Source organism: Phaseolus vulgaris, chromosome 2 (genome assembly GCF_051622355.1).
Source record: "Phaseolus vulgaris cultivar YP4 chromosome 2, ASM5162235v1, whole genome shotgun sequence".
NCBI lineage: Eukaryota > Viridiplantae > Streptophyta > Magnoliopsida > Fabales > Fabaceae > Phaseolus > Phaseolus vulgaris.
The window spans coordinates 14,123,904-14,195,992 of NC_143499.1; positions in this window are offsets into that span (position 1 = coordinate 14,123,904).

Genomic DNA, 72,089 nt, shown 5'->3' on the forward strand with positions numbered 1-72,089 from the left:
ATAATGAAGATAGCGCGTTACAAAGAGAATGTTTAAGTTGATGTTGTTAACTTTTGTTTAGCATCATAACTTAGATTTACGAAAACTTGAAGTGTTTATTTTTAGAGAAAAATAAAAATAATTTGCACCACTTTCTAAATGTAACGAAATAGTATTTATTTGTACCAGTTTTTAGTGAAAAATAAAATTAAAAAATTACTTTTTTAAGTAATTAACTTATATATGAACTAATTTGTAAAAGTTATATCATATACCCTTTTTAAATTATTATTTTTAACTTATATATAAACTAATTTTAATTTACAGAAATTCTTTTTAAAGTTGTGACAAAATTCTTCAACCATGTCATAAATTGTACTAAAAATAGAGTGTAAGTAATTTTTGCATGCTTTCTTGCTTCTTGCTATTATAAAAGAAAAATCAATTGCTATGGTAAAAATATAATAAAAGAAAGAGACTGTCTCGGGAAATTCAACTAAGAATATTACTACTAAATAATCTGTGTTTAATACCTTGAGTGAAAGCATTCAAATTTTATTGAAGGATCTATTTCATTTAATAAGGGAAATTACACTTGTTTTTTAGGGGGTTACGTTTATTCTGTTTTTTTTTTTAATTATTTCTTATATTCTGAATAAATAACATCTTCCTCTTTTATATCTTTAATAAATAACATTCACTTTTCTTATTTTATTTATAAATATTATTAACTAAAACTTAAAGTAAAAATATGAGAAGTAAAAGTAAAAGTCAAAATTTTAAATATAAAATTTAATAAATTTCTTATAAAAAAAAGATAAAATATTATTTCTATAATTAAAAAAACTAATGTCACTTTCTTAAAAATATAAAAAAATGAATATTTTTCATTAAAAATATAGGTGAGTGTACATTTAAAACTTATAAAAAAATATAAGTATCATTTTATGAAAAAAAGGTGAATATCTATTTTAAAATTAAAAAATATGAAACTTATTTAACAATATTAAAAAATATAAGTGCAATTTTTTGGTACTGCAATTTCCCCTTTAATATACGATGATATTTGTAACAAAAATAACTTTCAAAACACGACAAATTGATACTTTGGAACATATTAAAACCATGTCCATAGGAATAAAAGTTGTAGTGGGCTTGTGGTTTTGTACTAAGGAATTTATGTAGAAGATAAAATGACTTATTAACATATCATTAAGTTAATAGATATTTAATAAGAGTTAAAGCCATCGAAAACAATAAATATAATTTCGTGTTAAAAATATAATCAGTATTTTATGAGTTAGAGATTATATGTTAACTGTTATAGCCTCACATGCACAGGAATTAGCTATTGTGTTAATAATAATTTATTAATGTCTTTTTTTTTTAACCTACTAAGTGCCTCACAAAAGGGCTTTTAAATCTCGAACGCAGTGATTTAGTTATTTATATAAATATTATGTTTACAACAATTTACTTTTGATCATAAGAAGTAAAAACATATTTTGTTTCTTCTTTTTAGAATTCACTTTGTTATCCAACTTTTTTTTCTTACTTTTCTAAACTGTTTTCTCTATTTGAATTTTAATGATATATTTTTTTCTCAGCTTGAAATTTAGTGAATGCTATATATAAAGACTTATTCAACTAACAAACTTATATTATATAATTTTTTTAATATATATATATATATATGTGTGTGTGTGAGAGAGAGAGAGAGTATCTTTTAAAAGTAAGATATGCAAAAATTAATACATTAATCGTTCATAAATATCTTTCAAATTTGCATTCATGTTTAATTATGTAGATAGTAGATTATCATACAAAATAAATTTGTAGAATCTCATTTTACAACCACACGCATGTACAGATATAATAATAGATCGTACATGTATCTATAATAGAAGAATATCCACTAAAAAATATATACTTATGTTTGAAATATTTATATCAACTAAATTTTACAAGATATTAACACACTTTTTATTTAAGCTTACTTCAGTTCCAATGACTTAGATGAAATTTAAGGCATCCGAAATTTGGAACTAATATCTTTATAGATATGTAATAAATCCTATCTAACTTCTATCTACATAAGTTTTTAATCTATGTGATTAAAATAGTTAGTAAAATCATAATGTCTCTTCTTATTGGTTCCACTAGTTAATACTCAAATTTAATTAATGTTGCACATATCATTCTAAATTTGTACCTTAAATTTTATACATTTAATTTGTGTGTATCATTTAAATCATAATTATTTCATCATAAAAAATACTAAAAAAATTAAAAATTAAAAATTCACCATTCATCATACAATAATATTATTCAAGTATCATAGGTTGCAAAAATATAATAAGTTGTTGAAATATAAACAATTTTTGCATTTAAAAACATGATATTAAATTCTAAAAAACACTACAGTCACTCAACAAATTAAGAGCATCTTTGAATTTGCTCAACAAACAAAACTTAAGTCACTAAAATGAATTTCGTTAAACAAGATTGTTCAACAACTACACTTCTCAAGTTTTTAAATAAATGAATTTCGTTTAACAAACAAAATGGTCACCTTATGCCCAATGACTATTATGCAGAAATCAATTCTGTAAAAGTTCACATATTGTGCACAAAACTTACAATTCTAACCAATTTCAAATGCTTAACCTTATTGAACTAAATACTTACTTCCAGAGTTATGTCATTCTAATCAATACAAATAATGAAAAACATGATTTGCATCTTAAAATAAAACAATTATTTCTTTAAAGAGCCTATAACACCAATCTTCAATTAATGTAATACAATATCACACTCATCCAATTCTGATACTTCTAAGCAATCATAATTCCCAACCACAACATCAATAATTTTCTTTCCACATACATAGTTATTCAACCAATTTATAAACTTCATAAAAAAATTCTCTCAACCCTAATAATGTATTCTAAGTTCAAAGTTTTCAAACAAAATAACTATAGCTCAAATTTATGTTCAAGTTCAATTATCTCAAGATTCATGTTCACACTCCATACTTGAAATTCCAAAATCAAACAATACACAATTCTTTATTTCACATTTTCAAACCAATTTCAATATAGTTATCACTTTCTAGGACTAACTTAACATTCATATTTAACTTACGAAATGCAAATATAATAACTTTCTTTATCTGAAAAACGTTTGAGCTAAACATCCTTAACAACCGAAGAATTTCAAAGTTCTAGATATCTAAACTGCATAATCAAACATAACCACATTTCACTACAAGACTAAATAAGAGGAGAGATTATTTTATTCAACTCACCAAATCAAGATAGATTTTTAATATAAATAAGAAAAAAAAAGCATACGATATTTATAATGAAATACACTTTTTTTCTAATTCGGAAATTGATCTAATAAAAATGATTATTGGTTCACGGGTAACTCGAAGGTGTAAACGGATCTTAAAAAAAATGAACTAAAATAAAAATTTAGAGAAGTATTGAAGGAGAAAAAAATTAAAAAAGAAAAAGAGAAGATGACCGCATGCATGAAAAAGAAAGAATGCATGAAAAGGAAAGAATAAGAAAGTTTAATTATTAACATCCTTGACAAATAAAGTTTGTCATTTGCCACATAAAATTTGATGTAATGTTTGGTTTTAGTATTGTTCATTAATTAAATTACAATTTTACTCTTATAATGATAAAATTAGTTTTTTATGTTATTTTTTCCGATTAGTTAATAAGATAAAATTCCAGAACGATACTACTAGAAATACTAGTTGAAAACCAAAACAATACTAGAAATACTACATCTAAATGTTATAATACTACATCTAAATGTTATGTAATTGTGCCCTTTCAGTCTCGGAGATAATTGATGGACTAAGACAACATCAAAATGTAACCACAATATTGCATACAGTTAAATATTCCATACAATTAAGTTAATATAAGATGGGATCAATTTTATATTTTCTATAATAAAATCATTAAATAATAACTTAAGTTTAAAAATAAAAATAATTAATTATTATATTAATTAAGTCAGATATTATTTTATAAATTAAAAAATTATTAATATATAAAATAGTTTATATTATTAATAAAAGTTTATAAATTATTTTTTAGATTTATATCGAATATCACTTACCAATGTGTCAGTTACTAATTATTTTAGATTTTAAATTATATTTTAATTTAAAATCTAAAATAATTAATTATTAAAATTTTGATAATTAATATTAAATATTAATTTAAAAATTAATTTATATCTTTTTATTAATAATAAAAATGATTTTAAATATTAATAAATTTTTAATTTATAAAATAGTATCTAACTTAATTAATATATATAGTAACTAATTTGTTTATTTAAAATTAATTTTTTTTAATAATTTTTTTAATAACATGACAATAAATCTAGATTTGAATCTTAAAAAAATCTATATCTAATGTTCAAACATGATTATTTTTCCAATGATCAAAAGAAAAAAAAAAGTGCATACAATTAAGTCACAGTGAGCTTATAGTACTATAATCAAACTATTGATTGGTTACTTTAAATAAATCCCACCTAGAAACCTTTTTAAAGAAAAAACCAACTTTTTGAGATAAGATGGCAAGTTTGGTAATCCCGCGTAGAAAGTTTTCCATTCTACACTTTCTAGTACAGTTCTCGTACCTTTTTTTACTTTAAAGTTTGTGCCACTTCCAATATTCATGCCAATAAATTCTTAATGTGTGTGTATAAAGTATAAATTGAAAGCTAGTTTAGTAAAGAGATAACAATTTTTAGAACACACCAAATATTACTTCCATTTTACTAACAAATTGCAAACAAAAGATTTTTAAAAAAACATTCTTCCTTCGTCAATTGGGCAGTACTCTGATTATAATGTCTACCCATTGTAATCTTATTTCTCCTTTTGATCCTTGTTGTAGCATAAACATTTTTAATTTGCGAACGTAGGTACAAAGTAAAAGTTCAAAATGTGAAGATATTTTTACGTTTGGCATCATACACAATTAACAGATTAATTAAAAATAAAATTTAAAAATATTTAAATAAAAAATAGAAAGCGGTAAATGAATGACTACAACCAACAAATTTCTCATAATTTCATAATGTGTATAACTTTGGTAAATATTTTGACGTAGCGTTAGCACTTCAAATGAAACCCACCCCACCGATAGGAACCTTTAGTAAAGCAGAAAGGTACATTTTGGAGATAGCATGATAAGTTTAGTAATCTCGGACACAAAGTTTGCCAGAATTTTTTACCTAACTTAAGAGGATAAAGGGTTTTCTGCAAAAATATGTAATAGAATACGTTGAAGTCTATGCACTAGTGGCTAGATTAGAAACCATCAAATTGGTGAGTGTTGTGACCAGAAATTGGATACTCTGTCAATTGGATGTTAAGTCTGTATTCTTGAATGACATTCTAGAAAATGAGGTCTACGTGACTCAGCCACTAGGTTTTGAAACAAAGGAGGCCAGACACAAGGTGTTCAAACTCAAGAAAGCACTATAGGAGCTTGTTTTTGCTTTATTGAGTTATGCTTTCTAAAATGTTTAGTGTAACAACGTGTTTTTTTTTAAACAGAACCCCCTGCACACATTATTATTTCTTAACTCCATTCTCTCTCTCCAATTCTCTTCTCTCCCTCTCTCTTAATTTTCTCTCCCAATCTTCATCTATTTTAGAATATGATCATACCACGCTATAGCTGAGGAGTTAAGGAACATTTCTACCCGATCAGATTTTCAAACAGAGTAAGTTCATTTTTGCTCTAAAGTTCCTTTGTTCTCTATTTTTCCTTAGAATTTAGTCATCAATCTTGGTCGGGTCAGTTGAGAAGTTTAATCCTCTCAACTTATTCTACTATATACTGAATTTTTGTTTTGTTTGGATAATTTGCATTAGGCCCGTAAATCTTGAAGCTTATCCAGACTGTGGGGAATAAAATTCTAAAAGTTGCTTGGAAAGCAAACAATTGAGGTAAGGGAAGCTAAATTTAATTTTTAATAGTACCCTAGGATAGAAGATCTGAATGCAAAAGGGACGTGGTCCCAATATTCAATTTCTCTTGTAGGGATGTTGTGTGTCTATATATATTAGGTTGTTTGTTTATATATTATTTAAATTTGTGAAAATATTAGGTTTTGATGATTTAGTATTAAAGTGTTATTTTTTTATGTCAAATAGACTTTTGAATATTGTGGATCACATTTTGAATGATATTGTATGATAGAATGGTATGAAATTGAATTCATACATTTGGGATAATGTATGGACTGATGTTTGCTGTGTATTAAGTATTGATGCCTATGTCGTAACAGAGATCTCCGAGCTTCACTGATGATCTAAGTCACATAAACTAAGATATCAGGTGGTGAGAAGCTGATGGGGGAGTTCATGCACACCGTGACATAGGAGATGCACGACTTGGGTTGTATTGAACTTACCCTGATCCTTTCTGTTGGATTCGCTGGTAATCTTTGGATCACGTGTTAGTCTCTGGTAGGACTTACTTAATACGGGTCTTCCGAAAGACGTTGTTTGTTGAATATTCTGGATGTGTAGATCCATGTGAGATCTATGTGATTGTTTATTGTTGAGATTTGAAGAAAATTGAATAATTTGAGAAATTGATCATGTAATTTGGTTTTCTCTTTTGATTTAATTGTGTATATTATAAAATTCTATTTTCACTAGCTTACCCTTGCTTTTCTTGCTGTGTTTAAACTGCGATGATTGTACTATATACACGAGCAGATGACCATATAGGTGCAGGAGAGCCTTAGAGGTTTCAGAGTTTTATTTTGAGCTGTGGATATGTAAATATTTGTATTTCTACAAATCCTAATCATGTATTAGGAATGTTTTGAAAAACTCCAAGTGTGTATAGAAATATGTAGAACCTGTATTGTAATAGTTAGATGTTATTTTCCGGGGTGTTACATTTAGTATAATATGGAGTGTATGTTAAAGAATCACAATATCAAAGTCTAATCTATGTATATCTATACGTGGATGATCTACTAATTACAGGAAGTTCAATGGTAGAGATTGAGCAATTCAAAAATAGATTGAAGGCTGCTTTCAAAATGATAGATTTAGGAATGCTTAGCTATTCTCTGGGAATGAAATTCGTGTACACAGATCAAGGTGTCATCCTGCATCAAAGGAAATACATTAATGAAGTGCTCAAAAAGTTCAGTACGGATCAATGTAATGGAGTTAAAGTGCCTGTTATTGGGAACCTGAAGTCGACAAAAGCCTTGGAGGAAAATGCAACGAATGGTACATTGTTCAAACATATAGTTTGATGCTTGAGATTCATCTATAATAGCATATCTGATATAAGTTATGCAGTTGGATTAATCAGTAGGTTTATGTACAATCTGAGAGCCTCTCATATGACAACAACAAAGCATATATTGAGGTATCTTAAGGAGACAACAGGGTATGACTTACTATTTCTAGTTGGTTTGAATGAGTTAGAAAGTTGCTTGGAGGCTTAGAGTGATTTAGATTGGTGTGGTGATAAGGTGGGAAGGAAAAACAATTATGGCCATTTCTTCAAATACCTAAAAGCACCAATTTCACAGTGTTCTAAGAAGCAAACCATGGTTGCACTCTCATCTTGTAAGGCTGAGTATATAGTTGCAGTAAAGGTAGCTTGTCAATGTGTTTGGCTTGAATTATTGCTTGGTGAATTGAAGATGGATCATGTGAAGCCTGTGCAACTTTCTATGGACAACCTATCAGCCATCAATCTTGCAAAAGAATCCAATTTTACATGGAAGAAGTGAACACATATAGACCAAGTTCTATTTCTTAAGTGAACAAGTTGGGAAAGAAAAATTAGAAGTGAAGCATTACAACACCAAGGATCAAGTGACTGGTATATTTACCAAACCACTTAGATTAGAAATATTTGAAGAATTAAGAGAGTGGTTAGAAGTTAGAAGTGTTGGAGAATTTAGCGTAAGGAAAGGTGTTGGAATAAGCTAAATTAAGAGTTAGTGTGTTAACTCTCACTGTCCTAAAGTTAGGTACGTCCTAAAGTTAGGTATTTCTATTATAGGAATGTATTAGTTCATTTGTTTGACAGTTATAAGTAGTTTTGCTTGTATTGTATCAAGTTCAATTTTCTTTTTTAATAAAGAATTCAGTTTCAATCTCCAACTATCTAATCCAATTCCCAAACACCCTTTCCAATAAACTCACTCATGATTTCACCACAAATTCACAAAGCATAAAAATCCCTTTATAGATTAACTCTTTCATCTTGCACTTTCGCCAACAAGAGGATAAAGTGTGAGCCACTTGGAATGTTCATGTGCCAAAAATTTCACAATATGGGTTCATGTGTTGAGAAAAATTGCACACAAAAATGATTGAAAATGAAATCCACGTAAACATAATATAAATATTACTAAGGGTGGGCAAAAAATCCAAATTGCCAAATCTAATTCATAATTATCCAAATTCATATTATTTTTAAGTCCATTCAAATGGATTTATCTCAAATTCAAATCCATATTTTAGGATTTTAAGTCCAATCCATTTAATTGGATATGGATTAGGTATAAATTGGATATGTTTTTGGATTATCCAAAATTTATTTTGGGTTGGATTTTGAGTTGGTTCGGACCCAGGTTGAGCCAATTTAACCAGAGCCTAAGTCGAGCTAAGTCAGCCTGAGCCAAGGTCCAGCCGAGTCGACCTGGGCCTAATTCGAGTCGAATCAGTCCGGCCCCGGTAAGCCAAGAAGACATGGGACTAGGTCGAGCCGAGTCAACCCAAACTCAGGTCGAGCCGAATCGGCCCAAGCCCATGTGGAGCTGAGTCGGCCCGGGTCTAGGTTGAGTCGAGTCGGTTTAAGCCCATATTGAGTTGATTCGGCTCGGGCTCAGGTCGTGCTGATCGGCCTGGTACCACGTTGAATGTAGTCGGCCCAGGTCCAGGTCGAGCCAAGTTCGTCCTTGTCCAAGTCGGGCTAAGTTGGCCCGGGTTCAGGTGTAGCCGAATTGGGCTGGGTCTAGGTAGAGCCAAGTCGGCCTAGATCCAAGTCTAGCCGAGTCGGTCCAGGTTCAGATTGAGTCTTTTTGAGCCCAAATCGAGCCAAGTCAGCCCATGTCTAAATCGAGATGGATTTAATCTAATTGACAAAGTAGATTTAATTTAGATTTAATCTATTTTAAATAGATTTAAAAAATCAAAATAAATTTAATTTAGTTAAAATGGATATGAATTTTAAATCCAATCCATTTTATTGTATTTTGAAAAATCCAATAAATACCCCTAAATATTACTATAACATATGTTGCGACGGCATATAATTATATTATATATTTGATCATGTAAAATATGGGAAAAACCATATTTTCTCTTAATATATTCTACATTTACTATAAATATATCTAATGTGATGTCAGGCGACGTTAAATTTGGAAATTTAAGCAATAACTCTCATACAGTGATGATTATATATATATATATATATATATATATATATATTTTGTTGTATGAGTTGAAGCATTTTTCAAAATTTTAATTAATATATTTTATTTTATTTATAAAATAAATCTAACGTGCAAAGATATATTTATTGAATCAAACTATTAACTAAAGATAATTTGAAGAAAGAACTTTGTAAAAGATTCTACGAAATTAAAATATTCTTTTCTACAATCATTATCAGGAAATAACCTATTATCTTATGTTTTTCCTTTGATTTCTCGTAGTTATAATTTTGGTTGAGTAAACAAATTGTATTTAGTGTGAATTGTCATGTCCCACTTGGTAATAGGATAGTGGGGATATGAATTATTTTATTAAAGAGGTGTAATTTTATTTTTTAATTATTAAAATAGGTAGAATTTTAAAAAATTATTAAAACGTGTAAATCTTGTGGGAACGTGATACGATTTCAGTATTTTTGAATTGAATTCCCGTCAATCTCATGACTTTAGTGTAATCAGATTTTAAATAAAGCTGTATAACCTTGATACGATTTATCTATTTTAATAATTTTTTAAAATTATATATGTTTTAATAATTTTTTTTGTAAAATTGTATCTGACTGGTAAAATTCCATACCATAATTTCTTTTTCCATTTGATTATAATTTGATAATGCAGATATGATTACTTGTTTGGTTTGACACCATTTAATTAATTTGGACACCTAAATTTATTTTTGATAGATACCAAATAATACAATAATTATTGAACTAAGTATTTTTAAATATTGTTCATTATTAAGTAAAGATGGAAGGATTTTGTGCTTTTTGTTTATTGATTTTTCAATTTCATGTAATTTTGTATTGAACTATGTAAATAAGAGAAAGTACTTTTATATTTATAATATTAATACATTGTTTTCCTTTTTATGGATCCAACTAAAAGTATTTTAATATGGTAATTAGGTTTTTTAGGCAGAGCATTCAGAATACAGTGTTATATACTTAGTTAATTAATTTAACTTCTTAGAATTCCAGTTAAATATTCTTTATTTTGTATTCTTAACAATTTTCAAAAATACCATTAATAGATATTATCACCTAAAGATATTCTTAACGATCTTTTAGATTAATTGTATTGTCTTTATAAGTGATCTCTTAATTCATGTTATTAACACATAAATCCAAATATCTATAGAGTAATAAAAAAATCTCAAGCTGATGCTGAATAATTTTAAAACCAGGGTTTTTCTTTTAAAATCTACCGTCATGCAAATTTGAAATCGCATTTTCCTCCTTCTTCCAACCTTGCCAACATCAATTTCACCTTCTCACAATTGTAATGTGCCATCACTTGATTACACTACCACCTCGTGAGCTACTTGCCAGCATGTAGATCCATCAACTCCAGTGGACAGATACTTAGAGTTTGTTTGTTTCTTTGATGTACTGTTTACAATAAAGAAATGAGAGGATATAAGTTATTTGGATCAAAGATTTTGTAAGGAAGAGAAGGAGATGATATATCTGTGAACAGTAAATATCATTTCCTCTAAAAATGAAGAGATGTAGAGGGAAAACCATATCAGATATGTTATTTCCAAATTTACTTTCATTTATTCTACTGTTGTGGTATTTTTATTTTCCATTACTGCAAGGTTTTTTAATATTAAAAATAGTATTTATTATTTATATAAGATGTAATTTATTTTTCAATTTTGATATATGTTTAATATTTTAAGAAATTACTTGAAGTTTTGTTTTATTTAATTTGTTGTTGTGTTTATATTAATATATTTTTGTGTATAATTATTATGCTTATGAGTTATAATTTATTTGATAATAATTTTTTATGAAATTATTTTCTATTGTTAATAACATTATATTTTTTGTTGTAGTATTTTTTATTTATTTTTCATTACTACAAGGTTTCTAAGATCTGATTTATTTTTCAATTTTATAGTGCATGTTTAATATTTTAAGAAATTACTTAAAGTTCTGTTTTTATTTAATTTGTTGAATACATATTCTTTTTCTAATTATAATTTTTAAATTATACCTATTTACATTTAATACACATTTATTTTGTGATTATAATTTTTAAATCTAGGAAATATTTGAAAGTTTTTTATTTTTAAACAAAAATAACTCATTTCATTATTTTTTTAATATGCAAGGATAAATTTGTAAAGTAACATTTTACACCTTTAAAAAAAATAAAATTCCCTCACAACTTTCATGTCACTCACAAACTCGCATAACTTTTCTCACATATCTACCCTAACATATCTCAATCCAAACACCCCCACTTTCTTCATACTTTCATCTCACATCCTCACACATCTACTCCTTCAAATCCTCACACATCCTCTCCAATCCAAACACACCCTTAAAAATTGTGAAAGAATTTTTATTAATTTTTTATTAAATATTAACTAATTTAAAAACTAAAATAATTAATTATTATATTAGATATTATTTTATAAATTAAAAAATTAATAATATCTAAAATAGGTTTTATTATTAATAAAAATTTATAAAATATATTGATATCTAACATTAGTTATCAAGATTTTAGTTATTAACTATTTTAAATTTTAAAATAATTTTAATTAAATTAATATTTAAAGTAAATAATAATTAATAGTAGTTAAAATTATGATAACTAATATTAAATATTAATATAAAAATTATTTTATAAACTTTTATTAATAATATAAACAAATTTAAATACAAATATTTTTTTCATTTATAAATAATATCTAACTTAGTTAATATAATAATTCATAAATCACAAGTTAAAAATATGAGAGTCTAGGTAGGGCTTCGTGTGTGCGACACGACACGCGTAGGGTTGCGATCTAGTGCACTTGCGAGGCGATAGTGGGCGTTGTGTGCAGCAGGGCACGTGCTCGTTAGGGTTGTACTCTGGTGCACTGGTGCGACAACAACGTTCGAGCAGCGTCGAGACTACGTATGTGGCGCGCGACGTTGGTGTTGCGACTACTTGCGTGGGGCGCGGGGTTGTGCGACGGTGGTGGTGCAGCGCATGATGTTGAGTGTTGCAGCGGGTGTGTTGCGCGATGGTGAGTGCGGTGGTGGCTTCTTTGGTGGGCGATGGTGGCTGCAGGGGCGACTGTTGTGTGTTTGATGCTGGTTGGGCAGCGGTAGTTGGGCAACAACTTGTTAGCCGTTGGGAATGGCGAAGGGTTCTAAGGGTTTTCTTATCCCTTGAAATTGTTTGATGGATCGAGAAGTATCTCCTGATAAGAACGTATATGTTATGCCTGGTCAAAGAAAGACATTTGCTTAGGCTTTGGGAAATACATGTGACATTCCTTTGTCCTAACTACCTACTCCTTGTATTAAGGAAGTCATGATTGTTGTCCTGATTGATGAGACAAATTACTTGGCTGGTCTTGAGGATTGTAAGACCCATCTTCATGGTCAGATTATTCTATTTAAGGGGGATAAACCTCTCACACACTTGGATTTAACTAAAAAGTTATAGTTGGTGTGGAAGGCTCTTGGACCGTGGAAAACAATTCCTCTTGGAAAGGGTTTCTATGAGTTTGAGTTTGCTTCTTTAGAAGACAAGCGATGAGCCCTTGGGATGGGTTAATTGAATTTATCTCCTGGTTTCTTGAGATTGTTTGCCTGGACAACAGACTTTGTTCCATCTACCATTAAGAGTACCAAAACTCAGGCCTGAATTAGAATCTACAATTTGCCTTTAGAGTATTGGAGGCCAACAATGATATTTTCCATCATTAGAGGTCTTGGCACTCCTTTGTCTTTGGATGAGCATACTATGAGAAAGAATAGAGGTATGTTTGCTAGAGCTACGTCTCCTATTGTTAATAAAGCTTGTTAAGCTTTGGTGTTTGTCGGTTCCTAATCTTGTCCAAAATTTCTTGGTCAATTATCAGTTTATTTTTGTAAATTGTCTTCTGCATGATAAATGTTTTAGCTTTGCAGATGTTTATGGTGCTAACACATACTTGGCTAGACGGTTTTTGTGTAGGAATCTTAGTTTCTTCACAGGGCCTTGGTGTATTCTGGGAGATTTTAATGTTGTGCTCTTCGCGGATGACTGTAAAGGGGGTGGCTCCTAATCAGGTTTCTTGTAATAAATTCCTTGACTGGATTAATACTAATGACCTTTCTTGTATGTCTTTTACTGGATCTTTTTATACTTGGTGTATGGAAGAAGAGGGTTGTGTAGAATTCATAAAAGACTTGATAGGGCTTTATGTAATGGAGTGTGTCTGGATGAATGAGATTCTTGTATTTATCAGGTTCTTGTTAAAAAAATTTCTGATCATTCCCTCATTCTTGCTAGTCTTGCTAGTAATTCTTTGAGGAAGGTTAGCAATTTTCGTTTCTTTTCTATGTGGCTTCAGGACAATTAATGTCTGAAGCTTATTCATGATTCTTGGGAAAATAAGGTTGTTGGTTGTCCTATGTTTATTTTGCAACATAAGTTAAAAAAAGGTTGAAAATTGAGCTCCGAGACTGGAATAGAAATTCTTTTGGTAATGTTTACAATGCAGTTCTTCTTAAGCAAGGTCTCATTCTTGGTATTCAACAAAACTTAGAGACTGCTAGTTTGTCTAATATTGTTGGGCTTCCCTAACAAGAAAAGATTTCTAAGGAGGAGTTTGATCATGTTCTTCACTGTTAATATTTATTTTGGAAAGAAAGGGCTAAAATGTTATGGTTCAAAGGTGGAGATCGAAATACTATTATTTTTTTATGTTGTGGTCAAAAGGAGAAATAATTCTAGTGGAATTCATCGTCTACAGATTGATAATGAGGTTATTGAGGATCCTAAACTCATCGAGGATCATATTTTGGACTATTATAAAAAATTATTCTGAGTCTATTTTTAATGTTTCGGATACAAGTAATATGGAAGATTTTATTAGTTCTTATATTTCTGAGCTAGTTCTCTCTGAGGAGAATATGATGTTGATTAAATGTCCTGATTTTTTGGAAATCAAGACTGATGTTTTTAATCTTAATGGTAATAGTGCTCCTGGTCCTTATGGTTTTGGTGGTGTTTTCTATCATTCTTGTTGAGACATTATTGGGACAAATGTTTGCAATGTTGTTCAATAGTTTTGTAAACAAAACTGGGTTCTTTCTGGTATGAACAATAATGTGGTGTCTCTTATTCCTAATATTCAGGGTGTTGACTGATAAGTGTCTAATTTCAGTAATATTTCATATTAAAATATGGACACTTATGAGGATTTATTGCTAATTTACATATAAAATAATCTCTAATTTATGAATTTATACCTGTTGAACCAAGTGTGTTCAAGCTTTGAAGAATCCAAACCTTTTGAAGGTTGATTATGTTGAACAAGATGCTTTGATGTCTCCAAATCCAAGAGGAAAGCTTGAAGACCTTGTTGCTGGGTGTGTGTGTGTTGTCTAGTTGTTTGAAACTTGTTAATTCACTCCTTAAGTTGATCCAAGTTCATTTAAATCTTTAACCTTTTGAAAAGATGTGTTTTCTAAAAAGCTGTCAAAAATTCAACAGGTTGTTTTACCTTAGTTGTTTTTGAAAAAACTTGGTTGACTTTGCTGTCAAACCAAAACAATCGATTGTTTCGACAAAACAACCGATTGTTTTCCTGCAAACCTTAACAGAATTCTGTTAAGCGGTTTTAATATGTTTTAAATGATCCTAACTAACTTGGCTCCTTTATTAAATGCTTTTGACCACTTGGTGGGTCTATATAAAGGTGGTTTTACGCTCCTAATCTTGGAGTAACAGAAAGAGTTTATCAAAACAGTTTTTCCAAGATTTGAAAGAGCTTTGGATCATTCTTAAGTGTGTGGAATAGGATTGGGTTGTAATTCTGAACTTGAAGCCTTGTAATACCCAAGTGTATTCTATTCCCTTCTTCCTTGATTACTGTATTTCTGTACTTCTGTATTTGTGTTGCCAAGGAGTGTTGTGTGTTCTTGAGGGGTTCAAGATCAACACTCTTGGTGTGATTTGCCAAAGGTAGTGTGTTTCTTGAGGGGTTCAAGGTCACTACTTTGGTGTGTGGTGTTTGTAATCTGGTTTTGATTGCATAGTGGAATACCCAGTGGTTTCTGGGGACTGGATGTAGCTCTTGGTGTAAGAGTGAACCAGTATAAATTGCTTGTGTGCTTATCTCTTACCCTTAACTCTTTAAATTCTGTTTTTAAGTTGTTTTTATAAACTGCTGATAAAAACAACCGATTGTTTCGATAAAACAACTGATTGTTTTTCTGATATCATCTTAAAACAGTTTTGGGTATTTGTTTCCTTGATTCTTTTCTCTGTAATTCAGCATTGTTTTTCATTATACCTTCAAAGTTTGCGAAAATCCCTCTTAAACAATTCACCCCCCTCTCGTTTAAGGCCATATATTCTAACAGATTAAAGGCTGGATGTGCTTGCTGTTGCTAAGCTGTCTCTAGATAGGACCTGGGGTAGATTAATTGTATATATCCACTCTTGATTGAATCCAAAGCATAAGCATTCTCAAACCTTTTAATTGAAAAGTGTTTTTCAAACTAAGTGAAAAACAACCTGTTGTTTTGTCGAAACAACCGATTGTTTTATACTTAGGTGATTTTAGAAAGGTTGAAAACTGTTTTTGATGGTTGACTTGTTGTCAAACCAAAACAACCGATTGAATCGTGGAAACAACCAATTGTTAGTTTTGGGACCATAACATAAAACTGTTTTGTGCTTTGACTAAGGATTAAATGTTTTCACAACTGTTTATGCTTCAGTTTTTAATGATTTGACCAATCTTTAAATGCAATTAATAGTTTGTTAAGATTATGCAACAAACAACTTTGTTTTAATACAAAAAAAAAAGATTTGAGTTTTTCAACAGTTTTGAGCTTTTGAAAGATTGAAATTGCTTAGAGATTGCATTGATCAAAGAGTGTGAGTTAGGACTTTCATCTTGTATTGATTTCAGATTTGTTCTGTAACAAGTGTAATCCTTTGTACTTTGAAAGAAACTTTGTATGTGTTCTTGAGGGGATCAAGATCAGCATTCTTAGTGGTGTTGTGCTGGACCAAAGGAGGTGTGTGTCTTGAGGGGATCAATGTCACTTCTTTGGTTGTGTTGAAAGTAATTTAGGGTTGATTGCTTAGTGTATTCCCCAGTGGTTTCTGGGAAGACTGGATGTAGCTCTGGGTTAAGAGTGAACCAGTATAAACCTCTGTGTGCATTCTCTCTATCCTTTAACTCTTTAATTTCAGTTTTATATTTGTAAACTAGTATAAACAACCGATTGTTTCTGTGAAACAACCGATTGTTTTTCTGGTGCTGTGCTTTTTGCTTTATGTTTTGGCAAACTGATTTCTTAATCAAGTTATTCTCGAAGTAATTTCATTCTTGGCTTAAAAGTTTGCGAAAACCCTCTTTAAACCATTCACCCCCCCTTTAGTTTAAAGCCATACTTTCTAACAATTGGCATCAAGTGCTTGGTAGTTGAAAGTTAATCAAGTTTGATCCGAAAATCTTTTTCTATGGCTGGAAAACTATCTTTTGAGGAAGGTGCTTCAATCTACAAACCACCTTTATTCTGTGGATTGAATTACAAGTATTGGGAGGCCAGAATGAAAATCTTTGTGGAATCTATTGATCAAGGAATTTGGGATTCAATCGAGAATGGTCATTTCATTCCAAAGTTTAAAAAGAATGGTCCTTTGATTGCAAAACCTTGGTCCCAATGGACCAATGAAGAATGTAAAATGGTCAAGCTTGATTGTACTGTTCAAAACATAATAGCTTATGCACTAGATACTAATGAATTTTTCAGGATATCAAAATGCAAATCTGCTAAAGAGATGTGGGATACACTCAAAGCTACTCATGGGAACATCAATGAATCAAAGGAAGTAAGGTCAAGAAGTCAAACAAGAAGGAAAAGAAAGCAAAATAGAAAAAGCCTCAACCTCTGCTTCATGGCCAGAAAGGAAGATGACTCAAGTAGTGTAAGTTCATCTAACTCCTCAAACTTTGAAAATTATGGTCAATTGCTTCAAGCCTTTCAAGAAACACATGAAGAAGCCAACCGATTGGCCCTCTTGAACAACCGGTTAAAGGGAATGAATAGCTGGCTTGAAAAGAGAGTCAAAACACTGGAAGAGGAATTGGAAAATTCAAAAACAGATTTTGAAAACCTTGAAATTGTTTACAAAAACTCCTCTTGCAAGTGTTATACTCTTATTTGTGAAAATTGCAAAAATCTTGAAAAGAAAGTCCACTATCTTGTTAAAACTGTGGGTAAGCTTTCTAAAGGTCAATCCGACTTTGAGAATGTCTTGGCATCTCAAAACTATGTTTTTGGAAAAGTTGGATTGGACTTTAACCCACAAAACAAGCAAGATAGATTTTCAAAGTCATTTTCGAAATTGCCAGAAAAACAACCAATTGGACCATCGAAACAATCGGTGGTTACATGCTTCTACTGCATGAAAAGAGGCCATTCTGTTAGGTTCTGTAAAATCAGAAAATATGTTGTTCCTATAGGCTTTATGAAGTGGATTCCTAAGTGCAGTAAAGGTTCAGATGATGAATGTAAACCAAATGGACTCACATTCATAAAGGGACCAAATCTTTGTACTTGAAAATCTTCTTTGTAGGAAAACTTGGAGGAGAGCATGCAACAATGGTACTTGGACAGTGGATGCTCCAAGCACATGACTGGGGACAAATCAAAGTTCCCGAGCATCTCCTTTAAGCAAGAAGGGCACGTTACCTATGGGGACAACAACAAGGGGAGGATTCTTGGGAAAGGATCCATAGGAGACAAAGATATCTTGGTCATCCATGATGTGATCTATTTAGAAGGTTTAAAACACAATCTGCTAAGCATTAGTCAACTGTGTGACAAGGGATTTCAAGTTATCTTGAAAACAAACACATGTGAAATCTGTCTCCCTAACACTAAAGGGGTAATGTTGGTAGGTAAGAGAATCAATAATGTTTATCTTCTAGATATCTCTACACCATGTTCAATTGGTTGTCTTCTGTCCAGGCAAGATGAGTCTTGGCTTTGACATAGAAGAATTGCTCATATTCACATGAATCACTTGAACAAGCTAATTTCAAGGGATCTTGTGATTGGGCTACCAAAGCTCAAGTTTGAGAAGGATCATATTTATGAAGCTTGCCAAAAGGGGAAACAAGTGAACAGTTCTTTTAAAATAAAAAATGTTGTTTCTTCTTTAACACCTCTTGAGCTACTTCACATGGATCTTTTTGGACCTTGAAGAACCATGAGCCTTGGTGGAAATTACTATGCTCTTGTTATTGTGGATGATTTTTCTAGGTTCACTTGGACTCTCTTCTTGGAATAAAAAAGTGATGCCTTTTCTACATTCAAGAAGCTTGCAAGAAGATTGCAAAACACAAAGAACAACAACATAGGCTCAATAAGAAGTGATCATGGAGGAGAATTCCAAAATGAAAAGTTTAGCAAGTTTTGTGAAAAGATGGGGATTTTGCATAATTTCTCTGCTCCAAGAACTCCACAACAGAATGGTGTGGTAGAGAGGAAGAATAGGTCCCTTGAAGAGCTAGCTAGAACAATGCTTCGTGAATCCTCACTTCCTAAGTATTTTTGGGCGGATGTAGTTAACACTTCTTGTTATGTGATGAATAGAGTGCTAATTAGACCAATTCTGAAGAAGACTCCTTATGAACTTTTCAATGGAAGGAAGCCTAACATCAATCATCTCATAGTTTTTGGTTGCATCTGTTTTGTTCTCAATAATGGAAAGGAAAGCCTATGGAAGTTTGATGAAAAAGCTGATCTTGGTATCTTCATAGGCTATTCTTTAACAAGTCATGCATACAGAATCTACAACAAGAGGCTAATGACTGTAGAAGAGTCTGTTCATGTTGTCTTTGATGAGGTGGATCGCAAAAGCATTCAAATCCCAAAGACCAGTGCTGAAGAGGATGAGCAGAACATCAGTTTGGAGAAGCTAGGCATTAGTGCAGAAAAAAAAACCGGTTGAATCGCAGAAACAACCGATTGAAATTTTGCAACAGAGTGAGTTGCCCAAAGAATGGAGGATTCCTAGAGATCTGACAGTGGAAAACATCATAGGGCAGATAAAGGAAGGTGTCTCTACACGTAGCTCCATCTCAAACTTCAGCAGGCACACTGCTTTTGTCTATCAAATTGAACCAAAGTCAATTGATGAAGCTCTCAAGGAGGAAAAGTGGGTTGAAGCTATGCATGAAGAGCTTGTTGGGTTTAATAGTGCCAAAGTTCAAGAGGGGGGTGAATTGACCTTTTAAAACTTTCTCGCAGAAACAATGTTTAACACAGTTTACAGAAAATAAATCGATTTATGTGAAAATGAACAGATTTATTTCAGCACTGTTTTTGTTTGAAAAGCGTTTATACAACAAGATTAATCACAAGATTATGCAGATAGACTTTCCAGATGCACACACTGATATTAGAACAAAAACCAGTGAAACACTAAACAACAAACTTCAGTTTTAAGCAAGTGATTAAGGTTCAATTGATAACATGCCAATTAATTGAATAACCTTTACAATCAACCTGTTCCAGTGGCCTTTAACAAACTATGAGTGTTCTTCTTGATATCAAACAATTTTCCAGAAATTAAGAACAATGAATCACAGAACAGCAAGCTTCAATTTTAAGCAATTGTTTAAGGTTCAATTAATAGCTTTGACAATTTCTTGAGCAACCTATCACAGTCAATCTGTTGCAGTGACTTTTAACAAATTTTATATGTTCTTATCAGAATCAAACAACTTTTCAGAAGTTAAGAACAGTATGAACTGAGCCCAGAAAGAACAGATTTATTTTCACTTGAACAGATTTATTTCTTTGCTGTTTTATCAATTATGCAGAAATGAAATTGCAGAGAGTGAGAGAGAATGAACACAAGCAGTTAAACTGGTTCACTCAACTGAGCTACATCCAGTCTTCACCAAAACCAGGTGGAAATCACTAAAACACAGTACAACCAAGTACAATTCCCACTGTTCTTGAAACCTACAAGAACTTAGGTACTCTTGCTAAAAAAACCTATTTCAGCTCACACACACTCTCTCCAAGAAAACCTATCAAGAAGAGTGTTCAACCAAACTATTACAAGCAATGAGAAGTGAAACGACTACACCTGATTGAGGATACAAAGATCTGCCTTAAACCAGTAGGCAAGATTGCTAGAACAGTAGCAACACCTCACACCAAGCTTTTGGAACCAAACCAAGAACAAACACTTTGTGATTTTCGAAATCTTTGAAGAACAAATGCTAATCCTTTGTAAACTTTTGATTCTTTGCTGTAAAACTTGTTTTTGCAAATGTATGAACGATTGTTAAACTCAGAAACAAGTTTTCATTTTATAGAAAACCAACTTATAACAGATTTTTGAAAAACAATTAAAGCTGTTATAAAATGAACAGATTGAAAATAAAATGAACAGATTTATTTTCAAAAAGCAGTTAGAGAATTTGTTAAGTGAGGAGACTTAGTCAACCATTCTGGTGCAGAGATAAAACTGAAAACGTTTAAGCTTGACATGACTCCAGAGACAAAAAGAATCTATTCATTTACAGATGAACAGATTTATTTTTCAAAACGAAAACAGAGAAAGTTTAACTATTTAAAACTCAGTCGTTTTGAAAAGAAGAAGACTTAGTCAAAATACCTGATGCACAAAATCTAATTTCCACAAGACTTAGCCAAGGCATCAGTTTAAAAAATGAATCTATTTATTTAGAAAAGAACAGATTTATTTTTATGCAGTAAACGTGTTTTTTGTAAAACATGTGAAAAACAGTTTAAGAAAACTTATGCTTGTTCTTATCACATGACCAGTGGTTATGAGGTGAGTTACTCAGCAAAAAGCCCACTCTTAGACAACCTCTAAGCACTACTTAAGACATACTTAAAGCAAAGCAAAATACAAATGAAATGTACATAGAAGTCTTCATCAAACACAATCTTGAAGGGGCAGCAACCTTCTTCAACAGAGCTGAATCAATTTGCAAGGAATGAGGTATGGTTTCTTGTCCCTAAAACAGCTGAGATGAACATCATAGGTTCAGAGTGGGTATTCAGAAACAAGTTGGATGAAGATGGTGTGATCACAAGGAACAAAGCAAGGCTAGTTGCCAAAGGCTACAATCAAGAGGAGGGCATTGATTATGGTGAAACCTTTGCTCCTATTGCAAGATTGGAAGCTGTGAGGCTTCTGTTGGCTTTTGAATGTATGAGTGGTTTCAAAATCTTCCAAATGGATGTCAAAAGTGCTTTCTTGAATGGCTACATCAATGAGGAAGTGTATGTGGATTAACCACCGGGCTTTGAAGATCATCAACATCCCAATCATGTTTTTAAGTTGAAAAAGGCTTTGTATGGACTGAAGCAAGCTCCAAGGCAATGGTATGAGAGGCTTAACAACTTTCTGTTGTCTCATGGCTATGAAAGGGGAATGATTGACAAGACTCTCTTCATCAAAAAGTCAAATTCTGAAATTATCCTTGTGCAAATCTATGTTGATGACATCATCTTTGGTGCTACACAAGATAGTTTGTGTGAAGAATTTGTGGTTGCTATGAAAGGTGAGTTTGAAATGTCTATGATGGGAGAATTGTCTTTCTTTCTTGGATTGCAGGTTAAACAAACAAAGTATGAGATCTTTCTATGCCAATCAAAGTATTGTAAAGAGATTCTAAAGAAATTTGAAATGGAGAGTTGCAAAGAAGCAAGCACTCCTATGCCATCAAGTTGCTACATGGATGCATATGCTGCTGGAAAAGGGGTAGATCAAACCAAATACAGAGGTTTGATTGGCTCTTTGTTATATCTAACAGCAAGTAGACCGGACATTATGTTTGCCGTGTGTCTTTGTGCAAGATATCAAGCAAATCCTAAGGAGTCACACTTCAAAGCTGCAAAAAGAATTCTGAAATATCTCAAAGGAACATCAACTATTGGGTTATGGTATCCTTCTCACTCTCCCATTCATTTAATTGGTTATTCAGATTCTGACTATGCAGGTTGCAAGCTAGATAGGAAGAGCACAAGTGGCACTTGCCACCTTCTTGGTTCAAGCCTTATCTCATGGCATAGCAAGAAGCAAGCATGTGTAGCTCTCTCTATTGCTGAGGCTGAGTACATAGCTTCTGGAAGTTGTTGTGCACAAATTTTGTGGCTCAAACAACAACTTGCAGACTTTGGATTGTAAATCAGCAAGGTTCCTTTGATGTGTGATAACACAAGTGCCATCAGTCTTACCAAAAATCATATTCAACACTCAAGGACTAAGCATATTGAGATACGTCATCATTTCATCAGAGATCATGTAAGCAATGGGGACTGTGAAGTGAAGTTTGTTGAGACTAAACTGCAGTTAGCTGATATCTTCACAAAACCATTACCAAAAGAGAGGTTCTTCTTTCTAAAAAATGAGTTAGGTATTCTTGACCTTCATAATCTTTCCTAAATCTGTTTTAATACCTGTTAGAGTCTATTTGTGAAGATAAATAGGGGGAGAATTGATTCGTTCTTGTGTATCTTTCTCTAAAACTGTTTAAATCTGCTGAAATCTCAGATATCAAACATGTTTCTACTTCTGCTGATAGAAACAACCGATTGTTTCGAGTAAACAACCGATTGTTTGTCTGGAAATATGCTTTCAAAGTGTGAAAATATAACCTGCTGATGTAAGAAGCATTGGATTGCATATATGCTGTTTTTGCAGGTACTGGTTCATATTCAATTAGATCTAACACAAGCAATCAGGGATTTGTCTTCATCAAATAGGGGGAGATTGTTGAACCAAGTGTGTTTAAGCTTTGAAGAATCCAAACCTTTTGAAGGTTGATGAAAGGCTGGATGTGCTTGTTGTTGCTAAGCTGTCTCTAGATAGGATCTGGGGTAGATTAATTGTATATATCCACTCTTGATTGAATCCAAAGCATAAGCATTCTCAAACCTTTTAATTGAAAAGTGTTTTTCAAACTAAGTGAAAAACAACCTGTTGTTTTGTCAAAACAACTGATTGTTTTATACTTAGGTGTTTTTAGAAAGGTTAAAAATTGTTTTTGATGGTTGACTTGCTGTCAAACCAAAACATTCGATTGAATCGTGGAAACAACCGATTGTTTGTTTTGGGACCATAACAGAAAATTGTTTTGTGGTTTGACTGATCTTTAAATGTTTTTACAACTATTTACGCTCCAATTTTTAATGCTTTGACCAATCTTTAAATGCAATTAATAGTTTGTTAAGATTATGCAACAAACAACTTTGTTTTAATAAAAAAAAAAACAGATTTGAGTTTTTCAACAGTTTTGAGCTTTTAAAAGATTGAGATTGCTTAGAGATTGCATTGATCAAAGAGTGTGAGATAGGATTTTCATCTTGTATTGATTTCAGATTTGTTTTGTAACAAGTGTAATCCTTTGTACTTTGAAAGAAACTCTGTGTGTATAGCTAAGAAGTGTTGTGTGTTCTTGAGGGGATCAAGATCAACATTCTTAGTGGTGTTGTGATGGACCAAAGGAAGTGTGTGTCTTGGGGGATCAATGTCACTTCTTTGGTTGTGTTGTAAGTAATCTAGGGATGATTGCTTAGTCGATTCCCCAGTGGTTTCTGGGAAGACTGGATGTAGCTCTGGGTTAAGAGTGAACCAGTATAAACCTCTGTGTGCATTCTCTCTATCCTTTAACTCTTTAATTTCAGTTTTATATTTGTAAACTGGTATAAACAACCGATTGTTTCTGCAAAACAACCGATTGTTTTACTGGTGCTATGCTTTTTGCTTTATGTTTTGACAAACAGATTTCTTAATCAAGTTATTCACGAAGTAATTTCATTCTTGGCTTAAAAGTTTACGAAAACCCTCTTTAAACCATTCACCCCGCTCTAGTTTAAAGTCATACTTTCTAAAAATACTTTTTTACATTTTTTATGATCTTTATTTGAATAGGAGTATTTTATTCCCAAATTTGGTGTTAATTGCAGATTTTTAGGGACGATTGAAGATTTGGAGTAAAGAAGAATAATTTGAGCTAAAAAGAGAAAGCTGGAACGTCCCATAATGGAAAAAGATGCAAATAAAGATTGAGCATTTTTTATGTTTTATCACTTAGCCCATTAGCGCGACACATCAAGCCACCTAACCCTAGAAAATGAGGATAAATAGGGGGCTAGAGGTTCAACCCTAGTGTGCCATATTGAGAGAAAAACACCATAGAGTGCATTGTAACCCAATTGGGAGAATGGAAGGTGCTAGAAGTATGGGTAGCTAATTCTATCCTTTGGGATTGGGAGTAATCTGCTCAAACTCTTATGTATTGAGGTGATATCTTATATATTAATATTCAGTTTTTGATTGATTATTGGTATTGTTGTTTTACTTTTAATTTTTCGTGACAAATTGAGAATCTTAAATCTGACCGGGAGGTATTTTTAGGGTTTGGACTTAAACAACAATACTTAACATATTTGAGTGCTAGGAATAAACTTGAAATGTTAATTGCTATTAACGTCTGATCTTCGTTCTAAGTTGTTCTTATAATTATGTGAGGGATCGATAGTTAGGGAACATTCTTAAGGATTTTATATGCGAGGAATCAATATAAATGATTTTTATACGGACATCAATTTCAATCAAAGAACTTAATATTGACATGCTAATAAAAATACATAAGAGTGAGAAAGATGAAACCTAATCCCTATTTTTCCAACTTGAAGCAATCAATTCTTTGTCTGTTTTCTTATTGATCAGTTCCAACACAATTAATTCAAAACTCTTTTTATTGTTATGTTTTTATATTTAGCGATTTTTGTTCTCGATAATTCACTATTCCTTGTGGGATCGATATCCGTCCTTAGGGACAATTATTACTTCTAACAAACGCGATGCACTTTCCGTAATAAGTCATCATTGACTCCATTAAAGATTACAGTCCAATTGTTGTTGCTAATTTCAAATTTAAGATTATTTCCAAGATATTGGCGGATAGGCTTGCACTTGTGGCTGGTAGTCACCTTGAATTCAGATATGATTTGTTCCTTTTGAGAATGGAGGTTTGAAGATTATTAATCTTCTTGTTGAAAATAATGCATATCTTCTTAAGCTTGCTTGGAACTTTGCTTATAGCAACATGCGTTGGTCTTTTATCCTGAAAGCCAAGGTTCTTAAATCAAAATACGAGTTTATAATGGTTCATAGATCCTCATCTCTTTGGCCTGGAATTAAGCAGTTTTATTCTACTATACTTGATTATACTTCTTGGACTATTGGTGCAAGTACTTTTATTAATTTATGGAATGATAAATGGTGTTATACTACTTCTTTAGAAAATATTGCAGGGTTATCTGATGGTACTAACATTTTGTATACAGTCTCTTAGTTTTGGACACGTTGTGATTGGAATATTTTCTTGTCTTTACAACAAATGTCTCATTTTTTTTAATCATATCATGGTTAGGGAGGAACAGGATATTCCTAATTGGATTCTAGATGAGTCTGGTCGTTTCGCTCTTAAATCGACTAGGACTTTTTTCTTGGAACTAGGAGTTCCATGTGGTTGGGGTAAATTCATTTGGTATTCATTTATTCATCCTTCCAAAACTCTAGTATTCTGGAAAGTTTTTCATGGGCAACTTTCTACAGATCAACATATTCATAATAAAAGTTTGCATATATGTTCTATGTGTAAGCTTTGTGAAAAGCATGAGGAATCTATTCAACATTTATTTTTTGAATGTTCTAATGCTTTGCATATTTGGAGTTGGGTTAGGCAGATTTTTCTTACTTCTCATTTCTCTAATAAAGATGATCTTCTTTCTTTTATTAAGACTGATGGTAGTCCTTTGGTTAAATTGATTAAGCTTAATGTGATAACCTTTTCTATTTGGATGATATGGCATATGAAGAATTATGCTAGATTTCAAGATAAGATTGAGGTTTCTAGGGCTATTTCGATAATTAAAGATTTAACTTGTCTAGTGGGAAATTCGTCTAAAGCTTCAATGAAGAATGATATGTTGGATTTCAACGTGATTAAGTTTTTTTTTTATATTAATACTCATAGTGGTAAAGTTCGTCGTCCTCTTCCTGTTAGATGGGAGTTTCCTTCACCAGGTTGAGTTAAAATTAACATTGATGGGGCTACTATGGGGTATCCTGGTCTTGCTACTTGTGGAAGTATTTTTTGTGGGAGTATGGGGGAGTTTATTGGTGTTTTCTTTACGTTTCTTGAAGTTCAGACTGCTATGATTGTTGAGTTTTATGGAGTTATACATGCTATGGAGGAAGCTCAAAAGATGGGGCTTACAAATGTCTGGCTTGAATGTGATTCTGCCTTGGTTTTTATTGCGTTTACTGCTAGGACTAATGTTCCAGGGATGCTTCGTAATTGATGCAATACTTGTTTTAATTACTGTGGAAAAATCAGGTTTAGGGTTACTCATACTTTTTGTGAAGGAAATGTGTGTGTTGATAAGTTAACTAATTTAAGATTTATTCATAGGAAAAATGATGGTTGAACAACCGCAAATGCGTTGCTCCAGTATACAACCGCTGACGTGGCAAAGATAATATTTTATTTCTGTTGTGGGGCCCAGTAAAAATTTATGAAAAGATAATATTTGAGCGCCCTTGGTCACATTGTGAAATTAGGTTAGAAATTGGGGTTGCACCTCTTTCAGTTTCTTTTTGAGTTCGTTGTTGTTTCCCCTCTTCTCCTCCACATCCTCTTCCACCTTCTCCTCAAGCTCTCTCTTCCAACGTTGGTGGTGGTCGTGGTGGGTGTGCCTCTTTTCACGGCGGTTAGTCGTCGTCGTGGGTGTGGTTGTTTTGACGGTGGTTGGTCGTGGTGGTTATCTATCCAAAACAAGACTATGCATTATTTATACACCAAGACACATATATGTAATAGATACTCATTCAAGGATTAACTATATACAATATCAGTATATAATGACCTCTCTTTCTTTGTGTATATATTCAACAATAGAGTCTCCATATTTGGACAACTCATGCTAACATCATTTTTCTTCACAATATCATAGCTTCAATAAAGGCCTTTTTTTGGAGAAAAAAATTTCTGAAAAACCAAGCATATTTACAGAAACTAAGGACACCAAAATATATACGGTTTAACAGTATATTCTACAAAAAATCATCATACTCCAAAAATATAAGCAAAGACTAAACACAAACAAAATGTATACCTTTGGTCACCAATACCACCACCTAACCACCATCAAAACAGCCACACCCACTATCACGACCAACCACCGTCAAAATAGTCACACGCACTACGACGACCAACCACCGTCAAAACAGCCCCACCCACCACGACAACCAACCACCGTGAAAAGAGGCTTACCCACCACTATCACCATCAACATTCGAAGAGAATGCTTAAGGAGAAGGTGGAAGAGGATGTGGAGGAGAATAGGGGAAACGGGAAACTGAGAGGTGCAACCCCAATTTCTAACCTAATTTCACAATGTCACCAAGGGTACCCAAATGTCCTCTTTTCAGAAATTTTAACTGGGTCTCACAACACAAATAAAATATTATTTTTTGTGCCACGTCAGCAATTGTATGCTGGAGAAACAAATTTGGGGTTGTTCAAATATCGGGACTCTATTCATAGAGAATCATTTCATTGGTATAATAGACTTCTATCTAGTCTGTTCTTAGAATTCTTTATGAATAGTTATAGTCTACCTATGTATCATTTTTGTTAACATATTAGTTTTAGTCTAGTCTCCCCATATTTTTGTATTTTTTTTTTTAATATCTTTTTTATGTGCTGACAAATGATTGTTGTTACTTGAGATGTCAGTCTAACTGAGATGTCTAAGTTGCATAGTGATACCTAACATAAAAACTTTTATAAAAAAAATTAATATAATAATAATTTTTTATCTCTAAATTAATTAATATTTTTTTTTTTTTCAGAATATTCGTTGTCTCGAATAACTCTATTTTAAATGAATATTTTGCCATTTCCAATATTAAGAGTTTCCACTTCTTTACTATGTCGGTTAAAGAAGATTATTCTTATAACTAATGTACAAAATAATTAGTTTCTAGGTTACAAATTTTAAAATTTAACCGATGTATAAAAAGGGTTTCTACTTCGATTAAACTTTGATTTTTACTTTCTATTACGTTTGTATCCATTCAATAAACAATCTAAAATAACTTATATAAAATATTATATGTTTGTAGTAGTTAGATCTAAATATTTAAGTATGAATAAGAAGTCCTATTTAAATAAAATTGGATTTGTTAAATAACATGCAACAATAATAAGATTATTTTTAAGTTCACATCCTTATGAGTTTAATTCAATATTTAGTTTAGTAATACTATAAGAAAATTATTAAATAATAATTATTTAAAAAATAATAATTAATTACTATATTAATTAAATTAAATGTTATTTTATAAATTACAAAGTTATTGACAATTAAAATAATTTTTATATTAATAAAAAAACTATAAAATAATTTTAGATTAATATTTAATTAATTATAAAAAAATTATTTATTAATTATTTAAATATTAAAGTTAGTGTAGGAAAAATCTAGTTTGGAAGTCAAATATTATTTGAAAAAAAAATGAGGAAGCAATTTCTTCGGAACACTTTCGTAACTTGTGCTTAGATTTCAGATTTTATGATATTTATGAAATTTAAATATATTTTTACTTTAAATTATATTTAACTTTTTATGTGTTGTGTTTAGATATGATTATTTAAATTGGTTTTAATTTTTAATTTTTATTTAAATAATATTTTAATTACCATCAAATATTAAATATAAAAATTATCACTAAATAGTAATATATATATATATATATATATATATATATATAACTTCAATAAGATAGTTTAGCTGACAATTATTTATAAATAATAGTACAAAACTATTTGTCAATCGAAATATATTCTTGAGTTATATTGATAGATAAAGAATCCTAAAAATTTCAATTAGAAAATCAGAGGTGTCAATGATGATTTACATTGTTCGAGAAAAATTTTATTGGTGTTGATAAAAAAATCTTATTTGACATCATCGAAAAATATGGTTACGTTAGTCGAGGAAACTCTAATTATCATTAATCTAAAAATAGTTATGACTTACTTATTATCGACGTGGATAGAAAAATAACCCCAACTAACACAATTAAAATAATATTAATTAACGCGAACCAAAATATTATTTAATTATTTAAGTTTACATAATTAAATTATTTTCATAAAGTCTTAAATTTCAATTTCTTTTAAAATTCTATATCACAAAAATATATTTTACCATAAAAATATTTCAAATTTTCTAAAAAATATAAATACCTTATAAAAATTCTTTATTCAAACATATCTCATTATCTGATTCTCATCTAAATCCTTCTGAACATTGTCATTAGTGCAAGAAATCATTCTCACTAATTTAAAAGTATATGATCAACCAACAACTAATTGGAAGAGCCAAACACATCGCAAAATAAATCTAATTAATAAAGAAAAAAGAACAACATAGAAAAGACAAGGAAGAAATTGGTTGGTTCGGATGAAGACACTTTAATCCGAATGTATCACTTTCGATCGATTTAAATCAATTAAAACTATTCTCTTTTTTATTCTTAGCATGTTCGAACCAATATTCGTTCGGGATAGTTTGGATCGGGTGATCGAGATTATTATTAAATAATAAAAAATATTGAAAGAATTAAAAAAATACGAAATTGATGTTGAACTATGTGCAATATTTTTCTGCCTAAATTATATTTCATTAAAAATAGTGTTATATATTTTCTGTCTCAATGAAACATAGTAAATTAGTACTATCGAATCAATCATAAGACATTATACTCAAGAAAAGCCAAAAACACAACAAGAATTGCTATTAGACCACTATCATTTGATAACACAAATGATTAACAAAAATTTTGCCATCAATCAAAGCGTGTGAGGCGAGTAATGAATTAAGTACACAGTGACAGAAAGAAACTAACGGGAAGGTCAATTTCCAAAGTCTCAGAATCAAGTGGGCTCCCGAAAAATTCAAATATGAAAATGGGCCCAGAAAATCAGCCAATATGAGATGGCAATTGCCTCCTGCACCATATCACTGCACCCAATCACAGGGGAAAAACCGAAAATACCCTTAAAAAACTAGGGTGCATATAAAATTACATTCTGGACCCCTTTTCTGAAACACAATAATCTCTTCCGGATAAATTTTTTCGGAATGTATTATTTTCAGTTTCGGATTTTTTTATCCAGAATGGGATTTTGATTTTTTTTTCCAGATCCAAAACACAAAAATCTCTTCCAGATTTATTTTTCCAGAATGCATTATTTTCAATTTCGGATTTTTATTTCCGGAATAAATGATATTTTTGGAATTTTTAAAATTATGTTGGGTTCAGGTTCAAAAGTGTTGGGTGCAGGGAGCATTTGCCATATGAGATAGATAAGCAATGTGAAGAGAAGAAAGAAGAGGTGCACAAAGAAAAGTAGCGAGCCAAGAAAAGTAATTGAAGGGCTACTTCTTCCTGCACCCCATAGGTTCTTGTGGCACCCCATAGTAATTTGCAATTACATTTTTTTTCCTTCAAGTTAAAAAATAAATAAACCCTAAAATCCCACCTAGGTTTTTCACCCTATTCCATCTTCTAATTTCTCTAACGACGCACCCCATCCACACCCAACACCCCAAGCACTTCCAGAACGCGATTTTCACCGGTTGAAGGTTTTTTTTTATGGTTGTATACAAAGTTTTGGAGCATTTTACACTGTGTTTGTGGTTGTGCGATGGAAAATGTGTTGTAAAACAGAATCTGTATTTGTAAAACAGAACCTCTGTAATATTGCAAAACAGAAAACCAAAAAAATAGAGTATGTGCAGAAACGGAAAATTGAGTGCGCGCACAAACTTTCGAAACCCTCGTTCGTAGAGGACCAATGTTCGAAACCCTCGTTTCGCAGAGGTTGAACGTGGGATAGAGTCCCAACGTTCCGCAACCTAAGGGGACCTCTAGTAACGGTTCCTACCTTGAATGGGTCTCTCAGAACGTGCGTGCTCTCAACAGATCCATATCTGCTCCGCACTCTCCGGGAAGACGCAATCTTCTTCTCCGCAATAGCTCGGAACCACCTTGACCGTGGGAAGGAGAGTTGCTCATGTAGTGGGATGCAGTTACTTTCTTCATCTACAAAAGCCGCAACCCTTTGCTTCATAAATGACACAACTCTCACTCACTTTCTTCTTCTTCACCCAACACCACCGTGAAACCCTTCTTCTTCCTATCACCTTTAAATTTTTAGTTTTCCCTCTAATCATTTATTATTATTATATTTTTGGGTTCTATTTGATTACTCACGCTTAGGGAAATCAATTTTGTTTGTGTTTTAAAGCTTAATTTACTACAAAATGTTAGTTTTTCATATGTATTTCACTCTTCTCCTGCACTGATTTCGTTGGACTGATTTTTTTTTCGTATTCTGAGAATATTCCAGATTACGTAATCTGAAATTCATTTTTTAAAAAAACACATTATGGATTACACTATGAGAAAACATTTCCCGGATTTGGAAAAGACTTCCAAACTATGTAATCCAGAATGTGTTTTTTGAAAAAATGAATTCTAGATTACAAATATGAAAGTCTTTTTTGATGAGATTAGTTTCCAGATTATGTAATCTAGAATACTTTTGTTGAAAAAATACGGATTACATAATCTGTAAGGTACATAAATATGAAAAAAAAATTAAATTGTGTAATTAGGTAAATTTCTGAATTACACAATCTGAAGTATACACAACACCACACCATCACATGATAACAACAAAAAAACCATAGTGAAAATCACTTCTGGAAAACAACGACTACCACAAACCACCACGAATGCACCTCAATAGCAACAAAGCAACCAATATAGGCTTCACCAATGTCTTAACGCACCAACACTTCCACATGCAACACACCTCCATAACCAACACTTCAAACCTTTTTAACTTTTTTATAAAGGGGTATTTTCAGAATTACAAAATTTATGGGATTCTACAAGAAGATATGAGGGTGCAGGAAGAAGCAACCTAATTGTACTAGTAATTCTGAAAGAAAAAAACCTTGAGGTTAATCAAATTCTATCCCCATACGAAACTTAACGCCTAAAAGAAAAACCCTAAACGAGTGGAAGAGTCAAATAAAAAATCTAATATGCAAAACCATTAATCTAATAAGGTTTTCAAGGTGCTATAATAGGTGACAATAAGCGAGGAGACTGGTAAAGACAAAGAGGATTTTGAATCAACAAGTAGGAAAGGGGTAATGTGAGTTGATTTTAGGATTGCACATTTTAGAGGTTTTCACTTGGATTATGATTTTGATTAGCAATGATAGGTGAAACTCAGTTAAGGTTGCCACTGGACACGAACTTAACCAAGTGGTTAAGTAAGTGTGAAAGTTCTCTTCAAAAGAGTAAAAGAAAAACACAATTACTAAAGTGATGATGGTGATTGCAAAAATAAAGCAAGACAAAGGAATGAAGAAACCAAATTGAAAAGGAAAATAAAGTGGCAAAATAATTAAAGAGATAATGAACAAAATAAAAGAAGTGTATTGGTGGAATTGAAGAGAAAAAAGTAAGGAGTAGAGGAAGCTTAGGGTGGAGAGAAATGAAGAGCGGTCACGCCACTTGGGGGAGGATGCTCCAAGATTTTTGAGGATGGAGTCACCACTTGTAGCTATCTCTACCAAGATAAGACTGAGAGAAAATATAAGAACGCTAAGACTCACTCAAGCAAAGTTTCTTTACTTCAAAATTCAATGTGATTTATAAGAGGAGAAACACCCTAATTATATATATGAGTGTCTTGGATAGGAAGAAAGGAAGGGTATGAGCGTAAATAACTACAAGCTTCTAGAAACTAGGTCAAATGTGAGCACACGGGTGACACATGGGTGATCTTCTAGAAACTGGGGCTTCTAATTGGGTCAATGTGAGCCCAATTGATTATAATTAAACTTGTCTTAAAAAGAATAGAAGGAAAAATAATTGATACTATGGCCCATGCCCGGTTGTCTTCTCCTGAGGATCTTCTAATGGATGGTGGAGCCTTGTCCCCGTCTGAGATCATTAACCTAGCTTTGAATAGTCATTTGGGCTCGTGGACAACTTCTTGTAAAGTTGGGTCATATCAAGGGGGATGTGCAATAAATGAAGAACAAAAAAGAATAGTGTTGATAAATCAAACTAACCTCGAGCTAGAGTTGTTCGGGTGGGACAAAATCTTATATGAGGAAAATCAACCACCTAAACTCACAAGTGTAGATTGTGAAAACATAAAGAATCAACTCCATAACCAAAACACAATAGAGTAAAAAAATAAGGTTAAATGCTTACTCCTTTAGCAACAATATTTTAATGATACATAAGGAATTGTAATAAATTGATTGAAAAATGATATGACTAGAATACATAAACTGTGGAACATAGAAAAATCATTAGGTGTTATCTGCTTAGGAGATGAAAACATGATTTTAAGAAAATTTCACTACTAAAAAATTGTTGAATAAAGACTAAAATCAATCACCAAAAAATGTGATCACTATAAATGATCAAAAGTTATTTTTACAATTTAAAGACTGAAATAGTGACTAAATTTCTAGTCACATAAAATTACTCACCAAATTAGTGACTATATTATATAGTTATTATTTATATTATTTTCTAAATTTATTAATTTTACTTTTTATTTTTATTTTTCATCTTTCTCCCAAAATTTTATGCTGATTAACTTTTTGCCCAAAATCTGAACTTGGTAGTTCATGAACCCTAACATGTCTTGATTTCATCATGTTTGAACCCTAATTCCAAATATTGTCGTCATGATTCAACTCACCATCATGAATGACCTCGTCATTACGATTCACCCCATTGTCTTGACTCACTTCGTTGCAATAGTCATTCTCGCAAGCATACTCACACCCTTCATTTACAGTCAAGAGAAAATTCTTAGTTTTGTTTGGGAGTGGAGACTTCAAAGGAGGAGAGAGTGGTTTGAGTGGAAAATACCCAAAGTCCAATCATTTAATAATGATATAATAAAATGCACTCCAAATATAGATGGAAAGTAGAGGGAAATATACAATGAAAACTACATACAAGGTACTACAAAAAAATATAAATGCAAGTGGGGAATATAGGAGTTCTTTAAAGCAATATGGAAAACTAATTCAATCCCAAATGTAAAACACTTTGTTTGGAGAATGAGTTTGAATAGTATTTAAGGATAATTTGTTAAGGAAGGGAGTTCAGATAACCAATAATTAATGTGTCTTCTATAATAATCATGAAGAAACTTTAAATCACCTTTTTTAATGTAATGTAGCTACAATGGTATAGAATTTGTCACAACTGAGTAAATATTACAAATGTGCCCTCTAAGAGTGTAGCAAATCATTTTTACCAATTCAATATACATGGCCTAAGTAAATGAAAATATAGAATTTGGAAAACTATGTAGATGGCTATAAAAAGAGATATATGGGAAAATAGAAATAATATCATTTTTAGGAATGCAGTAACTACTGAAACATTTGCAATTGCACAACTAAAATCTTGGGTTTGGATTACAAAAAAGGCAAAATTCTCCTCCTTAGATTGGTGCGTTTTCCCAAACACATGTATTAGTAGTATAAAAAAGTAAAATATTTTTAAGTCGAGGACTTCAAGAAAGACACTTTCAATAATGTCAGAAGCCAAGGACAAAGTAGAATCTTAAAAACAAAAAGCTCAACTTTAGTTCTCGGGAGAAATTCACAACCACCGAGATATGAATGTTATATAAGTACCTTTTCAAAATCTCCATTATGTTGTTTCAAAGTCCTTAATAACTATTTTTATCTAAATATTAAAGTTCACATGATGGAGATATGTCTAAGTTTTATTGCAAAGCTTTCAATGATTGTATTTTGTTTGGGCATTTCAAATTCATCTGCTAGTGAAAAAATGGAAATATGCAATTTGTTTCTGGAATGTCAAAACTTCATGCAAAATATTGCACTACAGATTATGAACTAATTTTAAACAAAGGAGCATTGTTCTCTCAATTTAGGTAGTTTTGTCAAAAAATTTCTCTATTTATGCAACAAGGTGTCAAGGATTTGCAATTTGGTATATCATATCATGTGTTGAACCTATAGTAGAGACAATTTTTTCTCCCCAATAGGGACAAAAAAAATCTTGGAGTATAAAGCAAATAGAGTTCAAAACTTTTTAGAAAGGCACAACCAAGTTTTGCCAATTCAACGCAAAAACTCAGGCAGATAAACCATCTTTAAAAACCCTTAAGTTCCAGCTCAAGTAATTCCTAGAAAAAGGAATTACTAACCACTAATCCATGTGTTAGCTGTTGGGATTTTATTTATCTCAAGTTTGGGCCAATATATCAAATAATGTTTCAAGCATACTTGTATTACCTAGATTATACATGTTTTAGATTTAGACATCATACAAATTAGGGAGTGATGAATGGAACTATTGATTATGATATCCTCATATATTTTTGTGGTTCATATCTTTTGGTTTTATAATACTCGTGTAGTGAATGGTGTATTTTGTTGAATGCACATTTGTAGGAGTCATATTTTTTATTGTAGAGTCTTTTGTAAAAATGTTGGAGTACCCAAATACTTTATCATTTACATATTTTTATTTATTTAAAACAATTAAGATTCAAACCAAATTGATTATTTATAGTTTTTCAATCTTAATCAATTCAAATTTTTTTTGCTATGAATTGGGTTGGATTATTATCCATTGATCTAAACCTGGAATCACCGGTAAAAAAATAAGATTTTTTTTTTCAACAATTCTTTAAAAAAAGCCACTTTGGGAGAAAATGACCTATCTGTCCAAGTCATACACATTTGTATAAACTAGTACTACCAATATCACAAGAAAATTATTAAATAGTAACCAAATTTATAAATAATAATTACTAAATTAGATACTATTTTAGATAATAAAAAAATTATTTATACCTAGAGTGATTTATATTATTAATAAAAATTTATAAAATAATTTCTATTGATATCTAAATTAGTTACCAAGGTTTTAACTACTAATATTTTAGAGTCTCTAAAAAATCAATAAACACTAATTTAGAATAATATAAAGTAGTTAGTAGTTAAAATCTTGATATGTAATATTTGGATACCAATTAAAAAACTACTTTATCAATTTTTATTAATAATAAAAACTAGTTTAAATATCAATAATTTTTTTAGTTATAAAATTATCTCTAATTTAGTCAATATAATAACCAATTATTTTAGTATTTAAAATTATTTTTTATTTAATAATTTTTTTAGGACAATTTTTTTTAACTATAAACAAAACAGCCTTATATCTTTAATATGGATTGACATTACTGCCCCTATTTTTTTCCCCTTCATTTAAGAAATTGGATAAAGAAAAGAAAACATTTTTTAAATACAATATTTTCTCTTTTGTTTATCATTTTCCCACTGAAATGCTTTTTTTTTTTCAATTAAAACAATAGGGAAGAAACATACAAAAGAGAGACAGGTGGCTTAGTTACATCTAACATATTGCAAACAACTAATGTTGAATTAACAATGTGGAAACAATTATAGAATATACAAACAATGATCATGTTGAATAATTTGAACTGTGAGATTCATCTATCATCTTGACACTAGATAGATTTTCGTCTTGTGGAAATGATCAAGTTAGCCAGTTAGAAACACTATCATTATTAAACAACATATTGAAAGAAAGGGTGGAATGGAAACAAAGCAGAAGCAGCTAGGGTTTGTTCCTGATACCAACAACTTGAAGAAAGAGAAGAAAACCCAGAAAAAAAAAGTAGTAGTACTACGTCTGCATTTTCCTTTTTGAAAATGTTTGAAAAAGTTGATAAGTAGCATACCTTTTAACGTTAGTTGCCTGCGCATTTTGCTGGAGATTCTCACGTGCAAGAATCAAAAGACGTTGCTTTGAAGCATTGGATATATTCTTTTTCTTTTTATGTGAAATGATTGTTGGGAACTAGGGCTAAACTAGTGGATGTCTGTCAAAGGATAGAAAAGCATGTATGGAGATGTAGAAATTGACCATTTTGTAGAGAAAGTGGGTATGAGGTGTCACTCACTGCTTTGCCATCCCATCACTTATCTTCATTCTTCCCTCTCTTGCTTCCTAGTGCACCATATGCATATCACATTTTTTTCCTCATGCCTCACTCAGACTTTAGCTACAACATTTTTATTACCTTTAAAAGGAGCAGTAGAATGTTACATGGACCACCTTTACATGCATACCAAGTTACCAACCAGGAAAAAAATTTCATTCCTAGTACAAATATTCTTCTCAACTTAGAACTTGGACCAATTTGTGGTTTAATGTTCACAATCATGTTACCTTCTTTGTTTATTTAAGAAAAAAAATGAATTCAAACATACAAAATAAATAGATAACTATATTAAATATTCTAGTTTTCAAATACTCTTAATAATTATGGCAATGTAAGTTTCAGTTTTGTAACCAAATGATTCTTCATTTAAATCCTCTTGAAAATATCATATACTAATCCTATAAGAAAAGTATTAAATAAACACTAAAAAAAATTATTAAATAAAAATAAATTTTAAAAATAAAAATAATAATCACTATATTAACTAAATTAGATATTATTTTAGAGACTAACAAAATCTATTTTCTATTATTAGTAAAATTTATAAATAGTTTTTAAATTAATATCTAATTAACTATCAAAGGTTTAACTATCAATTAATCTAGATTCTAAAGTTGATAGTTAAAATCTTAGTAGCTAATTAGATATCAATTTAAAAATTACTTTATAATTTTTATTAATAAAAGAAAGTACTTCATATCCATAAGTCAGAAATACAAACATACATCATCACTGCCTTAAAAAATGGAGGAAAATAAATTTATTTTGATCTGTACATCCATAAGTAAGTCCATATTTATTAAATATGTTATACTAAATTATTGAAATAAGAGAAACTAACTAAATTATTGCTCCGATAATTTCATTTAACATTTATTATTACTTATACATTATATGATGTTATGTATTCTAACATGAATCTTATTATTTCAGTGCTTACTCTGAATATAACATGTTGAGTGGGAGGGGAAGTGCAAACGCACAAAGACTCACTTGGATGTTCCTTAAGGTATTTAAAGTATCTTTGTTTACTCAATTTAATGTGTCTCATTTATTTATTTAATACATTTATTTTCACATGTAGTCCAACAAAAAATCTGGAAGTTATAAGTGCGGGTTATATGTTATGCAGTGGATGTCGACTATTGTACGAGCCACAATTGATAGAGGTTGGGATAAGGTAATATCTCAATACAAAAAACACTTTAAAATTTGGGGTTTATTATTTATGCACTAATTAAAAAAAAATTAAAATGTCAAAGTTTTTCAATGACCAACGGACGCTAGGTTCGGAAGCATTGAAGTACGTAAGGACAACATGGTCAAAGTATTTTGTAACCATGTATAACACCTTAGAATAGATAAATTATTAGAATGATATAGAACTTTTTATTTATTAACAAAACTTTTTGTTGTTATAATTTGTTGTATGTATTTTCTATATTTAAATTATAATTTTAAATACTTTTATTTTCTGAAAATTGGATATTTTATTCATTTATAACGATGGTGGGAGAACTGTCGTTATAAATGATTTATTTATAATGATACCCACAATAATGACAGTTCGAGAACCGTCTTTATATGCCACTTTTAACTATCATTAATGTATTTTCTTTTACTAGTGAAATCTTTAAAATAGTATATAATTATTTTTATTTTTATAATTAATTTGTATTAAATGATTTTTTTTAGTGTAATATCACTAATATCAAAACAAAGTTTAAAAATAGTCTTTTTTTTTTTGTTTTATAAATAAGAATAGTGGGATTTTTTTTTTTTCATATCCAATTTTTAGTTCGAAAGTTAAAAGTAGAAGAATCTAGCAAAATATTATCATCTAATTAAGGAACTGACTTTTTTTCTTTCTAAAGGTGAGTTTCAAATAAATTTTTACCCCTTATTTTAATTTATCTGTATGCATATCTCACTGGATCCACTTCGGAGAATATGATCTTGCGAAAATCATTTGAGAAAAATAGAATGTTACGTTTACACGGTTGTGGAGAAGACATTTTATGATAGTTATTTTGATTTTTTTTTATCTTAGTCGTAAACATAAAATTTTAGATGACATACAAAAACTAAATCAGTCAAAATAACAATTTTTGTGTTAATTATTTTTATAATCAACTTAATAATAGATATAAAAAAATATTTATTGTAATTTTTTTTTTTATTCACAAGTTCTAAAAAATATCTGGTTTACTATAGTGGATTGAAATATTCAGAACTTCTTTTCCAGTACTTCAACTTTAAAGTTGTTGGTTACTTTAGAATAGAGATTTTTAAAGCTTAATGTACGGATCTCTTTTAAAACTTTGGAATCCTCTCATAATTTTATCTTTAAAATATATTTTAGTAAATAAAAAAAAATATGTATATAAATTATAGTGTAGATTATATTGGACTTAGCCGAATAGTGTAACTAAGATTCCTAAGCATCACGTGAAGCCATTTCATTAAAAAAGAGTGATGCAACCTTAACACAAAAGCTAATGAAAACATTTTAGCCCAAACCAAATCGTACCCCTATGCATTACAGATAAACAAACTGGTCCTTAGTTAGTGTAGCACTATGATTGTCCCAAAATTGTTGAACTACAAGAACTATAATGAGAAGAAGGCTCTATTTTCCGAAAGAATGGAAAATGCATTTTGTGGCACACTGACATTGTACCAGCCAGTTTTTGAAGGAGGAAGAGACTTAAAGGAAAGAAATGCAACAGGAAAGTGTTTCTCTTAAGGACCTAGAACTTCAAAGTTATTGATAGTAGCGAAGCTTTTAACACTTTCAGGGAAATACTTTGATTTTTTATTTGATCAGCAGAACGTGTCTAATCCTGAAAATTCATGAAAACAGAAAGTGTCTAGGAATCACTTAAAAAAGTCATGTTATAATTAGAGATGTACGAGTAAATTGTTTGACAAAATCTTTCTACTTGTTTTCTTTATAGCAATGTTTTTAGAACCCATATTAGCATTTGGCATATGGAAAAAAGAAAAATCATCTTGTTACCACCGATGAGTTATTGATAATGCAGTAATCATCATTGCATTTTAAGTCATTACTGATGGGAAAAACGCACGCGGAAACAACACACATAATCATGAATCAACTGTAGAAAAATAAACAACACAAGATTTAACGTGGTTCGGTCGCCAACTGCAACCTACATCCACCCGAGCAACTATTAGGTTTACATTATATCTTGTTGCACACCAATTACAAGTACAATGATCTCTTTAAATAGAGATAAATAGAGATAATAAAGGGACATAATAATTAAGCCCACTCACTAAACATGTGTCTAGTCAGCCCAACCCAATTGGTCCTGGCTTCATACCCAACAATCTCCCACTTGAAGCCACGGAACAATGTTCACCTGCGCTTCAACTGTGTACATGGTGTCTTGTCAGCCCAACCCAATTGGTCTTGACTTCATACCCAACAATCTCCCACTTGAAGTCACAAAACAACAATGTTCACCTGCACTTCAAACTGTGTACATGTACTTCTGTAATCTGTCGACGAAACTCAATGTTCCACCCCTAGTTGCCACTAGCCTTCTTAATCATTTTGAAGACTTTGTTAAAACTCCCCTTAGTTTCAACACGTCAGTCACTTACCCGTTCTCTGTTCCTACTGACTCCCACTTACAGGAACTGCCGGATCCTGGAACAAACTGAGTTTCAACACGTCAGTCACTGACATGTTCTCTGTTCCTACCGACTCCCACTTACAGGAACTGCCGGATCCTGGAACAACATGAGAACAAACACTCTCCATATTCAACAAGAATTTTTATGGAGAAGTTTCAACCGCTGGAATACTGGTTCTCCCAACCCACTGTCGTCTAGGAACCTTAGCTGAAGCACAACCCGTGCTCCCACAGCCACAAGTACCTCTGATTGGTCTACCTGAACCTTTCCATGCTCGTTCATCCTAAATCTGACTTATGGCTCTGGGTTTCTCTCTTGTAAAGACAACCCTCTTCTGCCCACGAGATTCTGTGAACTGGACTTTGTTTATCTTCTGAACTGGGATGATCACTCCCTCAGACACAGTAATCTGACTATATACAACGAACCTCTCTTTCTTTCGCAGGCCATGACAAGATTTCCCTTGACGACCTTCCACTGCTGATTTCCGAACTTAATGCCCACTGACATAAGTCTGGCTAAGATCGAATTCGTTTTATTAATGTGCTCAGTAACTGAATTGTCTTCCTTCATCTTTGTGTTTACCAATTCTCTAATCAGAAACACCTTGTTTGCAGCAGATGGCTTCTAGTACATGTTAGACAATGCTTCCATGATACCTTTCGCTGTCTTCTCCTTCAAAATGTTGAACGCAACATTCTTACTCAAAGAGAGTCGGATAACGGACATAGCTTTCCGATCCAAACCTGCCCACTCTGAATTAGACATCTTTTTTGGCTTGTCATCCAAAGCCACGTCCAAATCTTTTTGAACTAGCAAATCCTCAATTTGCATTTTCCACCAACTGAAATCTATACCATCGAATTTTTCAATTCGGAACCTCCCTTCTTCTGTCATCTCAAATGACTAGACGAGATACTCGATACAACTGATTTCAGATCTTGGCAATCTTTTTATTTTTTTAAATCAAGAACACAAAAATTGCACCACCCAAAATCACTCACCAACAGACCTGGTCGCAGTCCCCACTGGCTTGGCGCTCCGCACCACCACCGTCGCTGGTCACCGCTATTGTGAAGCAGATCTGGGAAATCCTAAGCCTTAGGACGCTACTGCAACCCCTGCAAAACCCTAGCTTTGGGATGTTGTTGCCGCCTCTGCGAAACCCTAACTTTGGGACATTGTTGCCGCCTTTGCGAAACCCTAACTCTGGGACGCTACTACAACCGCAATTTTCACATCTCATCGATTAATTTCTGCTGATCGGATCTCTAGTGTGTAAATGAACCAAGGCTTTTGATACCACTTGTTGGGAAAAACGCACGCGGAAACAACACACATAATCACAAATCAACTGCAGAAAAATAAACGACACAAGATTTAACGTGCTTCGGTCGCCAACTCACATCCACCCGGGCAACTATTAGGTTTACATTATATCCTGTTGCACACCAATTACAAGTACAATGATCTCTTTAAATAGAGATAAATAGAGATAATAAATGGACATAATAATTAAGCCCACTCACTAAACATGTCTCTAGTCAGCCCAACCCAATTGGTCCTGGCTTCATACCCAACAATTACCTGAGGTTAATTTATCATTGGTTTCATAAAATGAGGAAATCATTCTTACTTCTTCATACTTCTTCATTTGTACAATCCCATGCATGTCATTTTAACATACCTTATCAATAATGGTGAATATTTGGTTAGTAAAATATCTCAGGGTTAGAGCGTCTAATGAAATAAGAACGTATTTTGATTAGACCGTCTATTATGTCAATTTAACTTCTAGTGTCAGTTAGCCTTTTCAGCTTCTAACTAAATCGTTGTACACATAACTTTGTAACTTGTTTGGCGCATCCTTTTGGAAGTTATTTACATAGTTTCAAATGTATAAATAAAACCTTATAATGAATAAGTTATCTTTAACTTAGAGTTGAGAATTTGCTAGCGAGATAGACCTTGTAATATCATATTCTAAAGTAATTGGTAGCCAAAATCTTGGTAGCTAAATAGATATTAATTTAGAAACTAGTTTATAAATTTTTATTAATAATTGAAACTATTTTAGTCTATAAAAAATATCTAATTTAGTCAATATAGTAACTAATTATTATTTTCTCTAAAATTAGTTTCTATTTAATGATTTTCTTGTAGTGCAGGGACGTAGGTTGAGTTTAAGTAGAACCACATAAATTCCTCTGTGTGATTATTTGTTTACTTTTCTTGTTTATCTCCTGACTGTTCTTGCGGATTCTTTTGTTATCGTCCAACGTTTGTGGTTGGTAAATGGTCCAATGAATTTGTGACTATTTTCTTACAAATGGGAGCAGTTAACGTGGAGCAAAGAAACTCAATCATCATGACTTCTGCGAAGTATGAGATTCAGTAATTCACTGGCTTGAATGATTTTGGGTTTATTGTTATGGAATATGTGTGCTCTTTTGGTTCAACAAGACCTCCTTGAAGCTTTGAAAGGTGACTCCACGTTTGGTAGAATCATGGCTGAGAAGGACATAATTGTGCTATTGGAGAAGGCCTACAATGCAATTGCTATGAGTATTAGTGATAAGATGTTAAGGAAAGTTTCAAAGGAGAAGATCGCATCAAGGTTATGGACAAAGTTGGAAAGCTTGTGTATGATGAAGTCTCTGATAAACCATTTGCATCTATGTATTGACAACTTGAATTTGAATAGTAAAGAAACTCTGCAAGAGTGATTTTTGTGAGGCTTGTGAGCTCATGTTGGGTCTTATCTTGGGTAGGTAATATCTCAAGTGGCGACTCTAGCTATCTGGGTCTTATCTTGAGTGAGTAATATCTCAAGTGGCGGCTCTTGCATCATTCATCTTGGAGCCCCTCTGGTCCAAGTGGCGTGACATCATCCTTTCTCCATAAGCTTTCTCTATCTCTTCATCTTTTCCTTTTATTCCTCTTTGCTTCCTCTTTACGCCAACTATCATATCATATTCATCTTCTTATATCTTTTATGTTCGATCCATATTTTGTCATCTTCCCCTTTCTTTCTGTTAGTTTTCGCCCTTTTTGCATCATCCACACCATATACTTATGTTTTTCTCTTTGCCCTTATGAAGTGCACCTTCACACTTACTTAACTACTTGGTTAAGTTCGTGTCCAGTGGGAATCTTCTTAGGGTTCTCACCTTAAATGGCTAAAAATAAAAAATCATAAACAAAGAGCAACCAATAAAATGTGCAATCTTAAAATAAACTCACATCATGTACAGTACAATTAACTATCCATGGAAGAAATTGTACCATTTCACATGCCCTTCAAACCTACCCCAGTTCCATCCACTATTTCAAGGCTTCTTCATCATAATAGGTTTATGTCATAGTTTACCAAGGTACTGCATGCTTTGGTTAAACGCTCTAGTTGATAGTGTTTCTAGACCATTGTGGATGAAAAGTGTTGGTGTGTATTGTAGAGGGGATGGTTGAAATAGTTGTAGTTTCCATATTCCCTCAAGATTGACGAGGGAATACTTTTTCTTTTACTTTTATTATACAGATTTATTTGTTGATTTTAGATTGAGGACAATGTATGAGTTAAGTGTGGGGGAGGACAATCATAGTTTAGGATTTATCTTTTGTTGATTTGTTTTATGTCTTTTGTTTAATTTGTTTGAGTTTCTTTTTACTTCTGTTTCAATAAAATAAATTAGTTTTCTAGGATCATCTAATCGTTGGCATGTTTCATAATTCTTGCAAATCTTGGTTTCTTGATCTTTGTTGTTTGGATTTTTTTAAAAATTGATAAATAAGTTGGTTATGAGAAATTTTGGGTTGAACCTTTTGATAGAGTGTCCCTAGTGAGTTTTTTAGCCTTAAATGATATACGTTTAATACTTTTTTTAGTATGTTTTCACATATGTTTTCTTATACTCTAGAACTGAGCTCGATTCTTTATTTTACAACTGTGATTTGCGTGCATAAACTGATATGATAGAGACATTTGTTTTTGTTTAAATTAACCCACTAGTCATATTAGTCTACCTTCATGATAATCCATTTGTCAGCCCTTTGAGCCTATAGCCTTTTTCTTATTTTTAACCCTTATTACATGCCCCAAAACCGAAAAACCATGTTTGTCCCTACCTTAGAAGATAAGGGAGCTTTGAAATTATTTGGGAATAGGTTCTTGAAAAAGTGTGAGGGTGTATCTCATTTTCATAGTTTACCTCTTCAAATACAAAAAGAAAAATATAGTGAAAAAAAGGAATACAACAATAAAAAGAAAAGAAAATAGGAGTGGATCCTCTAATACATTGGATTGGTTGTCTACTATATGAAAAAAAAAATGATATCTTGAAATAAAAAGAGGATTTGAATTGTCATGATACTTAGACTTGTTTTTAAACTTATCCTCCATTGCTCCTTTTTTTTCTATATATTTTAACACTATTTTTCACTTTTTACCCACCTTTACCTTTAGCCCCATTACATCCCTTATAAATTCCTCTTAATCTTTGATTGCATGTTTTTCGATTGTTGCGAATCTTAGAGTCTTGCTAAGCATATGGTAGTGTTTGTCTGCATAAGTGCTGAGTGTAAATACAAATCCTAAACACTTGAGAATTGGGGATGTCTAGTGAAGTTTGGTCAATTTTGATTCAACCTTTTATTTCAATTACCTGCTTGTATATTAAAATATGGGTATTTCCATTCACAATTTTCTTGATTCCTTGAAATTATATCATGTCTGTTGTTATGCATTCTTAGAATTTGGTATTTGTTATTTGCACTTTTTTTTTTCTTTTTAAACCTTAGAGTGTTTTGCCCATGAGTGCAAAGGGATAAGTGTTGGGGTATTTGATGAGCATATATTTATTCAAACTCAATAGCTTTAATATGGATTATTGGACTATAATAATAAACAAATCTATTATTTTAATTAATATTTGTATAATTGGGTTGGGCCTTAACTATTATTTTTGTGTTTTTAGAGTAAATGGTCAGAAGGAAGTGTCTACCTTTGTGAATGTGCCAAATATGCATAATTCCAAGTTACGTCTTGAATCAAAATAGAAAACAAACTCTGAGGAGAAGAAAGAGAAAATAAAATCTACAATATCTCAGAAACAGAACTGGAAGCAAATCTTTTACAAACTACAAGAATTCTGGAAAGTTGGAAACTGTTAATAAAATCTAAACTACAATATTTTCTCAAGATCCTTGGAGCAGAAAAACCTATAAAAGGACAAAACCATCAAGGAGAAAGGGGGGGGGGGGGGGGGAGCTTCATAGGGTTTTCTTAGTTTCTTTTCTTCTTTGTAATTATTTTGTTTTGCCTCCGTATGAAAGACTAAACTTTTTTTGTCCTTTGTAATTTCCCATTGAGTTATGAGGTTTTAGTCAAGAGAAGTTTCATTTTTTAATTCTCTATAGCGATTATTTTAATATTCTAATCTCCTATAAAATTGGTTTTTGTGAGAGGTTGTGCTTGAACGCATGATTGAGAGTCTTCCTTATCTTAAACTTTGGTTTCTTAGTTAGTTCACATTGTTCTAATTAATTTCTTGGGCGCATGATTCAAGAGAGAGAAGATAAGCATTCCCATGGAGTATATGCATGGAACAAAGTGGATATTGATTAAACCAGTAAACACATGCTTTACTGGTGAGTTTCAGTTGAACCAAATTAGTGCATGTTCGATATGGTTTACCTCTGTTGGAGGATTGAGAAATGATTAATCTTTAGAAAACCTGTGAAGAATTCAATGGTGGAAAAACTTGGGATCAACCACTTTTTAATTGCTATTTTAATCTCTTTTATATTTTTTGCACAACTATCTCAACCCCTTTTTATCTTTATTGTTCTTGCTAATTTTTCTTGCTTGCAGATAGATTCTAAACACTGTTTTACTAATTTCAATTTGATAGTTGAACTTTTGTTGTTAAAATAAAATTATTCTAGTGTAGATCTGTCTAATGCTAGAGAGATGATAATATAATTGTGATCAGATGATAAGTCTTCTCTTTGTTCACAAGTTCCATAACATGAACTGGCAACATCCACTGAGGGAGATTGTGGCAATTCTTCACCATGATTTGTCCACCAATAATAATTAAGCATGAATCCCTCTTGATAAAGATCCCACCTAACTTGATCCACATACTTGAAAACTTTACAACTACATTTAATACAAGAACATCTTAACATTTCACCTTGTTCTTGAAACTTTTCTTGACTAATAACATATTGTAGGAACTCATACACTCCTTCTCTAAATTCCTTTGTCAGATGTGTTGAAGATGGATGTTGTTCCCTTCAAGACAATGTGGTTGATGAAGCCAGATGTGTATTTTGCCTTGTTGTTTGAGTTTGTATTTAGGGGTTGTCTTGTGTTTAGATTAGAGGTTTTTAAAGTGAGCTTTTTGCAGTATGACCTACCTCTTAACCCTTAATCATGTGATAAGAGCAAGCACAATGTTTTCTAAAAATGTTTTCACATGCTTTGCCAAAATACTCTTTACTGCACAAAAAATGAATTTGTTCTTTCTTAAATGAATAGATTCTTTATTAAACTGATGTCTTGTTAAAAAGTTTTAATAACCTTGTTTTGTGCATCAAGTATCATGACTCAATCTTCATGCTATCAAAACGACTGAGTTTCATCTATTCAAATATCTCTTATTATCTTTTTGAAAATGAATTTGTTCTTCCTTAAATGAATAAATTGTTTTTGGTCTGGTGCCTGACTCTTAAGAGTTTTCCACATGTTTATCTATGCATTAAGAAGCTTGTCTTAAATCTCTTGTAATCAAGCTACATCCTTTCAAAACTCTCTTTGCTCTTTGAAAATAAATCTGTTAATTTTATTTTCAATATGTTCTTTTTATAACTGTTTTAATTGTTTTTTTAAAAGTCTGTTATAAAATGTTTCTTATAAAAGGAGGTTTGGTTCTGACTTAAAAGATGGGTTGAGTAAACAAGTTTTACAATAGAGATTGAGTATTTTCAGTGAATAAGTACGTGTTCTTGAAAGATTTTTCAAAACCAGAAATGGTGTTTGTTCTTGCTTGGTTCTAAGGCTTGATTGGAATTGTTGTCACTGTGTGTGCAATCTGTTCTACTTGTCTAAGTCAGATTTCTGCTTTCTCTTTCCAGGTGTATTCATTTCATTTTTCTTTCCTTTGTAAAGTGCGATTGTAAGACTCTTCTTGATAGGGTTTCTTGAAGAGTTGTGTGTGCTGGAATAGCGTTTTTCAACAAGGTATGTCATGTTCTTGTAGGGTTCAAGAACAGTGGTTGTGTAATTGTTTTTGAATTGTGTTTTAGTGGATTTCACCTAGGATTATGTGAGACTGAATGTAGCTCATTTGAGTGAACCAGTATAATCTCGTTGTGTTCAATCTGTCTTCATCTCTGCACAATTTTTACTTATTAATTTGTTAATCTGTCAGAAATTAAATATGTTCAATTAAGTATAAATCTGTTCTTACTGTTCTTGATTTTTGGAAAATCAATTTGAAACTTATGTGAAAATCTGTATGGGCTGTTGAACATAATTGGAGTTCATTGTTTTGTGAAAGTTAACTCAATTAATTGACAAGTTTGAATCAAAAGGTTGACTTTGTATTCAAGGATTGCATTTTACTAAATATATTTTCACTTTTTACTCCATAGAAATTAATGTGAATGTTGCTAGCTGATTAACCTGTTTAAAATCAGAGAATCACATAACTGATATAATTGTGATAATACACTAAGCAGAATAAAAATAAATCTGTTCATTGCTAAATAAAGAATTCTTTTCCTCTATTTTGCAAAAAGATTGAATCTGTGTAAAAGTTTTAAAAGGTTAATTCACCCCCCCTCTTGAACTTTGACACTATTAAACCCAACAATATGTTTGTTTCTGTCCAATCTTTTATACATCCACTTTCTACCTTCGGGGATTTCCATTAATGCATTTGACTACAAAAAATTCCTATTGTATACACTTCTTTTAAGAGAGAGAAAACAAAACGCTGAATGGAGAAAGTAAAAAATGCAAATATGAAAGTATTGGGTTGATAGAAAGAGAAGCATACCTTTGCTGGTTCACTTTGTAACTGATCTTGGGAGGAGGTGCTACTATTTATATAAAGGTGTTGCTATCTATATATTTGTCCTGTAGACAAGAGAGATGAAGAAAGTCATATTGAATCAAAAGATCATTAAAATAAGTAAAACTGGCTTTAGCCTAATCATAAAAGTTTAGTCACCATATAGTCACTAAAAAAATAGACATTTAAATATTTATTGTATTTAAGTGACTTCAACGGTAAACTTATGACAATCATCAATCGAATGAGTTGTGGATTTAAGAGACAGTGTACAGAAAATAAGCATTATTAAGTTTACAATTGAATACTGCGAATAAATGAACCATATAAAATAAAATAAAATAAACTAATAAAAATAACTTTTACTAAACAAATGATTATTCTTGTTGGGCTAGAATTTTAATTCGTTTATTTATACAACACAGAAAAGACTTGTCAAGTCCACCAAGAGAGAGAAGGGTGTTCAATTAAGTTTGGATCATAAAAGAATTTCATGCCTTGTCTGTTTGACATAGCTTCTCTTGTTGTGGGAACCTAAATGGTTATCCCCAAACCACAAGCATTATCAGGTTAACAGTGAAATGGTGTACCAAAGTTGCAAGTTATTCCTTAGTGTATATGGGCATGCTTGTAATGGAAAGAGGGAAAGATTAGTGAGTGCCTTCTACCCAATGGCCATCATCACATAAATACTGATGAGAATCAAGTAAAGGAGGTTTTTATTAATGAAGGAAGAGGCAATTCACCATCACACTTGAAGTTCTTCCTTCTAGTCTTCTCAAAATTAAAAGAAGACATAAAATAAAGAGAGGCCCAAGCCCAAAGCCCAAGCCCAATCGAATACATACTCAAAAGAATTAAACAATAAACACAATCGAATATTTTTAGTCTGTGAGGACCAAATGACACCACTTGTTTTTACATGAAGTCATAGTTTAAGGACAATTTTTTATTTTTTAGTTTACATAAAATTATGATATATAGAAATGTAAAAAAGGCAATTTTATCTTATAGTTTTAAAAGAAAATTTCGAAAAACCTTAGTTGATTGATAACAAGATCTCCATTTGATGGTAACCTGCATGAGATATATTGATATATATTATTTTTCAGCAATTAAACTTTCATTTGTCTATCATTTTTTTCATAAAATAAATATACACAAACCGAGTATTAATTATTTACAAATTAGGACAAGATTCAGAAGTGACTTCTTAAAGAAAGATAACTAAATAAATTACACAGTCAAACAACATTATAATTTATAAGTATCATCATTAAACAGAAAATTGTGTTATCACGGTTAATTTAGGCCACACACATATGTACAATGCCAAAACTTGTAACAATTACATTCCAATGATGCCCTAAAACATGTTACTGGTAGTAAAGAGGGAAATGGAAACAATTATGAAGTTAAGATATTTTAATAATGTTCCATCAGGCTTGGCTGATATTTATTGAGGCAATATAATGAAAGGAGGTTCGGAAAATGCTTGTGAAGATAATTATCTCCAATCGTTTAAAGCACAATTCAAAACTTTGGGTTTATGTAATTAACATGTTCATATTGGAATATTGAATAGAACATTCTGGCATTGGTCTTGCATTATTAGGCTTAAGTGTTGAGTTTAACATTCAATTTTATCAGAAGGGGAATAGGGATCATCTATTAACATATGGAATATATTGCTTTCAACAAGTATAAAGAAAAGAACTAAACTTGTCCAACACAAATTATTGGGAGCATGTGATTTTCATCTCCTCATGCGTTATGCAATTTTAAAAAGATGAGTGTGAATTAAAGAAATAGATAATGTATGAGGTGAAGTAATGGAAGAGAGAGAAGAAAAGTGGAAGAATGAGATGTATATAAATGAAGTAGGAGAAAGCAGGGTGGCGAAAAAATAATTGTTTATCATTTGGGGACCCCCATTTTCAATTTTAATTATTATTGATGATATTTTTTCTCTTACATAATCATTATCCAGGAAGGAAACTCATATGTGTTTGATAGGAAGACAAAAATATTTCTTTTTAAAGTGAGCCATATGAGTTGTTAACGTCATGGTGCATTGAGTGGCTCAAAACAATGAATATTAGAGGCTCAAATGTCTAAGACTTTCACCTCACACCACAAACCTGTGACATAATGTCTCACATCAATTACTGGTAGTATGAAGAAGAGAAGCATGTCAGAGATAGAAAAGAAGAGGACGTACGCACATTATAGAAAAGAAAAATGCAGAGGAATCTCACATGTAGAAAATGAATAGTGCGAGAAAGAAAAAAAATGAATTTCACATCAATTGTTGATTCAATAGTAAGATACCAGTATAAAACACATGTTTGTGTTAGTAAGTACAAAAGGAGTCCCAAGGGAAAAAGTGTTGGAAACGAATGAAAATAAATTTTGAAATAGCATTCGCTTGTACTTACCCATTGCTTGTAAGACTCAGGATTCTGAGTCAAGCACCAAATAAAGATGTCACTTGCCTCCTTTGATAGGTCAAGATTAGCTTTAAAAGACTCAAGCATTTAAGTTTTCAAAGAAAAGTAAAACACCAACACTTTCATCTTTTAGTAATAAATACTTAAATACTCGAGAGACAGTAGAGAAAGCAAATAAATAGTAAATTGTGACATATAGATAGTGTTTTGTTTGAAATATGGTGTTTGTTTGCTTTGAAACAATCAATTATAAGATATTTCAGAGGTTCAGGAATAAAAAATTATTTCTGCAAATAACCATATCAAGTGTTATAAGTTTAATTGATTATTTTAAAACTTAATAGATTAAAAACGTGTCCAGACCATAAAATTGAAGGGAAACTAATTTATCTTAGTATTTTAAGGGGTTTAGTGTTTTTGGGGTTCAAAGTTATCAAATATGAGAAGAGGAAGGAGAAAAGAAGAGTACAGTTGTCCCTGTGTAATAACACTACATAAATTACATCTGCAAAGAAAAAAAATGATGGCAATAAACATTAACTAGAAATTACATTCTTACGCTGCTTTAATTGCTAAAAATGATGGTTTAGTGTTTGTGCAAGATGCTTTAGTGCTTTTTTCCATGGGAACAGCAAGGACCTTCGTTCTCACCTCCACTCGCACCTCCGTTTGCACCTCTGATCGTACCTCCACTCACGCCTCCGTTCGAACCTCTGCTCGCACCTCCACTCACCTCCGTTTGCACCACGACCACCTCCTGCAGCTTCCTCCTCACCTCCTATGGCTCTGTAAAACTTACCCTCTTCAATGTCCTAAAATTGATTTAGAATCAACATTCCAATCCCAAATGTTTTATCTAATTACATTATTTATTATTAGGAGTGAATAAAACTACAACCAAACACATTTTTGTAAAATTTAAAAATAAATATTAAATAAGTATTTAAATATCCATGACATTAAATATGTATATTTTAATTAGTTAATTATTTTTCATACTAATACAAATTTCATGCTTTTTAACTTGCAGATACTTATTACCAATGTTAATCATTTTTATTTAAACAACTTTTTTAGAAACAGGTGATAAAAGTGCTATTAATAAAAAATATTAATAATTAAAAAATTATTTACAATTTAATTCTGAAAATGTTTTTATTTTTATAAAATTAAAGTTATTTTAAAGAGATAATTTTATTTAAATTTAATTATGTATTGTAATTTACTTTCTTTTAAAAGGATTAATTTTATTAATAATAATATTTTTTTATTTAGAATTTTTATTTTAGCTGATATTTTAAGAAAAACTATTTAATTAATTTTATTTAAATTTAAGAAATTAAAAATATAATTAAAACATATTTTTTAAAATAGAAAAAGAAACCAGTAATACAACTAATTACATTTTAAACGGATGACTACTCATGAATATCTAAAGTGTGATCCTTTTATAGTTTTTTAAAATAAAAATAAAATATTATTATTATTATTAGTAGTAACATAAACAATTACATTTAGCGATAAAAAAAATCGGTGGCTAAAAAATAAACGTATTTGGTGGTTGATTCGATGACAAAAATAATTAATTATATTTAGCAAACAAAACAAAATCGGTGGCAAAAAAAAATAAACAAATTTGGTGGCTGATTCGGTAGCAAAAATAAATAATTATGTTTAGCCACACAAAAAAAAAATTGTTAGCTAAAAAATAAATATATTCGGTCGCAGATATATTTTTCTTAATTTATTCAAAACAATCACCACTTTAGCGACCGACGGTTTTGTCACTCTCATGTCTAGTCACTGATTCGATCGCAAAACTAACTAACATTATTAATAATTCATTCAATTGCTATTTCGGTCGCGAATTTAACACTATGAGTATTCGGTGGCTATTTCGATCGCAAATTGCGATCACTTATTTTCGGTCACTGAATTCGGTGACTAAATTGTTATTTTCTTGTAGTGTAAATAGGACATTGTAATGAACAATTATGTTCAACTTATTTATAATTCACTGGTGAGATAGACCTTGTGTTGTAATCTCATATTTATTCTTAGTGAACATCTTACCGTAGATTTAGATTGATTTAGATTAAGTTTCACTAAAATCGCATATAGAAATATTTCTATATATGATTCTTCGTTTACTTTATGTTTGTTCTTACAATTTCTTTCATTATCATCTAACATTTGGTTGATAGACTACAACAACCTTTTAACAATAAGAGAGACATTAAGAAAAAGAAAGAAAATATTGGATGAGTGATGTTAGAAAATAATAATTGTCAAAAAAATATAAAAAACAATTAGTGAAAATAATGAGTACATAGTATTTTGAATTTACGCTTTAGAAGATTTTTACATTCTAGTCTAATAAATAAATTACAAGGTATGGTAAAAAAATTATTTTCTATGACGATTATCTTAAAAAATATATTAAATATTATTTTCATTTGGTTAATTATGTAAAACTTTTTATAGTTACAGTTGGTATAGAAGGGTTTAATAGATAGTAGATCTTTAAACTTATATTTTTTTTAATTAGCTCTCTAAATTTAAAAAATATTTAAATTATTAGTCTTCTACAAATTTTACAATTAGATCCCTAAAATTAGCAAAGTTATCGCAAATTGTTACAATACAAATTCAAACTGCCCTAAATTAACTCTAGGGACTCAAATAGAAAAACATTAAAAATATCAAAGATATAATTATAATTTTTTAATTTAAAACTTAATGAAAATTCTCATAAACTAACCGTTGTCTTTGTTGGTAATCAAGTGTTAAGGAGAGAGTGGAGTTGTGTTGTTTATAAGTAGGGTTTATAATTCCTATGTAACTAGTTAATCATATAGATTTGATAATTTTAAAAACTTAAATAAAATTATCATATTTTCAACGTTTGTATAATTTTAAGGATTAATTTAGCCTAATATATTTAAAATATAGTAACAAACATAGATTATTTATTCAGTTATTCTCACCAAGTTATCTCTTATATAATTTTTAAAGAATCTCTTATTAGTTTATACGTTATTATTTGGGTAAATTCTAGAAACCAATCAGGTTTTGGATCACACTAAATGCTGTAAAATCAATTGTTCTCTTAATCAAAATGTCTAACTTCTAGTGACAACATTGATTATACATATACCTAATAAAAAAACATCAAAATAAGAATAGTTAAGTAAAGGTATTCAATAAGATGTCAATAATAAACTAATGGTATTCTTTCTTTCTAAATAGAGTATGAATGCGTATTTTGATTCACTTTAAGTTTTATGTTTAAACCTCAAATAAACTATAAAAAAAAACACTTAAGAAAGATATTTTAGTATATTAATTGTGAAAACTATTTTAGTTACTTCCACTTTAAGACAGGTACAAATTCAAACGACTATGAATTTCTCAACCTTCTTTTAACATGAAAGGAAATAAAATAAAAAGAGAGAAAGGAAAACAAAATGAATGAGTTAATTACGTTTTGCAAAAATATAAAAGAGTTAATCATTTTCAAAATAATATATTAGAATTTGAATAATAAATGACGAATGTGTGTCCATTATTAATATCCACATTTCATGAATCTTTTATAGATATTATTATTGTTATTAACAATATTGTTAATAATAATAAATAAATAAATAAATAAATAAAGTGAGAAATGTACAAATACAATATATGTAGCATAAACACTGGCACGAATACTGATAACACAGAAATACGTATAATCTCTAAAATGTAGGATATAGGGACACGAATCTATATATTGTATAACTATGAATTATATAAATTAACAATAAAGATTTATGTGCACAAGTATGTTCCAGATATTTTTTTGGAGTAAAATATATTTTTCATGACTGGTTCATAATGATTTGTTTCTTATTTTTATAATCATAATAAAAATTCATACAATAAGTTTGAGTTTTAGAAAATTAATGTATTTTTTAAAAAAAATTGTGTTAAAATCGTGTTAGAATTGTAAAAAATTCAACAAATATTTTTTGAATTGAACACTCCACGGATACGTGTCCTACGAGTGTCGGTGTCCGATACATATAACTGACACCGACACGTCATTTAAGAGAAGTGTCTGAGCTTCATAAAAAACAATTGATGAGAGATTTAGGAAAGGTTTTTTTTAGAATAGAAATATTATTTTCATTAATGTAAGAGGTATATGAAAACAAGGACAATAAGTTATAGTTTTTTATAAATACATTGATAGTGTGTATAAGTTATTGTAAACTTCTATGACCCGTATTAAATTATTATAATAAACAAAAATTAAACAACAAAAAATTATTATCTTTAAAAAAATAACTTTTTAAACCTTACTAATCCAATTCTCTTTAGCTTCCATAGAAATACTTCACCCTACATATTAAATATTGGACAGGGCTTATTTAACTTAAGGATTTGCATTATCTTTTAAAAAGCATCTTCATTTTCACCTCAACACATATTTGCACAAAATCCAACATTAATAAATTATTAGTTAATTCCACCACAGAAGTCATAATATAGGATTTTATTTTATTTTTTCGAGTATCCACTACAAGAAATTGCTTATTTAGCTGCAAAAAAAAAGAGCGAAGGTCTTAGGTCGACACTAAATAGTGTCAAATAAGCCTTCGCTATTCACAAAATTCAAACAAAATGTGAGAAAGCGTGGGTTATACCCACACAAACTTAAAAAAAAATAAAATAAAAAAAGTTGCGTGGGTGGAACAGCCACTATTAAAAGTATAAAAATAATAAAAATTTAAATGTTTGAAGGTTTAGCCCACGCTAAATATTTTAAATTAAATTTAAACAAAGAATTAAATTCTGAAGGTGAAACCCACGCAAACAATTAATTTGTATTTATTTGAAAATTCTTAATTGTTAAGGTTTTGAATATTTTGAGAAAATTTTAAACCCCTTTTTCACAAATTATTGTTATTCTTCATTGTTAAGGGTCATTTGGGAAGCACGAGCTAGAGAATAGCCTTCAGCTTCAGCTATTGTTAAGGTTCATTAGGGAAAGTGTTGTTATTCATTGTTAAGGTTCATTTGGGAAGCAGCGTGCCAGAGAATAGCCTTCAGCTTCAGCTATTGTTAAGGTTCATTCGGGAAGCAGCGTGCCAGGGAGAATCGTTCATAAGCAGCGTGCCAACGGAGTCTTCGCGGTTTTGCCCTAGGTTTTCATTTCGATTCCTTTATTTCTGTGTTATGTATAATTTTATTTTTTGATTTCTACTCTCAGTTTTGCCCTAACATTGTGTTTTGATTTTCAGTGATTCTCTCAGTTTTGCCCTAACATTGTGTTTTGGTTTTCAATGATTCTCTGTGATTTTGTATTCTCAATGATACTGGATTCACTGGTTTTTATTAGTGTGTATTTTGTATTCTCAATGATACTGGATTCACTGGTTTTTATTAGTTTTGTATGTTTGACACTGTTCGAATTCAATGCATCCAGATGAATATGATAGTGGTAACAGTAGTGTATATAGTTTTCTTTTTGTATCTCTGGGAACTTCGCATTTCTTTGAAGCTTTTTTTAGCAAGAATGACAGGAAGACGAAGAAGTGAGGAATGAGATGAAACGTGGTACTATGTTTTGTCCAAAACTTAATCATGGTATTAGGTAACATATTACACAGAGTCTCTAATTTTTTTAATTCATACAAAGGAGATGAAAAAAAAAGGCAAAGGTAGAGAAGCCGAGGTAGCTCGTTCCAGTTAATCAATGAGTATAGTGAAGGTGACCACTGTTTATCATATCATATGAATATGGTTATTTTAATTTGTAAAGATCCCCTTAATATGCCAACATTCTTGGTTATTCACAGTGACAACTTCTAAAAGAAATTAAGAGACCAACTAATGAATAGCCTAAGCTAACTAACTGAAGGTTACTAGTAGCAGTTATAGGATACTAACAAGAAGTTGTATGATTTAACAGTACAATGTCAACACTATGAAAAAACATCAATTAATGTGATTTGAATGTGTAAAAAAAGGTGAGGGAGGTAAAAAAACGAAAAGAAATGTTGAAAAGATGTAAAGCTCCACTTGTCGTATAGAATAACTGTGTCAGTTGTAGTAAGGTTTATCCCCAAACCCCCAGCTCTAGTAGATAGAAGGAAACAAAATCTTGAAGAATCTTCAGCATTAAACCAATCTATCTTTACTTGTCTTTCAGCACCTCCAACCTTGCCATCAATCCTCTCATATTGCCATTGCTAATGTTTAAAAGAGAAGGAAAACAAATTCACCATCATACAAAATATAATTTTTTGCAAAATACAATTTTTTTTATCTCCTTTTATCTCAAGTCAAAGCATGCTATCATAGATGACTAACTGGCTTACCTTGTAAGAACAATAATCTTCCAGCAAGCCAAGCATTCTCGGAAATTGGGAATATATAAGGACTCTATGACCTTGCTCTTTAAGTTTCACCATCAACTTGTCTAACAATTGCAACTTTTCCCAGATGATTCAAGTAATTGCCTATAAATAGAAATGAAGGAAAACAATAGTAAATCAACCATAATATTAACCAGTAAAAAATGTTAATGTTAATGACTTTAAACATAAGAACATTAAATACTTTAGCTTAGGTGCAAAAGTTAACAATTATAAACTTCATATACTTTCTCTTTTACTTTGACAGGAACTTGGATTATTGTTTGGATTTCCATACGGTTCAGATTGGTTTAATTGTATTCAGAAATGCTGCATATGATTGGTACACTTTGTAGACTAAATCTGGTTAGGATTGCAACCCAATAGTGATACATTATCGTTCTTTCTTTTAATTAAAAAAGAATCAATGTTTCAAACAGATAATGGCACTCAGATAATATAGCATGTGAGCTTACTCATGTGCCTGTTTTTCATCATTAAGATCAGGTTGAACTCCTTGTAACATGAAGGGGTGGCAGCACAGCTTAAGCAGTTCCATAACAACATTGATAAGAGAAATCTGCATTATCAAATTTCATACTGTATAGTTGAATTATCAAAAATAGATATTTGGCAGCGGCATTGCTGATTGGAGGAAGAAAGAAATAATAGAGCTTAGCTAGGCTATTACAGTTACATTACAACTACAACTATTTTGATTGTGACTGTACAAAAAGGTACAAGTTAGATGGCGATCCAACATTTTGTGATCAGCGTATATTACATGTTGACCTTTCCTGTATTGAATCAATTCTAGACTCTGCTGTGTCGTTAATATATCTTCAACTTTTATTTGCAACATACTGTAATCCCACTTCAACAATTGGTCAGCTTTGGTCTGAACCATGTTAGCCGATCATTTGAATTTCAGGTTACTTTTCTTTTCTTCTTCTTTCTTCTCTCTTTTTTGTGGTGAATATGGATTAGATGAAAATATATATGTACTTTGTTTACAGATTATTTTGTCCGAATAATTGTCATTTCCACCTACCCTTTTTAACTCCAACTGAGACCTAGCATAGACTTGTTCTCCCATGTTTTGTGTTGCCTGTCTCCTTTTGACTTTGTTTATGTATAACCAAACTAATAATCGTTCTTTTTTGTGATCAAATTATATCATTATTATGCTTTCTTTTTTTATGATGCCATTTTCTTTCCAGGAAAATGCCTAGAACTAGAGGAAGGGATGATTCTGTTATTAGACATAACAATGCTAGGCGTGGAGTTCACACATCTATGCATGGCCGTCTTGCAATAGAATTAGGGTCCATTCCTTATTCTGGCCCATCACCCAAATCCCGTTTTCCTCAATCCTTCACGCCCTCTTCCTCCACCTCTTCTTCTTCATTGACCCCTTCTTCTTCGACCCCTTCCTCCTCAACCCCCTCCTCATCCTTTCATTCTGCAGTGCGACAGGACAATGTTCCTCCTTATACCTCTCGTATTATACCAGTCCTGTCACCCATGGCTCCAGCAGCCCAATATTTGTCTACTCCGACACTCTTTCCCACTTACAGTCCATTACAGTCCACATCTACTCCCTCATTAGTTCACTTCTCTAGTGCTTCATCCGTTCATGTGACTCCTCAAATTCTAGTGCAACTCACTCTTACATTAGTTCACCCCACTCAGGCATCAGTGCAACCCACTCATACATCAGTGCAACCCACTCATACATCAGTTCAGCCTACTCAGGCATCAGTGCAACCCTCCCTTGATACGCCAGTACAACCCACGACACACCATGATATTCCTGATGAAGAACATGGTGGTAGTGGGAGGGTCATCATTCGACCAGTGGGTAAAGGGTAAGTTTATTATCACATTGAACTTTATTGTGAATTGTTTGCTATACTTCATGTTTAACATTTTGGTTTGCATGTTTTGTAGATGGACACCTAATCATTGTGCTACTAAGGCAATTGGGCATGCAATTAGGTCACAATTTAGGGGTCCTTACTATCACTATGACGAAACACAGAGGAAGTCCAACTTAAATGGTGGACTGAATTTAAGGTGATCTTAACATAGCATTTTCACTCATTTCCATTTAAGCATTTATTATATTCATTAACTTTTATTTAAATTTGTTGTTCTTTTTACAGACTCGAGTGACTTAGGCCCCTCATGATGATTGGCAAATTAGAAAAGTGTACGAGTCAAAGGTGAGAAAACACCTCTCTAATATGCTTGGTAAAGCTAGGATGAAAGCAACTAGACCTAACTGGATTAGTGAACAAGCATGGATTGGTCTCTTGGACTATTGGGATTAAAAAAAGTTCAAAGAACAATCAATCCAAAATAAATTGAATAGGTCATCGACTAGAGGCGGGACATTACACTCTATTGGTCGTAAATCACACCTCGACATTGCATTGGGCCTAGTAAGTATCTATATTTTGTTGCATAAGCCTAAATTTGGTAGATAATATCTAATATTGGTAACTTTTCCATTTATTTTAGGAACGAAAACTTGGCCGGCCGGTTTAACCCGATGAATTATTCATAGCCACACACACTAAGAAGGATGGACTTTGGGTAGATAGTCCTGCCAAACAGACTTACATAAGTTATTACTCTACTTTTGTATACATGATTTATATTTCTAACTTATTATTGTCTCACTTACAATTTTCACAATGAACTAGGAAACCTACCATGAGCGATTGAAAGCCCTTCAATCAGACAACTCTGAAGGATCAACTTCCAACAACCAACCGATCAATCCAACAACAAAACTTCAATGCTGGAAGGATGTTGTTGGAGGCAAGAGTAGAGGTCGATGTTATGGCACTGCAGACTTGGCTTCCAACATTCGCATGGAGTGTCTTCCCTAACCCAACCTTCAATACTTGCTCCTTCCAGTGATTACTTTTCTCATAATGAACAACTTCATCAACAAGTGATGCAAGCAAATGAAAGAGTCGATCAAGCAACTCAAATAGCTGCTCAAGAAAATCAAAAGTGTGCAATGTTGGAGGATAAAATAAAGTTCATGGAGCAAAAGTTAACCATGATGATGGAGCGACAACAAGGTGACACCTCAACAAGCACAAGTGAGGTTCACCCTCACTATGCTTGGAACTTTGATGATCAACCCTTGCCTTGAGTTCATCATTTTGTAAGTTTTCTTAAAAGAATATCTATGTATGGTACTATAACTTGTTTTTCCTTGTATTAACTAGATTATGTTTCATTACCTTCATTGATGTCGCATACTGCTCTTGATGAAGTTTGATAATGTACAAAATAATCAGAAAGTTGAAGTTTCTTTTCCTTTGGTGGGTGATTAGATAGTAGCAGATATTGATTTGTTGTAAGTAGGGTAGTCTTTAATAGCTCAACTTATGATTATGATTATGATTATGCAGGGGGAGTTAGATATCACGAAGTAGCTGCTAGGATTATGATGGTTTTCTGTTGCAGATTTGGTGCTGGTTTTGCTGGTTTTTATGTTTTGCAAATGCTGGTTTGCTGCTGCAGTTTTGGTACTGTTTTTTGCTGGTTTTATGCTGTATAAATGTTGGTTTTCTGCTGCAGTTTTGGTGTTGGTTTTATGATGTACAAATGCTGGTTTTCTGCTGCAGTTTTGGTACTGTTTTTAGCTGATTTTATGCTGTATAAATGCTGGTTTATGCTGCAGTTTTGGTTTTGGTTTGGTGCTGTTTTGATGCTGTTTTTGCTGCAGTTAAAGTGCTTTTGATGTTCTTTTTGGAGCCTAGGACATCTCTCATCTCACATTAACCTTGTTTACCCCAAAACACCATTTAGTTATTTGTATATTCGTTGCTTACCTTTCTTATTTTCCTCTTCTGTTCTTCCCTTACTTTTTTTCTTCCTTTGGCATGCAAATAGAATAAACTAGAATATTTATTTTCTTGATGAAGCAAAATATATAAAGTTGGTAATTTGTTTGTGGAAATTTTGGTTTGTCTAGAGGGTAAAATATTAATAGTGCAGTTAGCTTGGCAGACAAAAGTAACTATTAGGCTTATGCTTTATCATTATGAACTACAGAGTTTCAACATTTACTTTACTTAACTCTCTCAATTTTAGCTTTTTAATTAAAAAATTTAAATTAGTTTTAGTATAGATATAGAGTTTTACCATCATTATAAATCCTCATACATTCTTTTCAACCAAACTAACGTAACTAAATATTTCTTAAAGAAAAAGTTATAAATAAAATTTTTTTAGTAAGAAAAACATTTCTTCATATTAGATTGCTTCCTAAAATAATTTTATCTATTGAAAAAAATGAAATAGGTAAAAAATAGAATAAATGTAATAAGAAAAAGAGAAATAAAGTAATTTAAAATTGATTTCACATTAGTTAATGTAATTTTAAAATTGATTTATTTTAATAAAAAAATAATTTTCTTTTTTAAATTGATTTATTTCAATAAAAATATATTTTAAATTGAAACTAGTTATGTGCCAAACTTGTAGGCTAAGCCTACACTTTTTCAAATAAATAATATAAAGAATATTTTGAAGGCTAAGCCCACGCTAATTTGTGGCCAACAACCTACACTCCTTGTGTGCCCCTCGTAGCTAAACTCACTTTACTTGGACATTTTGAAGGCTTGGCCCATGCTAATCTAATTTTGTGTGGGCTTAACGTGAGTCAAACTCACAATTTTTATAATTACTTGGACATTTTGAAGGTTTGACCCACGCTAATATAATTTTATGTGAGCTAAACGTGGGTCAAGCTCACAATTTTTTATAAATTTCTAAACTTCTTGTAGGCTAAGCTCACGCTTGACCTACGCAAAAAACACCACGAAAATGACATTTTGCGTAGGTTTTTCATACTTAACGTTTGTTATTGGCCCACGATAATAAACCTTTTTTTTGTAGTGATAATTATGCCACCTGTTTTTAAAATCTCTTATTTTAAAAAATTTCTTATTCAAAAATCTTATAAAACCTAATTTAATAATATATTATTTTTACTCAACCTATAAATATTTAAATTTAATTTTTACTATTATTATTAGTTGTGAATTATTTTTCCTATTTATTATTAGTGGAATATTTCTTTGAAAAGATATTTTTAATATTCTAATGTTGATTTAGGTCTTAAATCTGAGACTAAATATGAACTATTGAAGAGGTTATTATGTTATTGAAAATCCGATTAATTATTAAACTTGTAAAGAAATTGGTTCAAGATTTACAGTTATATTAGTAATTGAACCAGTATTAACAAAATAATATAAAAAAAATAATATTAAAAAAAAATTAAAAATATAATATTATAACGTGATAATATTAAAAACTAAAAATAACATATTTTATAAGTTTTTAATATTTAAAATATACCTACAATTTGAATATATTACAATATTTGAGTTCAAACTTCAACGGTATATATATTTTTAGAAATATATTCTTTAAAAATGCAAAATTTCTCAAAAATGACGAAAATGTATATATATTTTTTAAGGGAAAAATAAAATAATATTAAAAAAAATTGTTGACCCACATTGAAATTATTTTTACGATTTTATCTCGTCTTCTCTGGTTTTTATTGCTTCGTTTATTTTGTAATTAGCTCTTTGAATATCGATTTTATAATGAACCAATCATTATATTAGTTCACGAATTTTTCAATCAAACTCGTTTATCAGTTCAACATAGATTCTTTGTCAACTTCATCGTAGTTTAGTACTTGTCTAAAATAACTTATCACTGAGCTTAACTACAATAAACTTGCTAATATATATAAGCTTTGATGCTACTATATTGGGGAAAAACAAACTTTTTTCATGAAATTGTTAAAGCACACATAATTTAACATGTGTCAAACTTCATTCTCACATCACATAACATCTCCATATTTATTAATCATCCATTACGCCACCAATTTACATTTGACCAAAAAATAATTGACGAAAAATATGTGGGGTTACAATTTTATAAATCCAATTTGTTTATGTGTTTAGGTGGGATAACTTTTTATCCAACATAAAATTCAAAATTTATATCAAATCACATTCAGTATCTGATGCAAATTTTGGATTTTACGTTTGATCTAAGGTAATCCGACGTAAAAGACTTTTAAAACTCTATGTGTGCCTCTTCTTCTTCCTCGCAAACGATGATTTCTTTTGTAATTTAGTTTTCTTTCTGTCAGCAGCCGCAACAATTTTATGGAGGCTCCTTTGATGGAAACAGTGTTTTTGTTCAATTGGATTGAGTTCTTTTTTTTTAATTAAGGTTAGTGATCTAAACTCCCTATTTAAATAATTATTATGCATGAGGATATAGAATTTTGAGTTGATAAATGCTTGGATGTGATGATAACATTTGAAGTTTGATTTATAGGTTCTTTAAAGTAGTTATAAATTTGGTTTTGACTTGCATTTTGATTTATTGTTTATTTCAATATGTACTTGAAGTTTGATAGGTTGAGAAAACTAAAAATGGTTATAGTTGAATAATAAAATTTGGATTTCATTTGATATATATTTTTGTTTAGATTTGTATATTTGGGTTATTTATGGACAATTTTGGTTAGAATGGTGGAACTTGTAAATTAAGTTTTGGGTAGTTGAAGTTTAACGTATGAAACTTGTTAGTAATATGATTTTGAGTAGAAAATAATTAATTGGAAGTTTAAAGTATTTTTAAATATTTTTCAACTTGAACATTTACTTTTATAGTATTTTTAGATATTTTGTGATAACTTCAAAATTATTTTTTAGGTAGTTCAAGATTAACACTTAAAAATTGCTATGAATTTGATATTGACTAGAAAATAATGAAGTGGAAGCTTTTTAAATATTTGTTGCATTAAATCTTTATTTTTATAAAAATTTTAATTATTTTGTGAAATGATTTATTGGGATTGTTATTGTTTAGCATTATGGCAAACTTTAGATTTGGAAATGGAAAGAAAGGACGGGAGATATGTGACCTGATTGGTTCAAGTCATTGTGAGACGGATTGATAAGGAGAGGATGCAGTTTGACATAATCCTCATTCGGGTAAGTTGGTAGACCCAACTGCTACTAAATTTAGCAACTATTTAAGACTGATAGCTTAACAACACGTATCTATTGTCATTCCATCATTGGATGAGGTTGAAAAGATAGAGAAAAATCTCATGTGACAAGATATTCAGGTATTACACCATTTTATGTTAACACCTTATTAGTTAATTTCGTTATTATATGATAGTCTCAATTGATTAAAGTTTTATATGTTTTTTTACAACAAAATTTGGACATTACAAACACTGAGGTGGCAAGAAAAAAGGCTTTTATCAATCATTTCCACTAGGTGGATGGACTTCAAGACTTTTTTAACACGGGAGTACATGTTCAGAAAGCATAAAGAAGACAGACTTTATGTGTGAAGTACCAAATAATTAAGGAGGACTAGATGTTTTCCATACTATAATAATTACATTAACTTATAATTCATTGTGTTAGGTACATGGACAAATTGAGTGTGTTTAAACTAACATATGTTATTTTAATTAGAGTTTTGGGTGACAAACCTTTTAAGTGGAAAAAGCATAAAAAGGTCACTACAACTCATCTTTCCTAAGGTTAGGCATTTTTTTAATACATATAATAATTATTTTATGTCCAAGATGTATGAAATTAATTTTGATGGAGGACCATCTGGAATGACTCATTTTGGGCCTCTAACAAGGGCCATGGTGATGTGAGTTGATTTTAGGATTGTACATTGTAGAGATTTTTACTTGGTTTATGAGTTTTGATTTAGCAAGATATGTTGAGATTCAATGAAGATTTCCACCGGACATGAACTTAACCAAGTGCTTAAGTGTGAAGGTTTTCTTCAAGAGAGCAAAAAGAAAAACACAATATATGATGATGATGATGATGATGAACATGGAATATAAGGCAAGATAAGATAAATGGCGAAATTAAAAAGAGAAGAGTGAAATAGAGAAACGTAGAACAATTGGCAAAATTGAAAGAAAAAGCTTATGGAATGGAGAATGGGAGTTGAATCACACCACTTGGAGGAGAGAGCTCCAAGATGAGTGACGGTGAGTCACCACTTGAAACAATCTTTGCTTAAGATAAGAATTAGACAGAATTTGAACACACTCAGAATATCATTCTGACAAAGTTTCTTTACTCAAATTTCAATGTAAAATACAAGAGGTGGGACACCCTATTTATAGCATTTGGTGCCTTGGTGTGGGCGATACATGTGAGGGAGATTCTAGAAGCTAGGTTATCCAAGGGTGTCGCACAATGGGAGAGAAATCTTCTAGAAACTAGGTCAAGTGAGGTAAGGGGAAACACATGAAGTGTGTTTCTAGAAGCTCTAGGTTAAGGTGGGCTTTGGCACAGGCCCAATTTATGCTAAGTACACCTTAATCTACTGAAATCAAAAGCAGGGAAAACAACTGGTGCTCAGGTCCAATTATGTGGGCTTGCTCCTGGTAATCCTTTGAGGTATAAAATGCTTTGAGGCATTAGCTATGGGTTGAACCTGACCTAGCCTTGGGTCTTGTGTCATGCTTCTGGTCATCCTTCTGGAATTTTGGGCTAGCTTAATGGGTGCTTTATCTCTCAGGATTTCATCACATGGCCAGAAGGTTGGAAGAAGAAGAATGAGTTCAGAAGACTATCTTTTTGTGGAGAATTAATTATTGATTGATCTTCCAATTTATTCGGTCTTGTAAAAATTATACAAAGTAATGTAGGCTTTATTTTGAGCTTGTAGGCCAATTAGTGTAGGGTTTAAATAGAAAAAAAATCTAGCTAGAGTTACAATTGAGTCTCCTTGGACCCAATACAACTCTAGACTATTTATAGTGCACAAATAAAAGTCTATAGTGCAAATAGAAAGCATGGAGTTGTAAGGAAGACATGAAGGTCCACATGTCATTCCCTCAATGGAGAGGATTCCCACCAATGTTAAAACACCATTTGCCATCATGGGAATGAAGAAGATTCTCTCCAATTAGAGGAGGACACTTGTCAATTTCTAATTTGAAAGGATTTGCTCCAACGAGAGGAACTCAATTGTCACCATGGGAGTGGAGAGTTTTTAGGGTTAAAACTTGCACTTTGGCTGCCCTTAGCTCTATAAATACAAGTGATAGCCTTCTTGTAAATTAGCTTATAATTGATTAAAGAAATGTTGTCCAAATTTGTGCACATCTTGTCTTTTTTTCTCACTCTTTGTTAGGACTAGTTTTGTATCTAGCTTAGAATCACTTAGGTGTTGACCCCACCTCTTCTAAGTCTCTATATTCACCAACCAAATTCATCTTCTCCATTCATTTTTCTTCATCCATTTAACCCACTCAAGGCATCCCTCAAACTGCAATATATAAAAAATTACAAAGATGTACATGGATTCAACATAGGACTACATCAAATTTTGTCACTTCTTTCTCATTTTAATGTAATAGACAACCAGACTCATTCGAATGTGGCTACTGCGTGATGTATTGGATGAGAGCATCATTTGGATGAGTATCATTGACTCTGAACAGATACAACATATCTAAAAATAAGATGATTTCTGTTTTACCTTTATGAATCACGGTATAATCAATTGGGTGAAATGTTTCACATCTTTAATGATGAATCTTCGCTATCCTAGAATGACTCCAAAAGCTGAAAGAATAATGGACTATATTCCTTCTCCAGGATAAAAGTATAGTGTTATTTTATTGTTTAAACTTTTTTAGGTTAATTTAGATTATTTTGTATGAAACTTTTAGTTGAAATTGCTAACTTATATATTGTATGAAATGTTTAGTGAGAATTTTCTATATTTCAAGTTTTTGTTTGAAGCGAAAATCAATATAATTTTAAAAAACATTAAAAATTTACGTTGAACCATGAACTGCTCGATATAAATTTATGTCAATCTTGATACAATTCAACAAAATTTTATGTCAAATACTTTATTGTCTAACGTTAAACACTTCATGATTCGACGTAAATTTTAGACCTTTTAAATTTATTTTTTAACAAAACTATATTCTAGTATGATCACTTCAAAAAAATCATGTAATAGAAATCAATTTTTAGAGACAAAAAATAATTAGTTGTTATAGTGACTAAATTAGAGACCGTTTCAAAGACTAAAAAAAATTTGGTTTCTAAATTAGTTTCTATTATTGTTAAATGATTTCTATATTGATGTCTAATTAGCAACCAAGGTTTTTGCTACGAAATTTAGAATATAAATAATTGGTAACAAAAATTTTGGTTGTTAATTAGACACCAATTTAGAAACTATTTAACAATAATAAAAACAAATTTAGAAACTAAATTTTTTTAGTATCTAAAATGATATATAATTTAGTCACTATAACAACTAATTATTTATTGTTTCTAAATAATAATTTCTATTTCATGGATGTAATATACAATTTTTTAAGTCCGAAATTTGATGCCACGTAAATGTTACTCATATCCGTGTCAAAATATTAATAGATGTAAAAACTCCTAAAAACGTAAAAAGTCTTTTCTATCTTTAATTCAACGCAAATGTCACCTTTAAATAATATACTTAAAAAGTCTCTTTTGTCCTAGTAATCCAAACTAAAATCAAATTACATCATTTTAACAAACTTGAAAAATGCTTTCATTATAACTCTTCCTCTTTGATAAATTTGAAAAATGTTCCTTTAAAAGTTTTTAAGAAAATATTTTTGAAAACATTTTTTTTTTCTAAAAACGTGTTACTCACATATCTCATCTCATCTCATTTATGTTTTGTCTTCGAATTTCAGAAAAAATATAAAAATAAAAAATAAAATTATTTGAATTAAAGAATAAATAAATATACTTAATTTTATAAATGTGACAGAATAAAAAAATTAAATTAATTAAATAATATAATGAATGAGTATGAATTAGAATTGAAAGATAAATTAAAAATAGTTTGATGTAAAAAAATTAAAAATCTTAATTAAATTAAAATTAGAAGTTTTCACAAAATCTTAATTAATAAAAAATATTTTATATTAAAAATGTTATAAAATTTTAATAAATAAAAATTTTATACTCAGAATAATAATATTAAAATAAATATTTTATAAAATACGAAAATTTAAATTATTTAACTTATCATTTTAATATTTATTTTATTAGAATAAAAATATAAATTTTAATAAAAATTAGTTGTATAAAAAATAATAAAATATTTATATTATAATCATTTATGTTAAAATCATGAATATTTTATTATATATATAACCATTGTTTTATTACATTTTCATATATAATTTAGTTTGTAATTGACTATATATTTGTTTGTTCACAAATTTTCGTTATTACACCAAGAAAGAGATACGTGAGAATTTGGTTTTATTTGGTGCTTTTATTAATTTTTTTATTCCCTAACTTCATTTTCTCTTCTCTTTTACGCTTTTTATTCGTCTACGCAAATCCGTCATTAGAAGGAATAACATTTTTGACATTATATTATTTTCAGGAGTTATATATTGTTTGATGAGTGTTTTAGATTCAATAAAAGCTTAGATTTAGAGCATGGTTCAAGACTCAAAGGAGTAGTACTGATTACCTTGTTAATTATTTAGCTTTATTTCCCTTATCTAGGCTCGTAGGACCTCTAAATATGGGTTAATTAGAACGTTTTAGGAAAAACATCTTCAAATTCTTTTACTTTTGGATTTTTTGAACAGAAGCAACTTAATTCTGAACTTATGGTACAGTACTCTTCCAATTACTATGAAATTGGTGTGGCAGAGGCCCATAAAAATGTGATGGTTTGCCTGAATTATATACATGTGGGGAATATTCTGGTACGATTCTCTTTTTGTCTACTCAGGCAGTTCGTGAAAGACCTTGGATGATTGCACAAGTGTGTTTGCCCCCAATGAGATTCCAGAATTTAATGAATCTGTGGCATTCAATGTTGAACAACTGTAGTTGTGCAGGGTCTGCAGATAGAGTAAGAAGTTGTATTCTTGGTTAGAATTTGTAAGTTTCAGATTTTGAATATTTAATTAATATATCAGACAAGTTTAAATGATAGAAGTTTTCTTAGAAAGAATTAAAAAAGTTTAGTTTGTGTCATCCCATGAAAATCAATAGAGTAATTTGTAACAAACATCTTATGTCAAAATATCTAATTATTTTACATGTTCTTTAATGAAGCTGGATAGAGTTGCATGATATAATTGGATGGTATTGGTATACATGCGTTTTATGTCATCCACCTAGTTCAATTATTTGAAGCACTGAGTGTTGTGACAGTGTTTACTTTGATGTGTAGTGGGCCATTTGAACTGGAGTTAGACGAGGATTGAGCCTAAGAGAACATTCTTGATGTGAATAAGTTATTTGCAAAACTTCAAGAAGATGGAAGCATTGTTCATACTTCGGTCTGATAGAGAATGCTTTGATGATACAAACAATAGGTTAAGTGTCTCTTTAGGGGCATTTTGGAGCACATGGGGAGGCCTAGTTAGAGCTCCTATATGCTCACCTTGCCCCTCAAAACTGTACCCTTCTTATCACTTTCCAAAAATCCATGTCCTGAGATGAAACTGAGGTACCTTTCATGACCTGATCTGTTGAAACCTATACAATTATGGCACCTTATAGGTCTGAATATACGATGTTAAAGTTTCCTAATAGTCCGGAATATGTCTTGGTTTTCATTTGTGTTGTGCTGCTGACACAGATTAAGCAAAGGAAATGGAGAAAACCATGTAGCAATCCTGCAGATAAAAAAAAATGCAATGAAATGCTTCATGCCTACTCTACCACTCTAGCTTGAAATCCTACATTTACCCAGTGACATATGGCTCACGTCATTTTGAGCAAGTGACCATGTTTGACATAATATTTTTCTCTCAGTAAAATTCAATTATTTTATGGTGGGATGTTGACAAGTTCCTTTTGCTTCTCTTTTTGTGATTCCTGAGGCCACATTCTTCTCATCTTCTTTCACTGCTTTTGGATTTGTGAGATCTTCCTTGATGGGTCCATTAAAAGAGTAATAATTGATGAGGCAACTTTGCTTAAATGACTTTTGATTCACCGGACCTTCTCCTACTGATCTAATAAAAATACCGGGGTCCCTTTGGATTTAGCATCATCATGGAATCTCCTTTACCTGTTGTGGAATATATTAAAGCAAGAAAGGAGCTTCAAGTACACCAACTGTTAAAGATTAAGGCTCTTGCAATTACTCTCCCTCTTTTATCCTTGTCTTTCAAACGTTTGGTCCACTCACCACAAATACGTGTGTCATCAATAATAATATTCCTTTCTTCCAATGTGAGCTAAGTTTGCCACTAAGGTATTGAGTTGAATGTATTTCCATACATACACAAGCAGCAGCATATGCTTACATAGGAAGAACCCACCCTTCCCCCTCTTAGTGTTGTAGGACCCACCAAGATCATCCTTATACTCTACAGTACCATTTTTGTAAACTTATCTGAATTCATAACTGTTGCTTAGTGGATTTTTAAGTTTTTTACTCCAAATATTGTGTCTTACATTCCACTAAGAGTTGAATTGTGCTAAGTCAACTAATCAGGGAGTGCATTTGTGTGGAAGTGTTGCTCTTCCTATGGATAGCTTAAAGTAAATTCGGGTCGATTTTCCTCAGCTTTGAATCATGGTACAGATTCGAGTAACTTCATGGTACTGGAATGGTACTGTTTCTAAGGCCAAATAATTGCATTTTGATTATGGTGATCAAACTCTTAACGCCACCCTAAGAAAAATGTGAAGAG